At 33.1% G+C, this 72,089-nt stretch overlaps 2 long non-coding RNA genes across 2 annotated transcripts; one reads left to right on the top strand and one right to left on the bottom strand.

The window, feature by feature from the left end:
- Positions 1-14,869: 14,869 nt before the first annotated feature.
- Positions 14,870-33,654, bottom strand: LOC115435107 (uncharacterized). Its single transcript, XR_003937651.1, has 3 exons — positions 33,645-33,654; positions 20,483-20,485; positions 14,870-15,002 (listed from the first exon to the last, which is right to left on the bottom strand). It is a non-coding gene; the product is annotated as an uncharacterized LOC115435107 (long non-coding RNA).
- Positions 33,655-39,625: 5,971 nt separating this feature from the next.
- LOC115435101 (uncharacterized) lies at positions 39,626-57,166 on the top strand. Its single transcript, XR_003937649.1, has 2 exons — positions 39,626-39,784; positions 57,124-57,166. It is a non-coding gene; the product is annotated as an uncharacterized LOC115435101 (long non-coding RNA).
- Positions 57,167-72,089: the final 14,923 nt, after the last annotated feature.

The raw sequence follows: 72,089 nt of genomic DNA, 5'->3' as shown, positions 1-72,089 counted from the left end.
CCCAATTCGATTTCCAGTGGGTCGAACCAGTGAAATAATACCAGTGAAAAAAGTAAAATTCTATTCTGAGCAGGTTTACATCTACAAAGTTTCCTTAAAAATCTGAGAAACATGAACAACTTGAATTGTCTTAAGAAAAACAAGTGCAATTTTAACAATATTCTGCCTCGGTTTATCAGTTTATCATTTGCACATGTGCGTTACAATCGCACAAAACATTTAGTAACAGGCAGAATGTTGGTAAAATTGCATTTACTTTTCTGAAGACGTTTCCGTTTGTTCCTATTTGTTCAGGTTATTCATGTTTTTTGTAAATGTATAGTTTGGTAATGTAAACATTTTCATATAATTTTACTTTTTTTACACCAAAAAACACAAAGAGAGAATTTGGGGTTGTCATTATTTATAGGTTATTATGATAATATTTTACTGGTTCTGACCCACTTGAAATCTAATTGGACTGTATGTGTCTGTACGTGGAACCTGAATTAAAATGATTCTGACACACTTCAGGGTAATTTTTTAGTTTTTTTTTCCCAACTATATTTACTGAACATTTTCAATGAACACAACAGACATTATATCAATTTGTAACATTCAATGCGCAATCAAGAATGACATATCTGACTGTCAACACCCATCCCTTCCCACCTACCCAACCCACAGGCCAAAAAATAAATATATCAGTAAATAAAAAACAAGGAAAAACATAAAAGAAAATCAAAAACAGAAACCATAAACAACAATAAAGGAACTCAAATTGTAAAAGTAAAAAAAAAAAAAAAAAAAAAAAAAAAAAGTAGTATAGTATACAGAAATAAAAAAAGAAAGGTAAAGACAACACATAATTTCTCATTCCCTCCTTTCCCCTCTTTCTCAATGATGTTTAATCATCTATATTGTGAGGAAAATTTAAAGAATCAAAATACCGTAAAAATGGATCCCAAGTGGTATGAAATGATTTAATTGAGCCTCTAAGAGAGAATCCCAACTTTTCACACTTCAGTGTAATTTTTGTATTTTACAAATTCATCCTGTGGGCTGGATTGGAACCTTTGGCGGCCCAGATTTGGCCCCCGGACCGAATGTTTGCCACCTGTGCTGTAATCTGTAATTGTCTGTATTTTCATAAACACTCCCTGTAGAATGCTGGTACAATCAGAGAAACAGAAACATTCCTCAGTTAAGATTAATCCGATCTTGCCAAAGTTGAAGCTGTGCAAAAAGCAATAAAATTGAATCCAATGTTCCAAAGCCATAAACGCGCAGTAACAGTATCTATAATGCAGTCTAGATGAGTGCATCTGCATATTTATCACCTTAAAGCTCATCTGGATTATGACACCTTAAAGGAAGACGCTGTTTAGAGTGATTTCAGCAAACTGCAACTGTCAAACTGTAACATCTGCTGCAAAAGCCAATTAGCGGCAACACGAGGCCATCCACGGAGCTGCGGAGAGGTGAAATGTTCTTACTTTGCTGCAGGTGCTATAGTTAAAAAACTGATCTGATTGTCATTTTTTTCAAGTCTGACAAAGCGAAAACAATCATGCTTTTTACATATTTTCCCAAGTCAAGCAGCGAGCCATTAACTCTTTATAGGGCACGCATAGAAATACTCTGAAATTCAAAAAATAAACAGTATTGTGTTATTGGAGGACATAACACGACTTTATTAGTTTTGTGAAATTTATTTATTTATGTTTATGTTGCCTTTCTTTAACCAAAAAGACCCACTGAAATTAGGAATCTCTTTTTGACGAGGGAGACCTGGCCAAAGTAGCAGCCATACAAAGTCCAAAAAAACATAAAACACATACATGATACACAATGAACAAAACACAATAACAACTATTCAACCATAACGGCATCAAGAAAAACTGTGACGTTCCTCCTTCACTGCATTCCCCATGATACTTTTAAAATCATTAATAACTAGAAGCACTCGGAGAGCGCAGACCTCCGCCAAGGCTGATCAGTGGGCCCCCCCGTGGGCCCCCCCACCCCCGATCACCACCAAAATTTAATCATTTCTTCCTTATCCCATTTCCAACAAACCCTGAAAATTTCATCCAAATCTGTCCATAACTTTTTGAGTTATGTTGCACACTAACGGACAGACAAACAAACAAACAAACAAACCCTGGCAAAAACATAACCTCCTTGGCGGAGGTAACAATGAATGTGTGTGGTTTCACAGTTTGGTTTTGTTTTTTTTTTTTGAAGATTATTCCATTACCATGGTGCAATACCAAAAAAAAAAAAAAAAAAAAATCATGTAGAAAGTCAAGGTCAATGAAGTTACCATATTTGGTTCCTCGGCCATATGTGGCCAAAAACAATCCCAGAGTGTGTATATAAAGAATACAAGAAAAACACATGTAATACAAGGGGGGGAAGCAAAATTTATAATGAACATTTAGTTGTTTTTTCTCAGCAGGCACTACGTCAATTGTTTTGAAACCAAACATATACTGATGTCATAATCATACCTAACACTATTATCCATACCTTTTCAGAAACTTTTGCCCATATGAGTAATCAGGAAAGCAAACGTCAAAGAGTGTGTGATTTGCTGAATGCACTCGTCACACCAAAGGAGATTTCAGAAATAGTTGGAGTGTCCATAAAGACTGTTTAGAATGGAAAGAAGAGAATGACTATGAGCAAAACTATTACGAGAAAGTCTGGAAGATACTATTAAAGAAGAATGGGAGAAGTTGTCACCCCAATATTTGAGGAACACTTGCGCAAGTTTCAGGAAGCGTGTGAAGGCAGTTATTGAGAAAGAAGGAGGACACATAGAATAAAAACATTTTCTATTATGTACATTTTCTTGTGGCAATAAGTTCTCATGACTTTCAATAAACTAATTGGTCATACACTGTCTTTCAATCCCTGCCTCAAAATATTGTAAATTTTGCTTCCCCACCCTGTATGAAAGGAACTTGTATTTCAGAACATTAAAGTATTACATTACATCAGAAGTGCTGATACAGACAGCTGTCAACATCCACATTATCCCTCTGAACATCATTCCTTATAAAGGTAGAACGAAATATAGATTTTTTTCAATATCAGCCATTGGTCTTAATTATTAATTTTTTTATTAAATTGAATTTTATTATTATTATTATTTTTTTTTTTTTTTTTTTTTTTTTTTTTTTTTAAGCTGATCAGTAGTAAAAATATTATACAATACTTGATCAGGCACCTGTGTGGGCAGCACTTAAAGTTCATTAAATGTTAAAAGAGTGTTATATGTACATGTATTCATAATTTCATTTCCATTGCTGCATAAAAATCTTTATTGTCTGAGTGTTTCAATTGTATTTCACAGTCAATGTGCTTTAAAAAAAAAAAAAAAAAGTATCGGCCTCAAAAATCAGCTGTAGACATGGGCCATCAGCTGACCACTTTTTTTTTTTTTTAATCGACATCGGCCTTAGAAAAACCCGTATCAGTCGACCTCTAATTCCTTCCATTAGTACCATTACTTCGTGGTACCTAACAAAGCAGGTCCACTCACTGTTCATGCAGATGTGGACCTGTACATACCCTGGAGACCACGTTGGACCTGGATTTGTTGCCTCACTATAACTGTTGCTGTCATTGTCTTGTAATGTGTGCGTAAATGACCAAAAATAGTCACTTGGCTGATAAAGGGTTGTGGTTTGGGTTACATTTGAGCTATCTGTGAACTGGTGTAGTCTAGTGAAAGTTAAAGGAGTGAGATTTAGCTTTTTTTTTTTTTTTTTCGGAATTCTGCATTTTCAGTCATTTCCCTGAGGTCTACGTAAACTGTAAATGCTCTGCTTGGGTCGGAATTCTTCTTTAATTCAACTCCACAGGTCCATCTTCAACCCTATTTCTGAGTAATGACATGAAAAATGAAAATGTACATGAAAAATATATAATATATTTATAATAATTAGGGATGCTCCGATCTGTTTTTTCAATTTCGATCCAATATATTAATTTGGTTATTTCCCGATACCTAAGTAGACTACATAGCAAAAAATATAAGTATAAAAAAAATGCATTACCTTTCAATTAAAGCCATTGATTAATTGAACTAATAATGAGTGCAGTCAGTACAAAAGGCAACAGTACAAGTGGCAACTTCCTTTTATTTACCTAATATTTTGCAATTACAATATTAATAAGTACAATAACAGTATACCTACATAAATAAAATAATGAGCATAGCTGCTTCTTAAAATTATATTTAACACAAAATAAATAAAATACTGTAGGCCTGTTTTAGTGTCTGTTAGGTATTTTCTACCAGGGATCAAATACCTTGGCTCAAGGTGTTCTATCAGGCAACGAAAGCCAACATTATCAACAACAGAGAGAGGTTCATCATCCAGCGCAATGAAATGTATCACCTTCTGTGTAATCCTTTGACCCTTCGGACTGTCTGTCGGAAGTTTTTCACGCCCCTTGAATGAATGGGTTATCCTCTGCTGCGCTTGTTGTTGTTGCCGTTTAGTTTGCTCCAGCTCCTCGTGTTCTTTCGCATGGCGTCTTCGTAAATGCTCGGCCAAATTGGTGGTATTAAACGTTGAAGGTTTTAGTCCACCCCTCGGAACATCGGCTTCACATATGTTGGACTTTGCCGTGGCACTTTTTTGCGTCTCAAGTGAAAAGTACCTCCAAATTAAGGACATGCTTTCTTCGTTTTTGCGCGCGGCACATTTACGGCAACTAAGCAGATGTGACTTCCGCCTATCTCAAAGAAGAAGAAGTCACTTCCGTCTAGTTGCCGCAAATGTGTGGATGCGGCCTCACTACTACTAAGTTGTTATTTTACTATTCTGATACTATTGTATCGGAAGGTAGATCGGCGACGTCATGTCATATTCAGATACTTTCTGATGCTTAATTAATTTGATATCGAAGGCCTGAGCCTGATACTGAAATGTGATCGGCACATCTCTAATAATATAATAATAAAATAATAATATAATATTCCACCCCCTTTTGGGTTGTTGACTTTTTCCCATTCAACCAACAACTGAACATTTTCGGTAATCAGCTCAAGATTTGGACATAATTTCAGTTTTTACTGCTTTCGCTGCTGCTGACAAAAAATTATGTCGTACTCTGAGAAATGTTCGTCGGAAGTCTTGACCTTATTCATGCAAATGTTGTGACGTAACAAATTAAGAAGGAATTAAAACAGGTTGTAGAAATCCCCTCCATTTTTGCTGGAATCCTACTATATAATGCATGTTGTCTGATCGATGTTGCAGCACGGGAGGGCATTTGGGTACAATGCCGCTGTTGCACCACAGGAGGGCGTTATCGTACAATGGCACCACGGGTACAATGCCGCTAGCGAATATAAAGATAGTTTTGCAGCACCTGGGGGGTTCAAATTCAAACTTTCTGAACTATTAGGGTCCAAATACACAAATAAATGAGGTGGGTTTAGCTAAATATGACCCCTTTAATACAGGTATTTTGACGTTACATTTCTTCCGACCGTAATCCATTGAAAGGTTGGATGTCAAATGTTTAACTCAAAGTTATATCGAGTTTCCTTTGACTCCTGTTAACTACCACTAAGAAGTGATGCAGGAAATATGTCCCTGTCCATAACGAAGATAAGGCGAATGACATGAATTCCACATGAAATAATCTAGATTGTGCATGTTGGATCTCGTCAATTTATTAAAAAAAAAAAAAAAAAAGACTTTCTGCCGGCGCCCAGCGGCCTTTCCTCCACATCCTCATCCAGCGCCCCACACCACAGAGCGTTCAGTAGTAATTAGTGTCTTCAATATGTTTAACCATCCCACATACCTGTTTAATCAAACCATTTTCTGGGCATGTATTCAGCCTTCAAAGACGACGCTTGAAAAGGACGCGGAAAACACAAAAGCGAGTCGTCTCTGAAACTCCTTTTGATCTAGATCATTAACGTTTTGGAATCAGAAGTTGACATAAGGCCCGGTTTTGTTGCCGCACTCCTGGATCCATTTCTGTGCGGTGGAAGTTGAAGATGTTTGGAAAATTGCTCCGATTATAGTGTTCATGTGCCATTTGATACCGGTTCCAAGAACAAGGGGAGCTGCAGCCAAACCAGACTACACCAATAAGAGCTGGCGGAACTGGCCGTCCTTTCATAGACCACATGGTCTCTTTACCGAGTGGACACATTTTATTATCATGGTAATCGACTTTGTAATTTCAGTGTGAACAGCCCCACCCTGCTCAGTTTACAATGGAGAGATCTCAACACCAATTAAAGCAGAGTCTATCAGGGAACAATGGTTTACTAGAAAGAACAAATGACCCGCACTCTGAACGTATAAAAGACTACAACTTCGTCCGGGTCCGTTGAGTCGATCGCTTTGTGTTTGGTTTTTTTTCCACTGATGCTGCCGCTGCTTCTTCTTCTTCTTCTTCTTCTACCTTCCCGGTTTCCAGTAGTGGAGCTCATTACGGCTTGAGTGACTGATGAAATAATGATCTCACAGCACTGATACAGCTTATAAAACCTGATCACCGCCAACATACATTAGCTCAGTGTTTGGCCGGAGGCATCAAAAGATCGGTTCCATCATGGAAAAAGTTGTCGCGTTCGGAGGGGTTGCGTTCAAAGCCGGCGTGATAGAAGTTCTTCATCGCTCTCCAATGGGAACATCAAATGAGAACACAATACATTCTTGGACCTGACCAAGACGGTTCGGGAAAAACAGAAAGGATTGAAAGGCAGGCAGGCAGGGACGGATGGATGAATGGAAGGATGGATGGACGGGCCTCCCACACTGAAGCTCGCTCCATCTCCAAAACCTTTTCAACGTGAGCCTGTGCAGCCTGTCTTTGAGTCCGATCCTCTCGGTGACGGACGCATCCAAAGTGAAAAGCACTCATCATCGCATCATCCACTCCTCGAGCTTCGCCCACGGGCAGCGTTTCTGAAAAATCACAAGAAATTCATTTCCTCCCTGAATGGAAAATAACAAAGGCATTCCTCATGACAGGCCTCTCTTCCTGTCATCTGCAGGCCACAAGTCTACTGATCTATTAATAGAAAACCCCCTCCTTGTTCTTGCTTTATCACATCCAGACCGCTCAACTCTCATCAGGTGATTCGATTAACAAATTACAGATGGCCAGGAAGTCTGTTCGGAGTTTAGGCAAAGGTAAAGACAGATACTGTACAGTGTGTGTGTGTGTTTTGTTTTTTTTTTGGGGAGCAGACGTGGTTTTATACGGCATTAAATATTCAGTTTGATTACTCTTTACTCTCAGTCGCACATTTCTGACCTAGTTCAGAGTAATTGGGTTCACACTGTTCGCCCACTTTAGTAAACAAGGATATTTTCCTGGTGAGATAACTTCGCAGCGGTTCTCGATACGTCGGCGTAGAGTCTCAGAGGGGATTATCTCCGATCTGAAGGAGATAGCGATCGCTTGCGAAGATTTTTCAGCTTTAATAGCGTCTCTTCATTTCACAGGAGAGATGCTGGAAGAGTTTCCTGTCACGTTTTTCTGTTTTTTTTTTTCATTGTCTTTTTATGACATAACTAGAGTTTGGCAGGTAGTTTCATAGCTGTTTTTTATTTACAGTATTTAGAGCACGATCCACATAAAAATACACCTGCTTCATATAAATCCCAGAAGAATGACACCTGTTCTATTCCATTCTGTTTGTTTTCTGGTGTTTCTGACACAAAAGAGATGAATATTGTCACAGCTGGTTTTATAAGGTTTTTACAAATTCCAGACAAGATTTCGATGTCTTCTTGCATTAAATTTGATATATACAGTCACCGAAAAATTATTAGACCACCCTTGTTTTCTTCAATTTCTTGTTCATTTTAATGCCTGGTACAACTAAAGGTACATTTATTTGGATAAATATAATGATAACAACAAAAATAGCTCATAATAGTTTAATTTCAGAGCTGATATCTAGTCATTTTCCATGTTTTTTTGTTTTATTTTTTTGATAATAACCAAAATCACTTCAGTTCTTACATGAATATCTGTGGCATTGTACTGACAAAAACAATGCTTTTAGACATTCCATGTTTTCTTTTCTGTCTATTTTAGTCACATGATACACACAGGAGTTAGCACTTGATTGCGTAACCATTGTTTTTGATGACTTTTGATGGTCTAATAATTTTTTCTGAGACTGTGTGTATTTATTTATTTTGTCTCTTTATTTCTCTTTATTCAGAAGCACAGGTTATCACATCCCCATCAATTACAATCTGACAAAGAAAAATATATGTACAGTAACATAATTGAGTTGTTGTAGTACAAGATTGTATTTTGTTAAGTTTGTTGACAGTTATTTAGGGTGTGTGGAAGCCAATAATGTAATAACAGCCGATAACGTAATAAATTTGTCATTTTTAACCCTTTCATGCATAGTGGTCACTACAGTGGACAGCTATTCTACAGTTGTTCTCTTGTATATTCATGGATTTTGTTGTTCTTTTCTTTTTTTTTGTTTTGTTTTGTTTTTCCACATATCTTTATTAAAGTTTTAAGACACTACATATCTTTTCTGGCATGAATTGGTAACATTATGTAGCATAAACCCCCAGAATCACAAGCCCTCCCCATAGTTTTCACACAATTTATCAGTAAATACATGTTTCTGTGCATCAAAAATTAAACGTGTGGTGTCTAGCTGAGTGGACATTTTTGCAACTTCATGAAAAATACGCTCATAAGAAATTTTTTCATTATTTATTTATTTATTTATTTATTCATTTATTATTTTTTTTATTTATTTTTCAGAAAAAAATGTTCAATCACATTGTTTTTTTCATGCCTAAAGAGGAATAAAAACACTCAGGAAAAAATTTTTATTAAGGTTCTCATAATTCGTGCATGAAAGGGTTAAAATGTAATAAGTCAATAATGTAATATCTGGCCAATAACATAATAAAAGTCCTGAACTGATAATGTAATAACTTTTGGTCAATAACGTTATAACTTATAGGCTGGTTATTACGTTATCGGCCTGGTAAAAAAAAATTCTTTGCAAATGTAATAAGTGAGCCAATAATGTAATAAGTTATAACGTTATCGGCCAAAAGCTGTTGCATTATCAGTTCAGGACTTTTATGTTGTTATTGGCCAGATATTACGTTATTGGCTTATTACATTTTAAAAATAGAAAATTTATTACATTACACTGGGTTACAAAAAAATGTTTTTTGCAAGTTGTCTAGGTTTTTTCAACTGAATTAGGACAATTTTGCACCACAAAATCCAAAAATGACATCTGTTTTTCTCAATCAGGTCAGGTTTTTTTGCTAATTTGATTTTGAAAAATTTGATCTTCTCACAAAATTGATTACATTTTTGTAAACTTTATCTTGGTCACCAAGTTTAATACCAAAATAAGATTGGTAAGCACACTTTATGAAACTTGTGACTTGATTCCTGTTAGGTACAATGGTGTATTCACCACAGATGTAGCAGAATACGTCAGGCTTATTTTTGCAAGATCTTCTAGTCGAAGCCATTTCATTCACCTGTAATATTAAAAAAACCATTAATCATAAATTGGCAAAAGTAAAATTTTCATAACTCGTTTATTGCAAGAAATATGAAAGAGTTTTGTACATGATGTGAAAATGCCCATAAATGTAAGCAAAAATGTTAAAAAGCCAATATGTAGCATAGTTCAGAAAGTTGACCTGATTGAGCAAAATTAATGTGATTTTTAGATTCAGCACACCAAAATTATCCTAAATCAGCTCAAAAAACTTCAACAATAAATTTGTTGTTGACCAGTGTTATCAGCCGTTATTACCTTATCGGTTGTTATTACATTATTGGCTTCGACAGGGTGCACTTAATTTGTTCTAACTTTATTTTAAGCATGATGTCTCCGATCCATTGATCGTGTGTTGGAGGTGATGAGTCCTTCCATTTGAAAAGAAGAGTAAAAGAAGACGAGTTTTAAAAGAAACATGGTGTGGTATGTGTGGACACACCAGGAAACCCAATCATGTTTTTTAAATTTAGTACGGGATAGAGGGGTAATATATAATAATAATGAATATATCTGTAAATTAACACGATATTTACATTGGTCTCCATGTTTGTGGAATGACTTCTCGTGATAATAAATAAACAAATCATCGCATTTGTGATTTAATGGAAAAACCGACATTATGCACTTGTGTTTTTTTGGACTTTTAGTAAATATGGGTAAAGTTTTGCACAGAATTCCAATGGAAAAGCGACTATATTCAAATAAATCTAATACATTGTATCCATTTGGACCCCGTACATGTGCTGTTATTAGCACAACCATAAGCAGTTTCCTTCATTTTTTAAATCTTTGTTTTGCTACTTCCGTTAAAAAGAGGGTAATTATAAAGCTACTGCTAGAGAATCCTGTTGAGTTTTACCCTTTTCCCTCCAAGTCTACTTATAATAATGTAAAAGGTAGAAAATAATGATCAATATGCAGACTTTTGAATTAAAAAAAAAAAAAAAACTATTACAGCACATACAGTAACTGCATGTAATTACAGTATGTCAGCCCTGGGTTTATTATGCAGCAAACATCTGATAGTACCGTTTTAAACAATCGCAATTTCAGATGATTATTTCTGAACGCCTTGTTTTCCCACCTCGTCCCTGCTGACATGGTACACTTTCTCTGAGCTCCAACCAATCGCATCAAAGCAAAACACGCTCCTAATTGGTTGAAGCGAACAATGCACTAGTGTCAAATACTTTCTGTTGATGTTCCATGAAAAACACAGCTGGTCTATCTGGTCGTATTTGAAGGTATTGCGAATTAATGTGCATTTTCTTTTCTGCGTATACTATTATAAGTGAGAATATTAAGATTTGACTGGTCTTATTAGCAGGATCAGGAAGTGTCAAAATCAGCTTTGCATGTTATGAATATGTTTGTTGTTGTTTGGTTAGGAAGTAAAAGAAAAGAGTGAAAATGAGTGACTACTATTGAGGACTATGTGTGCTAAAGGATATTTAGTGGTTCTGGTAATAAACACAGAGTTATAGTTCAGTTTAGGCACAAAAACAGCTTGGTTAGAGTCTGGAAAAGGCCTAAAACTGGAATTCTGAAGCTGAAGTGGCTCATGTGAATGTGAATATTCAACCACTTCCCTCAATAATCCTACAAATGTGAAATTATGTGCATGAAGTCGTGCAGTTATCCTCTGTTCTGCCATGACAATGTGATATTTATTCAATATTTACCAAAATGTAAATACACTATTTTTATATAGACTTGTTTCATAGATATTCATACTGTTTTTATTAAATATACTGTTGATATTTCTAATATCGCTCATAGATATACACACTGTCACATACTGTTAATACAAGAAATTTGCATCTATTTATGTTTTGTCCATTTTTTTAATTCTACTTAGCTCTATTCTTATGTTACTTTGTAAAATGTGTATTCTATTTTCTTACCTTATTGTTAGTTTTTGTAATTTTATTTTCACCCTATTCTTATTTTTGTAGTACTGGTGCCCTGACTGGAGTAGCACAATGACAAAAAACACTATTATATTATATTCTGTTCTATTTTATTCTATTCTGCTGTTCTATCCTGTTCTATTTGATTCTGTTCGATTCGATTCTGTTCTGTTCTATTCTGTTTGTTTTATTCTATTTTATTCTGTTCTTTTCTGTTTGGTTCTATTCTATTCTGTTCTGTTCTATTTTATTTTGCTCTGTTTTATTCTGTTCTATTCTGTTGCATTCTATTCTATTTTGTTCTATTCTGTTCTGTTTTATTCTGTTCTATTCTGTTTGGTTCTTTTCTATTCTATTCTGTTCTGTTCTGTTATATTCCTTTTGGTTCTTTTCTATTCTGTTCTGTTTTATTCTGTTCTATTGTATTCTATTCTGTTTGGTTCATTTCTATTCTATTCTGTTCTACTATATTCTGTTCTATTCTTTTCTATTTTGTTTTGTTCTATTCTATTCTGTTCTGTTCTGTTCTGTACTACTCTACCCTGTTCTATCCATTCTGTTCTATTCTATTCTATTCTATTCTATTGGATTCGATTCTGTTCTGTTCTGTTCTATTCTGTTCTATTCTGTTCTGTTCTTTTCTTTTCTTTTCTATTCTATTCTATTCGATTGGATTCGATTCTGTTCTATTCTATTCTATTCTATTCTATTCTGTTGGATTCGATTCTGTTCTATTCTATTCTATTCGACAGGATTCGATTCTGTTCTGTTCTATTCTGTTCTATTCTATTCTATTCTATTCTATTCTGTTCTGTTCTTTTCTTTTCTTTTCTTTTCTTTTCTATTCTATTCTATTCTATTCGATTGGATTCGATTCTGTTCTATTCTATTCTATTCTATTCTATTCTATTGGATTCGATTCTGTTCTGTTCTATTCTGTTCTATTCTGTTCTATTCTGTTCTGTTCTTTTCTTTTCTTTTCTTTTCTTTTCTATTCTATTCGATTGGATTCGATTCTGTTCTATTCTATTCTATTCTATTCTGTTGGATTCGATTCTGTTCTATTCTATTCTATTCGACAGGATTCGATTCTGTTCTGTTCTATTCTGTTCTATTCTATTCTGTTCTGTTCTTTTCTATTCTATTCTATTCTATTCTATTCGATTGGATTCGATTCTGTTCTGTTCTGTTCTATTCTATTCTATTCTATTCGATTTGATTCGATTCTGTTCTATTCTGTTCTATTTTGTTCTATTCCATTCTGTTCTGTTCTGTTCTATTCTATTCTATTCTATTCCGTTCTATTCTATTCTATTCTATTCTATTCTGTTCTGTTCTGTTCTGTTATATTCTATTCTATTCTGTCAGTTCTGTTCTATTCTATTCTGTTCTATTCTATTCTATTCTGTTCTGTTCTGTTCTTTTCTTTTGTTTTCTGTTCCGTTCCGTTCTTTTCTTTTCTATTCTGTTCTGTTCTGTTCTGTTATATTCTATTCTATTCTATTCTGTCAGTTCTGTTCTATTGTATTCTATTCTATTCTATTCTATTCTATTCTATTCTACGTCTGTCCTTCACATTCACAGTCTTTATGTTGAACCATCAGTCTGGGTTCTAAACAGGTTCTAAACAGGTTCTAAACAGGTTCTAAACAGGTTCTAAACAGACCGCTGTTTTATCGTCTTTTTGTGTTTTTTCTCGGCCTGTATTCCAGGATTCGCATCTCGATACCGAAGGCAGAATGTATAATTTCTGATCATCAATCATCCCGTCGGGGGTAAAAACCCTTGGAAGATGGGGACAGTTCACATCACACCCGCCTCCAGAAATAGCCTCCACCTCCTGCTCTATATTTGAGCGTCAGTCACTCTACTTATTTTGTGGCTGCACCACATGCAGCAGTTGGAGGTGTCTTCTGTCATCTTCCACTGGAGTTCCCTCTAATGTTTCCACCATGGGAGTGGTGCTCAGTCCTCCTGCGACAGATTCTTTTAGCATTTTTGCCAGATTTCACGCCACGTCTCAGCTGTGATTGCTACGTTGAGATGCTTCTCTTGCATCTGTTTACTAGCCTGTGTGCTATCGCAGGTGGCGCCTCTAATATTTTGAAGAGAAATGTCTGTCTGCGCTTTCGGAAAACGGCCAATAAACCTCCGCCGAGCGTCTAAAAATGAAGTGTGAGTAAAAGAATCGTCTGTGTTGGATTTATTTCTGCCGTTTGACGGAAGTGAATAGCGCAAGAAGGTGCGCATGTGGTGAAATTTACACCTAACGAGACGCTTTAAATTCATAAAAGTCCATGAAAGCATCCAGCTGAAGTAAAATCTAATAAAAAAACTGAAAGGTCGGATGCAAAGAAAGGGAAGTGTCATTAACCCTTAAACATCGGAAGAGTCACAGCTGATCAAAACCATCTACTGATCTAAACTGTTTAATAACCTCTAATCCACTAATCTTATCAATATATGTCAATAATTGGTGTAAAATACAGTTGGTTGTTTTTTCACGGTCATCAGATATCATTTGGATGTTCAGAGGCTCCGCAGTTACCATGGCAATATCATCATCTTCTACAACATTGATTCACCGGTAAAACCCATGGAGTTAGATCAGTGACAGTGGATGGACACATTTTTTATATACGTGTATATATATTAAATAATAATTAAAACAAAAACAGTTTAAAAAAATTTACAAAATGTTCAAAAAGAAGCAAACAAATGACGTAAAAACAAATCAAATGAACAAAAGTCAATAATACGTCAACAAAAATAATAAATAAAAGAAAAACAGTACAGAATATTAAAAAATAAGCCAAAAAAATTATTCAAAGGAAGTAAAAAAGGATAAAATGATCAATAAAATGAAAGAAAATCAATAATATATCAACAAAAAAATAAGTAAAATGAACAATATAAGCCAAAAACTGAACAAAGTTGAAGAAAAAAAGTAATGAGAGGCAACAAAATGTAGAAAAATAAACAAAATAACTAACAAAAACAAATAACATCATTAATAAAATGAATGAAAATGAACAAAATGAATTTTAAAAAACAGCAAAATAATTAACCCATTTTGACGTTCAGAGACTCCATAGTTACCATGGAAACACCATTGTCTTCTACAACAATTCACCAGTAAAACCCACTGGATAAAATTAAGAAAAAAATGATAATAATAAAAAAAAAAAAAACAACAATAAAATAATAAATGTAAAAAAAAAATAACTCAGAAAATTACTAAAATAAAGTTAAAAAAAATAATAGTAAAAGAAGCAACAAAATTAACAAGAGACAAAGTAATTAATAAAGTTAACACAAAATTAATAAGAAACCAACAAAATAATGAGTAACATTAAGAAAATAAGCCTCAAACTGAACAAAATTGAAGAAAAAAAGAATAAAATTGGCAACAAAATGTCATCTTCTACAACACTGATTCAGCCAGTAAAACCCATGGAGTTGAATGAATGACAGTGGATAAAGACACTGGGTTCATGTTCAGTCACTGACATGTTTTACTAAAAAAGTGATCTTTTCTCCAGTTTTCTCTGTTTCTGATGAAATAACGTTTAATTTTAATCTGCGTTTTTATGAACGTCTACATTATCAGTGAATTACATATAGAAAAATACCTGAGTTACACTGAAAAAATACAAAATACAGAGGATAATATTAGAATAAATGGTGATAAATCACTCAAGAAAAATTAAATAGACAGAAAAATTGACGTAGGAACTGCAATAAAAGTAGCTCTGGGTCTTTATGGATTAAATTTACTCTGAGCTTTTATGAACATTTACATTATTAGTGAATTAGATATAAGAAAATACCTGATTTACACTGAAATAATACGAAATACAGAGTATAATATTAGAATAAATGGTGATAAATCACTAAAGAAAAGTTAAATATAGAGGAAAAATTCATGTGGGAACTGCAATAAAAGTAGCACTGGGTCTTTATGGGTTAAATTTACTCTGATTTTTACTGAAAAATGAAGAATTCAGATGAAAACATGATAATAAATGGTGATAAATCAGTTAAATATAGAGAAAAAATATATTGTGGAACTACCACAGACGTAGCACTGGGTCTTTATGGGTTAAATTTACCCTGAGCTTTTATGAACATTTACATCATCAGTGAATTAAATATAAGAAAATACCTGATTTAGATTTAGAGGATAATATTAGAATAAATGATGATAAATCACTCAAGAGACGTAAAATAGACAAAAAAATTCATGTGGTAACTGCAATAAAAGTAGCACTGGGTCTTTATGGGTTAAATTTATCCTGTGCTTTTCATGAATGTCTGCATAAAAGTACCTGATTTTTACTGAAAAATGAACGATTCAGATGAAAACATGATAATAAATGGTGATAAATCACTCAAGAAAAATTTAGTAGAGAGAAAAATTCAAGTAGAAACTGCAATAAAAGTAGCGCTGGGTCTTTATGGGTTAAATTTACCCTGAGCTTTTATGAACATTTACATCATCAGTGAATTAAATATAAGAAAATACCTGATTTAGACTGAAAAAATACAAAATACAGAGGATAATATTAGAATAAACGGTGATAAATCACTCAAGAGACGTAAAATAGACAAAAAAATTCATGTGGTAACTGCAATAAAAGTAGCACTGGGTCTTTATGGGTTAAATTTATCCTGTGCTTTTCATGAATGTCTGCATAAAAGTATCTGATTTTTACTGAAAAATGAACAATTCAGATGAAAACATTAATAATTAATGGTGATAAATCAGTTAAATATAGAGAAAAATTATATTGTAGAACTACCACAGATGTAGCGCTGGGTCTTTATGGGTTAAATTTACTCTGAGCTTTTATGAACATCTGCATTATCAGTGAATTAAATATAAGAAAATACCTGATTTACACTGAAATAATACAAAATACAGAGGATAATATTAGAATAAACGGTGATAAATCACTCAAGAGACGTAAAATAGACAAAAAAATTCATGTGGTAACTGCAATAAAAGTAGCACTGGGTCTTTATGGGTTAAATTTATCCTGTGCTTTTCATGAATGTCTGCATAAAAGTATCTGATTTTTACTGAAAAATGAACAATTCAGATGAAAACATTAATAATTAATGGTGATAAATCAGTTAAATATAGAGAAAAATTATATTGTAGAACTACCACAGATGTAGCGCTGGGTCTTTATGGGTTAAATTTACTCTGAGCTTTTATGAACATCTGCATTATCAGTGAATTAAATATAAGAAAATACCTGATTTACACTGAAATAATACAAAATACAGAGGATAATATTTGAATAAACGGTGATAAATCACTCAAGAAAAGTAAAATAGACAAAAAAATTCATGTGGGAACGGCAATAAAAGTAGCACTGGGTCTTTATGGGTTAAATTTACTCTGAGCTTTTATGAACATTTACATTATCAATGAATTAAATATAAGAAAATACCTGATTTAGACTGAAAAAATACAAAATACAGAGGATAATATTTGAATAAATGATGATAAATCACTCAAGAGACGTAAAATAGACAAAAAAATTCATGTGGTAACTGCAATAAAAGTAGCACTGGGTCTTTATGGGTTAAATTTATCCTGTGCTTTTCATGAATGTCTGCATAAAAGTACCTGATTTTTACTGAAAAATGAACGATTCAGATGAAAACATGATAATAAATGGTGATAAATCACTCAAGAAAAATTTAGTAGAGAGAAAAATTCATGTAGAAACTGCAATAAAAGTAGCGCTGGGTCTTTATGGGTTAAATTTACTCTGAGCTTTTATGAACATTTACATCATCAGTGAATTAAATATAAGAAAATACCTGATTTAGACTGAAAAAATACAAAATACAGAGGATAATATTAGAATAAACGGTGATAAATCACTCAAGAGACGTAAAATAGACAAAAAAATTCATGTGGTAACTGCAATAAAAGTAGCACTGGGTCTTTATGGGTTAAATTTATCCTGTGCTTTTCATGAATGTCTGCATAAAAGTATCTGATTTTTAGTGAAAAATGAACAATTCAGTTGAAAACATTAATAATTAATGGTGATAAATCAGTTAAATATAGAGAAAAATTATATTGTAGAACTACCACAGATGTAGCGCTGGGTCTTTATGGGTTAAATTTACTCTGAGCTTTTATGAACATTTACATTATCAATGAATTAAATATAAGAAAATACATGATTTAGACTGAAAAAACACAAAATACAGAGGATAATATTAGAATAAATGGTGATAAATGACTCAAGAAAAAATAGTATAGGGAAAAATTGACGTAGGAACAGCAATAAAAGTAGCACTGGGTCTTTATGGGTTAAATTTACTGTGATTTTTACTGAAAATGAAGAATTCAGATGAAAACATGATAATAAATGGTGATGAATTAGTTAAATATAGAGAAAAAACATACTGTGGGTCTTTATGGGTTAAACTAAATAAGGTGAATCCTGTCGGACTTTTCCCGTCCTGATGTGGAACCGACGCCACACACAGGAAATCAGTGTGTGTGTCCAAACGCGGTCTTTGTAAAATGCTAATTTCCTAAATGTGGTTTTTTTTTTTTTTTTTGCGACTGTGTCCGAAGCGCTGATGAAGGTGCGTATTTCTCCCTCCCTTTCGCGCCGCCTTTCATTTCCCTTCTCGGCCGGTTGGAAATTACACCCGGCCTTGTTTTGTATGCAAAGATACCTCCCTTGCTCAGGGAAATTTTATTTGTACGCCGTCTTTCGTGCTAATGCAACAAATGAGAAATGGCGATCCGGGCCTGGGGAAACGCTGGGGCCCGGCAACTGGCACTGTGATGTTTGAGCATAAGCCTCTCCTTTAAAAAAGCTTGTTGATTCTCCATACCCCAATATTGACCGACCGTCTCTGTTTGATGTATGCGTGCCTCAACCCCCCCACCACCACCACCACCACACACACACACATATATATATACACCACCAACCACCCCTCCTCCTCATCCTCGTCTTTCTCCTCTGCCATGCGAACCCCAATGTTTGGGCTTAACTTGTTAGTTCTGCTTCTGGAATCGCTGCCGATGCCCCGAGATATTAGCGTACGATGGACTGTTGTGATGGAGCGAGCCGGCGTCTGTCGGAGAGTTTGCACACGCTCAGTGATGGGTGACGGATGGACCGAAGCATCGCACGGCGCCCACTTTGTCATGTTTATGTGATGTTTATGTGTGTTTACATTGGAGACGGTGAGGGACAGTTTGTTATCGTGTAACAGGGATTGCGTGTGCACGTTCAGGTGCGCAAAAGCCTTTTACGACTCGAGAAAAGATCAGAAATGAAACATAATAAATAACGCAATGAACCAGTTTTAGTTGGTTTTAGGCGTTTTGTTAATATTGGAAATAATTAGTGTAAAATACAGTTTGTCGTCTTTTCACGGTCATCAGATATGAACCATTCAGACGTTCAGAGGCTCCGTGGTTACCGTGGAAACACCGTCATCTTCTACAACATTGATTCACCAGTAAAACCCATGGAGTTGGATCAATGACAGTGGATGGAGATGCTTGTTTAAAGTCATATTTTCTTCATTTTTCTGTGTTTCTGATATAATAACGCCCCACTTTAATCTGAGCTTTTATGGACATTTACATAATCAATGAATTGAATATGAAAAAATACCTGATTTTCATTGAAAAAGTGCAAAATACAGAGGATGATATTGTAATAAATGGAGATAAATCACTTAAGAAAGGTTAAATAGAGAAAAAAAAAAAGCATTTGCGAACTGCCATAAAAGTAGCACTGGGTCTTTATGGGTTAAATTTACTCTGATTTACACTGAAAATGAACAATTCAGATGAAAACATGATAATAAATGGTGATAAATCAGTTAAATATAGAGAAAAAATATATTGTGGAACTACCACAGACGTAGCGCTGGGTCTTTATGGGTTAAATTTACTCTGAGCTTTTATGAACATCTGCATTATCACTGAATTAAATATAAGAAAATGCATGATTTACACTGAATAAAAACAAAATACAGAGGATAAAATTAGAATAAATGATGATAAATCACTTAAGAAAAGTTAAATATAGAGGAAAGTAGAGAAAAGTAGTATCACCAGATTCTTGTCAATACACATCCCGAATGCGAATGTAGTGTCGTATACTGTACCCACGCTAGGTTTGTTTGTTTTTTTGTTGTTTTTGGTGTATATGTGTTTATAAAATTTCACTAAAAACTTAAGTAAAAAAAAAAAAATTCTGCTGTGTGAACCTAGCTGTAGTTTAAAGTCTGTAATAGGGGTGTAACGATTACCGGTATAGCGATAAACCGCGGTAAAATTTCCGACAGTTAGTATTACCGTTTAAATTCTAATTATCATGATAATAGTGTTCGATTACCACACTTTGAAAGTCACGGTGATACTGCTCATGTCCTGGAGAAGCTGATCAGCCTAACATGTTTTAAAATCCTCATTCTTTTAGAATCTTTCCATTTGTTCATTAAACAGTTCAGGAAAATAGGATTGTGTTTCACTTTCTGTTTGTGTGTGTACAATAGTGTGTATGTGTGACACTGTGAATGGTTTGATACAAAAGTGGTCAAACAAGCTCCACTCTGACCTGTCCAACTACTTTATTTCCCACTCAAAAAACAACTCAGGAATCAACATGATAATTGATGAGGAATTGGATTGGTGACCAGTAGAGCCTGACCGATTAATCGACCAGCCGATTATAGTGTTTCACCAATTAATCAACATCGGCCAATATGCAGTCGATATATTAACTTTTTTTGCCGCGCAGAGATTCTGTCGCTCGCGCGTGTGTGTGTGTGTGCGCGTGCTGCCCGGAGAATAAGAGGAACTTTAAAGCGAGTTAGTTTCACTTTCACTCCTGCTCGGACAATGGCGCTATCACCCCCCCAACACAATCACATAATTATGGAGCTACCCCCCCCCCCCCCGCTCCAAAAATCATGGACCCCCCCCCTCGTCTTATGAAGTATCCACCCCCCACACACGCCCATGTCCGTGCACTTCCTGTCTACCTCACAGTTTCATTCTGCCCCCAGGCCTGGGTGTTAATAGTGTAGGGGAGACCGGGGACAGTTGTACCACAGGTCAGTTGTAACTCTTGCAGTTGCTCCAATCAGGAACCACTTAGGACTGACCTAATTCACTCTGCACGTGCTCAGTTTAGTCCTTAGTCCACATAAGAAGTTGTAGTGCCCTGAGGCGGACACATCCAAATTTGTGAGTGAAAACAGAATTGTGTGCTCAGTCATATTTTTTGCTCTAATTACACTGGTCAACAACAAATTTATTGTTGAAGTTTTTTGAGCTGATTTAGGATAATTTTGGTGTGCTGAATCCAAAAATCACACGAATTTTGCTCAATCAGGTCAACTTTCTGAACTATGCTACATATTGGCTTTTGAACATTTTTGCTTACATTTATGGGCATTTTCACATCATATGATAAGAAATTCTTTCATATTTCTTGCAATAAACGAGTTCTGAAGATTTTACTTTTGCCAATTTATGATTAATGTTTTTTTTTAATATTACAGGTGAATGAAATGGCTTCGACTAGAAGATCTTGCAAAAATAAGCCTGACGTATTCTGCTACATCTGCGGTGAATACACCATTGTACCTAACAGGAATCCTGTTAGAAAAGGATTTTTTTTCTCTTAAAACCTATTTTGGGGGAGAACTATATAAAAAATCAACTGATAAAGTCACAAAAATGTAATCAATTTTGTGAGAAGATCAAATTTTTCAAAATCAAATTAGCAAAAAAAAACCTGACCTGATTGAGAAAAACAGATGTCATTTTTGGATTTAGCGGTGCAAAATGGTCCGAATTCAGTTGAACAACCTAGACAACTTGCAAAAAACATTTTTTGTAACCCAGTGTAATTTTTGTGATCGCATAGTTTGCATTTGAAAGTTATGTAAATTATATTTGTGAGATAAACAAAGATTTATGCAACTGTTTATCCACCTGTCCATAATTATCTAATATAAGATTATTATATCCTGTGTAGATCAGTGTTCTTATTTCATATATAATGGCCAATATATCGGTTATTGGCCAATATATTGGATATCGGCTTTTTTTAGCCCCCATTATCGGTATCGGCCCCAAAAATCCCATATGGGTCGGGCTCTAGTAAGCAGAATAGACAATGGCATTGAAATTGATCAAATCCTATTAATTCCCACCCCTAGTGCAGATGTGTGTTCTGTCCATAAGTGCCATCTTTAATGCTCATTAATACGTTTGATGTTTACATGTTAATATTTCAATGTTTCTACCAACAGAAAGTAGATTGTGCATGTTAGTTCATTTGTTGTTGTTTTTTTCAAAATAGAACTTGGTTAAATTGTTTCAGTGTGTGTATAAGTACTTTTTGAACATTTCGAGTACATTTCAGTAATAGCGCGATAATAGTGATAACCGCGATAATTTCGGTCACAATAACCGTGATATGAAAATTTCCTATCGTTGCATCCCTAGTCTGTCAAATGGAACCCGATGGACCCCACAGGGCCGAAGGTGATGTAACGTCTTCTTTTCTCTCCTCCTACATCAGGTTTCACGCATGCACGACTGTGTTAAAGAAGACAAAAATCCCGTTTCCGTGCAGATCGGAGCCGCTTTTAGGTGGAGCGGCTGAAAGGAAACACACCGTACCGTGGTGAGTGAAACGCTCTCCCTCCACCTCTCCCTCTTGTCATGCCAAATTGTGTTTTACAGCATCTGTTCATTATAGATGGCCGACATGATGGATATGGTCATAATATTAATGTAAGACTGACACAGCAGAGACATGAATCATGGCCGACTTTATTTCAAAGCTGGCGTTTCATTGGCCCGCCACTAAAAAGTGATATATAAATGTCAGTGAATGGCAGCCGTAAAGCATTATGAAGTACATTTGATGATGCATTTTTACCGTTATCAACCCGCTGTTATTTACTAATGTGTCTTCTTCATGTGACAGCTGCTGTGGACGTCCATGTCAGTGTCATTTAGCCACTGTGTACTTTAACACACTCTACCTTTTTTTGTCTTTTTTTTTTTTTTTTCCTTCCCAGCTGCTGCTTCAGCGTAGAGAAGATGAAAAGGTAAGAGCTCACGCAGAAAGGATGTTCTTATTTATAGTGATAGCCTTTGGGGATGGACGTCCAGGAACGCCTTTCAATGAAAAGCATTCAGTCATATTGAAATTTCATTTCCCAGATTTGTGTAGAGTGTGTGACAAGAGGTCGTTCTTCTTGAAAATCTACCACAGCCGTTAAGTCCAGTCCGTGGTGTTTTTAGTAGAAATAGGTGAAAATACACTTTATCCTTAGATTATACAGAATATGGTGCAAAGATAAGCTTTATAAAAACAAAGTCGTATGTTAATTAGATTGGATCAGACGTTATCGATTCAACAACAGGGAAAGTCACCGGTCAAAGCAGCGACAGAAAAAAAATGTACACGCATAAAGAAAAACAAGACAAAGTTATAATAATAACAATAGCAATAAGTAATAAAAACTGTAACGACTGTATACAGGGTGGGGAAGCAAAATGTACAATGAACTAGGGCTGTGCAATTAATCGAAATTCAATTACGATTTCGATTATTACACGCAACGATTACAAAAATGATGTAATCGAGAAAAAACGATTATTAATTTTGAGTCGTTTTAATTCACGCGCACGCAAGCTCCCATGAGCTGCTCAGCCCCGCCCCCCTCTAAGCTACTGCTGCCAGCTAGCCGGCAGGTCCACCCCAAGAGGAAAGTTGGACCCAGCGGTCTGGAAAAATGGCAGGAGAATCCCAGCAGAAGTGCTTGGTAAAAAAAGGCAAGTCAAATTCAACTGTATGGAATCACTTTGGGTTTGATGAAGAAGACGAAGAGCAAAAACACATCACATGCAAAAGTGTTTCGTAGTTGTGTCCGCACCGACCGCTAACACAACAAACCTTTGTAACCATCTAAAGTTTAACCACCGCAACCTTTATCGTAATCTTATGAAAAACTAAAACACATAAAAACAACTCCGTCTACAACTTCGTCCGCAATGCAATCTTCAGTTTCCGAATCTCTTTACGCTGCAACTCCCGTATTAACCTAACCTAACCTGTATAACCCTAATGTACGTATTCTAGATGGCTGATGTAAACAGAAGGCCTGAACTGAAACCTCACGGTACGCCACTGAATTTACTGTTTCATACTACATTAAACATACTTGAATTTATAATTTGCACTTTACATGAGCTTTTTTTTTTTTTTTTTTTTTTTTAATTGCTACAGTTCTATGGCAGGTCTATAGCAGTTTAATTCCAGTGCACTATTTATTTACAAAAGGAAACATACTTGAATTTACAGTAGACTTATTTGCATTCAAAGATTTTTTTGTTTCGTACAAAAGTGAACATACTTTGTTTCAGTGTTTAAAAGCTTTATTTATGTTTAAGGAGTATATTTTACATTGTTTTGCAAGAAAAAAATAAACAACTTTAAGGTTAACAAATAATCGTTTTTAATAATCGTGATCTCAATTATCGCTAAAATAATCGTGATTTTTTTTTTTTTCTATAATCGAGCAGCCCTACAATGAACATTTAGTTGTTTTTTCTCAGCAGGCACTACGTCAATTGTTTTGAAACCAAACATATACTGATGTCCTAATCATACCTAACACTATTATCCATACCTTTTCAGAAACTTTTGCCCATATGAGTAATCAGGAAAGCAAATGTCAAAGAGTGTGTGATTTGCTGAATGCACTCGTCACACCAAAGGAGATTTCAAAAATAGTTGGAGTGTCCATAAAGACTGTTTAGAATGGAAAGAAGAGAATGACTATGAGCAAAACTATTAGGAGAAAGTCTGGAAGTGGAGGAAGCAACAAAAAACGTACCAAAGCTTTTATTAAAGCTCTCAAATCCCAAATCCTAAAGGATCCAACCAAATCCATGAGAAAAATGGCAACTGAACTTGAGGTAGACAACAAGAGCGTTAGAAATGCAGTAAAATATGATTTGAAGTTAAAATCTTACACAACAACACCAAAACACTTGTTGACAACAGCAACAAATCCAACTTTAGCAATTTTTGGGAATCATGTTTATGGCCGCCTTCTAGCCCAGATCTAAACCCTCTGGATTCTGCTGTTTGGGGCGTTTTAGAACATGCTACCAATAGAACATCACACAGCAATGTCCACTTTCTTAAAGATACTATTAAAGAAGAATGGGAGAAGTTGTCACCCGAATATTTGAGGAACACTTGCGCAAGTTTCAGGAAGCGTGTGAAGGCAGTTATTGAGAAAGAAGGAGGACACATAGAATAAAAACATTTTCTATTATGTCAATTTTCTTGTGGCAAATAAATTCTCATGACTTTCAATAAACTAATTGGTCATACACTGTCTTTCAATCCCTGCCTCAAAATATTGTACATTTTGCTTCCCCACCCTGTAATCTGTGGCGACCATGTGACTGCATCAGAGTGAAGCAAAGAGAAGGAGGTGCACTGATCAGGCAAACACTTAGAATCCAAATCGTGAAAAATAATTCGACCTTTTATAACGTGAAGTACGTACCATACTCCTGTGGACACTGGAGGTTCATGCCAGTACATGGGGTGTGTGTTGGTGGTTGTTGGACTGTGTGTGTGCACCTGCTTGCTCATATTTGTTGGTGTGTGTCAGCTGAATGAGTCCAAACACACAGCGGTATGTTAATGCTTCAGACATCTGAGCCTGAGTCTGAAACATCCAGGATCACATCACACTCCTGTTTCTGATCCTCCAGCTTCGCTCCTTCCATCTGATACCAGATCAATACCCAGAAGCCCGCTTGAACTTTGTTTTTTTTTTTTTTTTTTTTGCCAATTCGGGCCAATTCTGGTGCGTTTTCGCAGACGGGGCAGTAAACAGGCTGCACGGCTCCTCCATAGCAAACAGGCCAAAACGCTTTCTGAGCTTTTACCTTTAAAACTGTCATTTTTCTACAATAGTGGAAAAAAATACACATCTCAAGTATTATCATGAAGTATTTCTGAGTTTAGGATGAACTGCACAGATATAGATGGATATTTATTACATTTAACCTTGATTTTTACCTTTAAAACTGTGTTGTTTTTATAAAATAGTGGAAAAAAATTAAAATTCTTACACATTTCAGCTGTTATCATGAAGTTATTCTGAGTTTATGATGAACTATACTGTTATAGATGGATATTTGTTACATTTAGCCTCAATTTTTTACCTTTAAAACTGTGTTGTTTTTCTAAAATAGTGAAAAAAATACACATCTCAACTATTATCATGTAGTATTTCTGAGTTTATAATGAACTGCACAGGTATAGATGGATATTTATTACAATTAACCTCAATTTTTATCTTTAAAACTATTATTTTTCTACAATAGTGGAAAAAAATACTCATCTCAAGTATTATCATGAAGTATTTCTGAGTTTAGGATGAACTGTGCTGATATAGATGGATATTTATTACATTTAACCTCGATTTTTACCTTTAAAACTGTTATTTTTCTACAATAGTGGAAAAAAATACACATCTCAAGTATTATCATGAAGTATTTCTGAGTTTAGGATGAACTGCACAGGTATAGATGGATATTTATTACATTTAACCTCAGTTTATTGTTATATTCTCCATTTTTACCTTTAAAACGTCCTTTTTTTATCAGTTAAAAAAAAAAAAAATACACATCTCAACTATTATCATGAAGTATTTCTGAGTTTATGATGAGAGTTTATGATGAACTACACAGATATAGATGGATATTTATTACATTTAACCTCTATTTTTACCTTTAAAACTGTGTTATTTTTCTAAAATAATGGAGAAAAATACACATCTCAAGTATGTTCATGAAGTATTTCTGAGTTTTGGATGAACTGCACAGGTATAAATGGATATTTATCACATTTAACCTCAGTTTATTGTTATATTCTCCATTTTTACCTTTAAAACGTTGTCCTTTTTTCATCATAGTTTAAAAAAAATACGCATCTCAACTATTATCATGAAGTATTTCTGAGTTTATCATGAGAGTTTAGGATGAACTACACAGATATAGATAGATATTTATTACATTTAACCTTGATTTTTACCTTTAAAACTGTGTCATTTTTCTAAAATAGTGGGAAAAAAAAACAAAAAACTAAAATTCTTACACATCTCAGCTATTATCAGGAAGTATTTCTGAGGTTTTGGTGAGAGTTTATGATAAACTACACTGTTATAGATGGATATTTGTTACATTTAACCTCAGTTTATTATATTCTCCCTTTTTACCTTTAAAATGCTGTCCTGTTTTTTTACAGTAGTGAAAAAAATACACATCTCAAGTATTATCATGAAGTATTTCTGAGTTTGTGATGAACTACACAGATATAGAGGGATATTTATAGCATTTAACTTCAGTTTGCTATATTCTCCATTTTTACCTTTAAAACGTTGTCCTTTTTTTTAATAATAGTTAAAAAAAAAAATACACATCTCAACTCTTATCATGAAGTATTTCTGAGTTTATGATGAAAGTTTAGGATGAACTACCCAGGTATAGATGGATATTTATTACATTTAACCTTGATTTTTACCTTTAAAACTGTGTCCTTTTTCTAAAATAGTGGGAAAAAAAACTAAAATTCTTACACATCTCAGCTATTTTCATGAAGTATTTCTGAGTTTGTGATAAACTACATTGTTATAGATGGATATTTGTTACATTTAGCCTCAATTTTTTACCTTTAAAACTGTGTTGTTTTTCTGAAATAGTGAAAAAAATACTCATCTCAAGTATTATCATGAAGTATTTCTGAGTTTAGGATGAACTGCACTGATATAGATGGATATTTATTACATTTAACCTCGATTTTTACCTTTAAAACTGTTATTTTTCTACAATAGTGGAAAAAAATACACATCTCAAGTATTATCATGAAGTATTTCTGAGTTTAGGATGAACTGCACAGGTATAGATGGATATTTATTACATTTAACCTCAGTTTATTGTTATATTCTCCATTTTTACCTTTAAAACGTCCTTTTTTTATCAGTTAAAAAAAAAAAAAATACACATCTCAACTATTATCATGAAGTATTTCTGAGTTTATGATGAGAGTTTATGATGAACTACACAGATATAGATGGATATTTATTACATTTAACCTCTATTTTTACCTTTAAAACTGTGTTATTTTTCTAAAATAATGGAGAAAAATACACATCTCATGTATGTTCATGAAGTATTTCTGAGTTTTGGATGAACTGCACAGGTATAAATGGATATTTATCACATTTAACCTCAGTTTATTGTTATATTCTCCATTTTTACCTTTAAAACGTCCTTTTTTTTATCATAGTTTAAAAAAAATACGCATCTCAACTATTATCATGAAGTATTTCTGAGTTTATCATGAGAGTTTAGGATGAACTACACAGATATAGATAGATATTTATTACATTTAACCTTGATTTTTACCTTTAAAACTGTGTCATTTTTCTAAAATAGTGGGAAAAAAAACAAAAAACTAAAATTCTTACACATCTCAGCCATTATCAGGAAGTATTTCTGAGGTTTTGGTGAGAGTTTATGATAAACTACACTGTTATAGATGGATATTTGTTTCATTTAACCTCAGTTTATTATATTCTCCCTTTTTACCTTTAAAATGCTGTCCTGTTTTTTTACAGTAGTGAAAAAAATACACATCTCAAGTATTATCATGAAGTATTTCTGAGTTTGTGATGAACTACACAGATATAGAGGGATATTTATAGCATTTAACTTCAGTTTGCTATATTCTCCATTTTTACCTTTAAAACGTTGTCCTTTTTTTTAATAATAGTTAAAAAAAAAATACACATCTCAACTCTTATCATGAAGTATTTCTGAGTTTATGATGAAAGTTTAGGATGAACTACCCAGGTATAGATGGATATTTATTACATTTAACCTTGATTTTTACCTTTAAAACTGTGTCCTTTTTCTAAAATAGTGGGAAAAAAAACTAAAATTCTTACACATCTCAGCTATTTTCATGAAGTATTTCTGAGTTTGTGATAAACTACATTGTTATAGATGGATATTTGTTACATTTAGCCTCAATTTTTTACCTTTAAAACTGTGTTGTTTTTCTAAAATAGTGAAAAAAATACACATCTCAACTATTATCATGTAGTATTTCTGAGTTTATAATGAACTGCACAGGTATAGATGGATATTTATTACATTTAACCTCAATTTTTATCTTTAAAACTATTATTTTTCTACAATAGTGGAAAAAAAATACTCATCTCAAGTATTATCATGAAGTATTTCTGAGTTTAGGATGAACTGTGCTGATATAGATGGATATTTATTACATTTAACCTCGATTTTTACCTTTAAAACTGTTATTTTTCTACAATAGTGGAAAAAAATACACATCTCAAGTATTATCATGAAGTATTTCTGAGTTTAGGATGAACTGCACAGATATAGATGGATATTTATTACATTTAACCTCAGTTTATTGTTATATTCTCCATTTTTACCTTTAAAACGTCCTTTTTTTATCAGTTAAAAAAAAAAAAAATACACATCTCAACTATTATCATGAAGTATTTCTGAGTTTGTGATAAACTACATTGTTATAGATGGATATTTATTACATTTAACCTCAGTTTATTATATTCTCCATTTTTACCTTTAAATGCTGTCCTGTTTTTTACAGTAGTGAAAAAAATACACATCTCAAGTATTATCATGAAGTATTTCTGAGTTTGCTAATTCGGGCCGATTCTGGTGCGTTTTCGCAGACGGGGCAGTAAACAGGCTGCACGGCTCCTCCATAGCAAACAGGCCAAAACGCTTTCTGAGCTCGACGACGGCGCCGCTTTGTGAATGAATGAGCCCAGATTAAGCCAGTACCTGCCTGTAATTGTAAGCAGCCATGAAATCCTCCTGAAATACTCAAACAGCCGTGGAATACGATTAGGAAAACAAAGCAACAGTTAAAGCGCCAACTTATTTCAATTTACTCTCACCTGGTTCCAGAGAAACACACCATAAACTGACTGTAATTTGCATATTTTCTCCATAATTATCTTAATGTGTTGTGACATTTTGACTGGTTTTAACTATCACGTGTTCTTAATTTACATGTTACGTGTTATTAAGAACATTTCTTACACTTTACTCCTCTATTACATTTGTAATAGAGTACATTTTATGTGTCTTCTGGCAGGTTTTCGACTCACTTTTGTGCATAAGATGGAAAAAAAGATCAAAAATGTGTCACTTTTCATATAAATACGATGAAGAAGCAGTTGAAGCGCCAATTTATTTCAATTTACTCTCACCTGGTTCCAGAAAAAAACACCGTAAACTGACTATAATTTGCATATTTTCTTCATAATTATCTTAATATGTTGTGTCGTCTCTAATTCTGCATATAGTATCAGTAGAACCTGAAGGAACTTGGACTAGAATTCAAGTCAGTTCCAGTAAATCCAGTACTTTTACCTGACATTTTGACTGGTTTTCACGATCACATGTTCTTAATTTACATGTTACATGTTATTAAGAACATTTCTTAGGCTTTATTCCTCTATTACATTTATAATAAAGTACATTTTATGTGTCTTTTGGCAGTATTTTCACTCACTTTTGGGCATAAGATGGAAAAAAGGGTCAAAAATGTGTCACTTTTCATATTAATACGATTAAGACACAGTTAGAGCAACAACTTATTTCAGTATAGTCTCACCTGTTTCCAGAAAAAAAAGACCATAAAGTGACTAAAATGAACATAAAATGACTGTAATTTGCATATTTTCATCATAGTTATCTTAATATATTGTGTTGTATTAGTAGAGCCTATAGGACCTTTGACTATAATTCAAGTCAATTCACTTTTTTTTGTCTAGAACTGAAACAATTCTTAAAGAATTTACTACGACTTTATTAATTCATTTATTTATAAAGCTGAATATATGAATGAAAATACCAACCAACCTGACATTTTGATTGTTTTTATAAGCAAATGTCCTTAATTTACATGTTAGTAAGAGCATTTTTCTCCCTGTCATTGGTTTAAATGCAGTTTAATTCTTTATTACATTTGAGAAACAAACATTTTATTTGTGTTTTGGCAGGTTTTCGATTCACTTTTGTGCATAAGATGGAAAAAAAAGATCAAAAATGTGTCACTTTTCATAGAAATACGATGAAGAAACAGTTAAAGCGCCAATTTATTTCAATTTACTCTCACCTGTTTCCAGAAAAAAACACCATGAACTGACTGTAATTTGCATATATTCTCCGAAATTATCTTAATACGTTGTGTCGTCTCTAATTCTGCATATAGTATCAGTAGAACCTGAAGGAACTTGGACTAGAATTCAAGTCAGTTCCAGTAAATCCAGTACTTTTATTTGACATTTTGACTGGTTTTCATGATCAAATGTTCTTAATTTACACGTTACGTGTTATTAAGAACATTTCTTACACTTTATTCCTCTATTATATTTGTAATGAAGTACATTTTGTGTGTCTTCTGGCAGGTTTTTTACTCACTTTTGGGTTAGGATGGAAAAAATGGTCAAAATCTGTCACTTTTCATAGAAATACGATTAAGACACAGTTAGAGCAACAACTTATTTCAATTTACTCTCACCTGGTTCCAGAAAAAAAGACCATAAACTGACTGTAATTTGCATATTTTCTTCATAATTATCTTAATACGTTGTGTCGTCTCTAATTCTGCATATAGTATCAGTAGAACCTGAAGGAACTTGGACTAGAATTCAAGTCAGTTCCAGTAAATCCAGTACTTTTACCTGACATTTTGACTGGTTTTCACTATCAAATGTTCTTAATTTACGTGTTACGTGTTATTAAGAACATTTCTTAGGCTTTATTCCTCTATTACATTTATAATAAAGGACATTTTATGTGTCTTCTGGCAGGATTTTCACTCACTTTTGGGCATAAGATGGAAAAAAAAATGGTCAAAATCTGTCACTTTTCATACAAATACGATTAAGACACAGTTAAAGCACCAACTTATTTCAGTATAGTCTCACCTGTTTCCAGAAAAAAAAGACCATAAAGTGACTAAAATGAACATAAAATGACTGTAATTTGCATATTTTCATCATAATTATCTTAATATGTTGTGTTGTATTAGTAGAGCCTGATTAGTTTTCACCATCAAATGTTCTTCATTTACATGTTACGTGTCATTAAGAACATTTCTTACGCTTTATTCATGTATTATATTTGTAATAAAAGACATTTTATGTGTCTTTTGTCAGGTTTTTGACTCATTTATGCGTAAGATGGAAAAAAACGGTCAAAACTGTTTCACATTAACGATAAATGTTGGACTTTTCACTAGAACTGACCAGACTTTGTCCATCATCAGTTGATAATTTCAGTGTTTTATTCACAATATGCAGCTTAGATGTCGTCTCTGTTTTGAGTTAAAAAAAAAAAGGGAAAAAGTTGAAGAATTTACAGCTGAATCGATGCGAACGTCTGAGGCGAAACCATACAGATTAAAAAAAAACAAAAAATGCAATTGAAGACATGACAGTAAATTAAAACAGCCGTTAATTCAAGTCAATTCACTGTTTTTAACTGATACAATTGTAAATGAATTCACTTCAGTTTTTATAAATCCATTTAAGTTCATTTAATTCATATATTTAGCTTCATAAATAAGTGATTTTCTATATAAATCCAGTACTTTAACCTGACATTTGGATTAGTTTTCACCATCAGATGTTCTTCATTTACATGTTACGTGTCATTAAGAACATTTCTTACGCTTTATTCATGTATTACATTTATAATAAAAGACATTTTATGTGTCTTTTTTCAGGTTTTTGACTCATATTTATGCGTAAGATGGAAAAAAACAGTCAAAACTGTGTCACATTAATGATAAATGTTGGACTTTTCACTAGAACTGACCAGACTTTGTCCATCATCAGTTGATAATTTCAGTGTTTTATTCACAATATGCAGCTTAGATGTCGTCTCTGTTTTGAGTTTAAAAAAAAAAGGGAAAAAGTTGAAGAATTTACAGCTGAATCGATGCGAACGTCTGAGGCGAAACCATACAGATTTAAAAAAAAAAAAAAAAAAAAAAAGCAGAGGAAAATATGCCGAGATGACGCAGACAGACAAAACAGGATGCAAAAAAAAAAAAGAAAAAATGCAATTGAAGACATGACAGTAAATTAAAACAGCCGTTAATTCAAGTCAATTCACTGTTTTTAACTGATACAATTGTAAATGAATTCACTTCAGTTTTTATAAATCCATTTAAGTTCATTTAATTCATATATTTAGCTTCATAAATAAGTGATTTTCTATATAAATCCAGTACTTTAACCTGACATTTGGATTAGTTTTCACCATCAGATGTTCTTAATTTACATGTTGCGTGTTATTAAGAGCATTTCATACATTTTATTCATGTATTACATTTATAATAAAAGACATTTTATGTGTCTTTTGGCAGGATTTTGACTCATATTTATGCGTAAGATGGAAAAAAACGGTCAAAACTGTGTCACATTAATGATAAATGTTGGACTTTTCACTAGAACTGACCAGACTTTCTCCACCATCAGTTGATAATTTCAGTGTTTTATTCACAATATGCAGCTTAGATGTCATCTCTGTGTTTTGAGTTTAAAAAAAAAGGAAAAAAGTTGAAGAATTTACAGCTGAATCGATGCGAACGTCTGAGGCGAAACCATACAGATTAAAAAAAAAAAAAAAAAAAAAGCAGAGGAAAATATGCCGAGATGACACAGACAGACAAAACAGGACGCAAAAAAAAAAAAAAAATGCAATTGAAGACATGACAGTAAATTAAAACAGCCGTTCATGCGTCGGCTGCGGAGCGTCGACGCCGGCCTCTGATTGGCTGATACGGACTGTGACGCGGCGAATTGGCTGAAGGTTGGTGTCAGTTAATGACATAATCACTGCAACTTAAGTGGTCAAGTGGCCTGTCATATATATGTGTGTGTAAAGTCCCATCATGCTTCACTCCACATCGCGTTCCAGATAAAAAAAAAAACAATCTTCATCTAATATTTTTCCATGACATCAAGTAATGTAAATGACACCGGGGTGTTGGTATGTAGTCTGTAATTACACATCCTCCTCCTCCTCCTCTTCGTTAAGGCTCTGTACTGATTGTTGTGCGGAGGCCTGGCTCTGCTCCTCCTCCTCTTCCTCCTCCTCTTCCTCCTCCTCGCTCTGCTTCCAGCCCGTGGTGTGGTGTCGTTTCAAAGACGACTGCTGCACCCTACAGTTTAAAAGCCGACGCTCACACTCGCCTCTTTAAGCCCAAAACCCACGCTCATCCGGGACGTTTTACTCATTCAATTACAGGCTCCTCCGCTGGCGTGGAACCAGGAAAAAAAAAACACCACCACGTTTACTTCGACCTGGTGGGGTTTGGGGGGTTTAAGGCGGCACCTGAACCCACACATGTCATTTGAATGGAGAGTTTAAGATGGACTGCACTGATAGAGATGGATATTTATTACATTTAACCTCGAGTTTTACCTTTAAAACTGTGTTGTTTTTCTAAAATAGTGAAAAATAATACACATCTCAAGTATTATCATGAAGTATTTCTGAGTTTAGGATGAACTGCACAGATATAGACAGATATTTATTACATTTAACCTCTATTTTTATCTTTAAAACTCTTATTTTTCTACAATAGTAATTCTACAGTAATTTCTACAATAGTAATAGTACAATAGTTTAAAACTCTTATTTTTCTACAATAGTGGAAAAAAATACATATCTCAAATATTTTCATGAAGTATTTCTGAGTTTATGATGAACTGCACTCATATAGATGGATATTTATTAGATTTAAGCTCGATTTTTACCTTTAAAACTGTGTTGTTTTTCTAAAATAGTTTTTAAAAAATGCAATTCTTAAACATCTCAGCTGTTATCATGAAGTATTTCTGAGTTTATGATGAACTACACTGTTACAGATGAATGTTTGTTACATTTAGCCTCAATTTTTTACTTTTAAAACTGTGTTTTTCTACAATAGTGGAAAAAAATACTCATCTCAAGTATTATCATGAAGTATTTCTGAGTTTAGGGTGAACTGCACAGGTATAGATGGATATTTATTACATTTAACCTTGATTTTTACCTTTAAAACTGTTATTTTTCTAAAATAGTGAAAAAAAAATTCAATTCTTACATATCTCAGCTGTTATCATGAAGTATTTCTGAGTTTATGATGAACTGCACAGATATAGATGGATATTTATTACATTTAACCTTGATTTTTACCTTTAAAACTGTGTTGTTTTTCTAAAATAGTGGAAAAAAATTAAAATTCTTACACATCTCAGCTGTTATCATGAAGTTATTCTGAGTTTATGATGAACTACACTGTTACAGATGAATGTTTGTTACATTTAGCCTCAATTTTTTACCTTTAAAACTGTGTTGTTTTTCTAAAATAGTGAAAAAAATACACATCTCAAGTATTATCATGAAGTATTTCTGAGTTTATAATGAACTGCACAGATATAGATGGATATTTATTACATTTAACCTTGATTTTTATCTTTAAAACTATTATTTTTCTACAATAGTGGAAAAAAAAATACACATCTCAACTATTATCATGAAGTATTTGAGTTTGTTATGAACTACACTTTTATAGATGTATATTTATTACGTTTAACCTCGATTTTTACCTTTAAAACTGTGTTGTTTTTCTAAAATAGTGGAAAAAAATACACATCTCAGGTATTTTCATGAAGTATTTCTGAATTTAGGATGAACTGCACAGATATGGATGGATATTTATTACATTTAACCTCGGTTTATTGTTATATTCTCCATTTTTACCTTTAAAACGTTGTCCTTTTTTTTTTTATCATAGTTAAGAAAAAATACACATCTCAGCTATTATCATGAAGTATGTCTGAGTTTGTGATGAGAGTTTATGATGAACTGCACAGATATAGATGGATATTTATTACATTTAACCTCTATTTTCACCTTTAAAACTGTTATTTTTCTACAATAGTGGAAAAAAATACACATCTCAAGTATTATCATGAAGTATTTCTGAGTTTATGATGAACTGCACAGATATAGATGGATATTTATTACATTTAACCTCAATTTTTACCTTTAAAACTGTCCTTTTTCTAAAATAGTGGAAAAAAAACTAAAATTCTTACGTCTCAGCTATTATCATGAAGTATTTCTGAGTTTATAATGAAAGTTTGTGATGAACTGCACTGATATAGATGTATATTTATATTATTATATTTATATTTATATATTTATATTAACTCATAAGAACAGTAATGAATGGAATGTAGTGGGAAAAAAAGTTTAGACATGCTGAAATTTAACACAATCTGAAACATTATCATGAAATATTTGCAGAAAAAAGTTTCCAAAGGTGTGGCATTTATTTTATTTTATTTATTTTATTTTATTTTATTTTATTTTATTTTATTTTATTTTATTTTATTTTATTTTATTTATCTATTTTAAATAACCAATCTAAATCGTCACTTTCATCATGTCCTGGATATGTTTAATATTTTGCTGAAACACCCCTTTTTTGACCTCGACAGAACTGAGCATGTGCAGAAGGAGCATGTGGGTTCGAATGGAATAACACTTAACGACTTCATAGTGATTCTTCATGTAATATTTCACATATACATGGAACGAACATTAATTACGCCTAAAGTTGAGCTTTGATACTTGTATGACAATGAGGAAACTACTTAAAAAAGATCAATAATCCCCCAAAAATTACCTGTCATTTAACACCGAAACACCAATACTGTCAATATATGCAGCAAATATTATATCATGATATTATTTTACAAGAAAACTTTAAGCTGTGGTTGAAATATTTCTGTGGTATTTTCTGCTGTGAAACTGATTTGAGTCTAAAACGTTGCAAATAAGCTGCAAAAATAGGATTAAACTATAATGTGTGTTGTAATTTCATTAAATAAAAATGAGAAATTTCAGTAACACATGCTAATTATGACACAAATCATCTACAAAAGTGTATATTCATATTTTTTATTGAAGTTATTATGACCATGTTTATTAAAGAGCATATTTGTGTGAATGTACCACTTTAGTCAGTTAGTGCAAAAGACACATAAAGTACATGAAAACACAAGTCAGAGTAATGTATATTTGCCAGAGTTGAATTAATATGAACACCACAAAGCAGGAAAACATAAAACACATAATGTTCATAAAAGTTCATAAATAAAATTCCCAGAATAATACAGAAATGTTTGACATCCATGACATCACAGCGTCACTTATATCATCTGTTATGTATTTTTTTCAGCCTTAAATACTGTAACTTAAACAGAACAAAAAAAAGAAAAGCATTAAAAAATGTCACATCACATCATAAAATGTTATTTTTATGATGAAAAACACAAAGATGCTCAGCGAAGCGTCTCAAAAGCTGCAAAAAGTAAGTTAAAAAATGTGATCAAATCAACTGTATCTTGTGCAACTTTTTACTATTTCATTTATTTTCTTATTTTCAACTTTGCTACTCCTGAAAATATACTGAAATAAAATAAAACAGACATATTTTTGTAGTGTAATACATGCTAACTAACTAATGCAATATATAATTCACACTTAAGTTCCTTCAACATACAAATCTATACTTTTTATGATTGGAAAAGAGCAGTCAGAGGAGTAGAATTCCTATTTTGAGTCTTTTTAAAATTTATTTACGATAAAAATTACACATTTACATTCCATTTACGTGCATAAGGCCGTGTTTTTCCTTTTGTTTCATCCTCTTTTTTAATGCTATCATCTTAAAATGTGTGTTTAAGAGTCGATTTGTCTGAGTTATTGATTCCAGAATTGAATGTTGTCTGGTGATATGGGACTCCATGTCCCATGAGGCTTTGGGGCATCATATTATCAATAGTGCATTTAAGTGGAAATGCGTCAAATGGACATAAACACCATCTTATCAGCGTGCGTTCATTACACTAACAGTGTTTTAATGTTGTTTTCTTCACATACGTTCAGTTTATCAGTGGATTTCAGCTGTTTGTAGGGTCATCGGGTCACGACCAAATTCTGCAGAAAATGTTTTTTAATCGAAAATAGGCTTGATTTTTTTCTTTTTTTTTTTTTTTCCCATCACACATTTCTGTATAATAAACACATCTTTTTCCACATCTTTTTTTCAGTCGGGGTGCTGTTGATGTGAACGCTTTGCATATTTCTACACACGAACACACACTGCCAAGTCTGGTATTACATCAAAAAAAAAAAAAAAACATGACAGTGTGTGTGTGAATGAGTGTGTTCTCTCGTAATAAACCGTGAATGTTACAACTGGCTGTTTGGATCCTGACGGACGTTTCTGATTGATGGTTTCATATGGTTTCTTATGCCAAATGTTGGTTTTTCAGTCCTTTTTATTGATATTAGAAGTAAATCCATATCCTCAATTTGCCGTTTTGCTTCTAAATAACTACACAAAAGTTGATAAATTACACGTTTTCGCCATACATGTTCATTCATCTGTTTATTTTAATGGAGATTATAATTGTTTGCCAACACTTGCGACCTTCTACGCTCAAAAAAACTGAAATTATTGATCAGTTTTTACCCAATCTATACCACAATTTATTTATTTTTTATTTTTTTACGAATCTGCACCAGAATTAGGAAATAAAATGTAATTTAAGTTGCATATTTTCCCTAAATCTTCTCTTAAAACATATTTCTTCTTTGAATTTCATTGTTTTTTACTATTTTGCTTTGATTTTATGTGTTTTATTTGCGTACAGTCTGTGTTGTTCATAAATTGCTTAATAAATAAATTTGCATTGAACTGGATTTTACCAGTAATAAAATGTGATTTATTATCAAATGAAAGCACTTTTTTTTCCAGCCATATTTGCTAACATTATGTAGTACAATAAATGTTGCTAACATGGTCGTCGCTAGCTTAATTATGCCTCATATTTGTTTAACGTTTACTTACACTATTGCCCATAGAGTCGGAACAATATATTTTTGCCTCTTTTCATGAAATAACCATAACAGTGTGATTTATTTTTGATACAGCAGACAAACTTTCCTGGTCTTTCATGGTTTTTTATGTCTAAATAATCGCATATCGCATTTTTCTGAGATTCATTTCTATTTTTAATACTGTTTGCATATTTGTCGCATATTCCACCAGTGCATTTAACCCCGTACTGCTTAAATTTATTTACAATTATATATATATATATATATATATATATATATATATATATATATATATATATATATATATATATATATATATATATATATATATATATATACATAAATATTTGTGTTGTTGCTGTGACGCAGATGCTAAATTAAGTGTAGATTGTTAATTTGAATTTAACACTGACAATAGCTATGGTGCAAATTAGTGACATTAGGCAGAATTGGAATGATATAATTGTAATTAGCAAATTTTCCAATCTCAGGTATGTAGGTTATTTTATTGATGCCATTATTGATCGGTTATTCCAGTCAACAATCCAAACAAAACAAAAATGATCCAAAAATCAGTAGAATGTCATGAAATTCATAACAAATTGATCCATGAACTTTATCTCAAATCATCATGAACAGGACATCTGACACCTGTAGCCATGATGTGTCCCAATATTTATGTCCACATAGTTTATAAACATCAATATTTCCTTAAAGTTTAATGGAAGATGTGAAGACAGTAGATGGTTCGTTTTGGTAGAAAATTATTATTTACAGTCAGAGCAGGAAAAATATTTTAGAAGTGTAGAGAAAGAACATTTAAAATCAGTCATGGATTTAAAAAAAAAAAAAAAAATCGATGTTGAGAGAAATGAAGTCAAAACCATCTGTGATTCATTTTAGAATCAAATATAATTGAAACCAAACTAACCAATGTAATGATAAAGAAACATCTGAATTAAACCTGTCCACATACTTTTGTCCATATAGTGTATATTACATTAACAATCAGTCTTAAATCTGTGAACTGTACTGTAATATTGATGTTTTTTTTTTTTTTTTATTTCAAATCATCATGAACACGACATCTGACACCTGTAGCCATGATGTGTCCCAATATTTATGTCCACATAGTTTATAAACATCAATATTTTATTAAAGTTTAATGGGAGATGTGAAGACAGTAGATGGTTCGTTGTGGTACAAAATAATTATTTACAGTCAGAGCAGGAAAAATATTTTAGAAATGTAGAGATAGAACGTTTAAAATCAGTCACAGATAAAAATAAATAAATAAATAAATCAATGTTGAGAGAAATGAAGTCAAAACCATCTGAGGCATTTTGGAAGCAAATGTAACAATTTAAAGCAAACTAACCAATGTAAGGATATTTATCCCAATATGAAACTATATTATTGCTATATTTATCATTATTGTTTTGTTAGAAAAAAAAACAAAAAAAAAAAAACACCCGAATTCAAGGTGTCCACATACTTTTGTCCATATGGAGTGAATCATAAAGACAGTGGAAAATTAAGGTGAATTTGCAACAATAATGACAAAAATTAAAACGTATGTCAAAAACACACACACATATATACTATGCATCCATACTGTGTGTGTGTGTGTGTGTGTGTGTGTGTGTCCTCCCCACAGTGGTATCATCACTGACTGGCTTTGGCTCGTACGACCCACTTGACGAATCAGAACACACACACACACACACGTACACACACACTCGCGCGCACACACACACACACACACATCCACAGTGTGTTTTCTGACAGCCAAGTAGTCCAAGCTCCGGACAGTATTTCCAAAGCCCTAATTGTACGACTACACCATCAAAATGTAAACACTGGAGGAGAGGAAAAGGCGTTAATTATCACAAAACCCAACACTAGTGGAATGTCTGTGGGCCTGTTTTTTTTTTTTTTTTCTCCTGTAACTGAACTCACATGTTGTATCTAATGAATCACCTGTTAAATATGTCTGTAGCCATTTTACGATGAAATAACGTCAATATTAAACTGTGACACTTCCACACGGTGGGATAAATAAAATCTTATCTTATCTTATCTTATCTTAAAGCTGACAATAGTTAAAATATCCAAACATTTCAAATGCAGATGATTCACACCCAGACAGACTCAACTTCATTATAGGATTAAAATAATAAATAAAATAAACTGAATATATACAAAAGAGCTAAAATAGAAGTATAAATGTCAATAAATCATTATTATTTTTATGTGTGGAGTCACTATTTACAGTGAAAAATTGCGAAAACATGCAATGATTAACTTAGCCATGGATATAAATAAATAAATAAATAAATAAATAAATAAATAAATAAATAAATGAATAAATGTTGAGAGAAATTACGTCAAAACCATCTCTGATGCATTTTGGAAGCAAAGATCATTTAAACCAAAACTAACTAATCCAATGATATTTATTCCAATATAAAACTATATTATGACATTAGTCATTATTGTCCACATACTTTTGTCCATATAGTGTATATATTACGTTAACAATCAGCCTTAAGTCATTGAACTGTACTGTAATATTGATGTTTTTTATTTCTCAAATCATCATGAACAGGACATCTTACAGCTGTAGACGTGATGTGTCCCAGTATTTATGTCCATATAGTTTATAAACAATATTTCCTTAAAGTTTAATGGGAGATTTTTCTTCTTAAGGTGAGATGTGAAGAAAGCAGGTGGTTCGTTGTGGTAGAAAATTATTATTTACAATCAAAGCATGGAAAACATTTTAGAAATTTAGAGAAAGCACATTTAAAATCAGTCATGGATGAAAGTAAATAAATAAATAAATAAACAAATAAATGTTGAGAGAAATGAAGTCAAAACCATCTCTGATGCATTTTGGAAGCAAAGATAATTTAAACCAAACTAACCAATGGAATGATATTTATTCCAATATAAAACTATATTCTGACATTAGTCATTATTGTCCACATACTTTTGTCCATATAGTGTATATTACATTAACAGTTAACATGCAGTGATTAACTTAACCCTTTCATGCATGAATTATGAGAACCTTTGTCAATATTTTTTTCTTTTGTGTTTTTATTCTTCTTTAGGCATGAAAAAAACAATGTGATTTAATTTTTTTTTCATGAATCTATTTTTCGTAGGATTACAAAACTGTCCACTCAGCTGGACACCATGTGTTTAACCCTTTCATGCACAGTGGTCACTCCAGTGGACAGTTGTTCTCCAGCTGTTCTCATGTATATTCATAGGTTTGGTTGTTTTAGTTCCATGTCAGCCCACACAGTGGACACTTATGCACCATCCCAAACACCCCATACATACATGTTGTTCTAGATAAACCTGATCTAACATGTGTGAGTGTAAATCAATTGCTTGTTATTGTTATTAGACTGTAAATAACAACAGAAAGTTTTTTTTTTTTTTTTTTTTTTTGCATATTATCTCCGTGTAGTGAGTAATGACTAGTATTAGAGTGTTAAAATGTTTTTCACACATATCTTTATTAAAGTTTTAAGACACTACATATCTTTTCTGACATGAATTGGTAACATTATGTAGATCTCTCCTGAGCATAATCCCCCAGAATCACAAGCCCTCCACATAGTTTTTACACAATTTATCAGTAAATACATGTTTCTGTGCGTCAAAATTTAAACGTGCAGTGTCCAGCTGAGTGGACATTTTTGCAACTTCATGAAAAATAGGTTCATAAGAATTTTTTTTTTTTTTTTTCATTATTATTTTTTGTATGTATTTTTTGTTTTGGTTTTTTTTTTCAATTTTTAAAATAATTTTTATTGATTTATTTATTTATTTTTAAATTTATTTTTCAGAAGAAAATTTTCAATCGCATTGTTTTTTTCATGCCTGAAGAGGAAGAAAAACACTCAGGAAAAAAATTTGATTAAGGTTCTCATAATTTGTGCATGAAAGGGTTAAAAAAAATCAATAAATAAATAAAAATGATTTTTAAAATGTATCTGAAAAAACTTGCATTATGCTGTTTCCAATCATGACAATTTTTAGTGTAAAAAAGCTAAATTTGTCAATTTCCTGGGTCTCAGGAGGATATTATCTTTATGAACTGAGTAATAACTAGTATTTGAGTAGGATAACATGTGAGAAAACATCAGATTAGCTGCATTAGAATGTTTTTATTTCATAGTTTTCACACTGTATATCTGTAAATACATGTTTCTTTGCTTCAAAAGTTAAACACATGGTGTCCAGCTGAGTGGACATTTTTGGAACTCCATAAAAAAATTCAACTGCATTGTTTTTTTCATGCCTAAAGAGGAAAAAAAACAATCAGGAAAAAAAATCTTGACTAAGGTTCTCATAATTCATGCATGAAAGGGTTAATATTGGAAGCAAAGAAACATGTATTTAAAACTCATCATCAGAAAGTGATGAACTGTGTGAAAACTATGAAATAAAAACATTCTAATGCAGCTAATCTGATGTTTTCTCACATGTTATCCTACTCAAATACTAGTTATTACTCAGTTCATAAAGATAATATCCTCCTGAGACCCAGGAAATTGACAAATTTATCTTTTTTACACTAAAAATTGTCATGATTGGAAACAGCATAATGCAAGTTTTTTCAGATACATTTAAAAAAAATCATTTTTATTTATTTATTGATTTTTTTTAACCCTTTCATGCACAAATTATGAGAACCTTAATCAAATTTTTTTCCTGAGTGTTTTTCTTCCTCTTTAGGCATGAAAAAAAACAATGCGATTGAAAATTTTCTTCTGAAAAATAAATTTAAAAATAAATAAATAAATAAATAAATAAAAATTATTTTAAAAATTGAAAAAAAAAACCAAAACAAAAAATACATACAAAAACTAATAATGAAAAAAAAAAAAAAATTCTTATGAACCTATTTTTCATGAAGTTGCAAAAATGTCCACTCAGCTGGACACTGCACGTTTAATTTTTGACGCACAGAAACATGTATTTACTGATAAATTGTGTAAAAACTATGGGGAGGGCTTGTGATTCTGGGGGTTTATGCTCAGGAGAGATCTACATAATGTTACCAATTCATGTCAGAAAAGATATGTAGTGTCTTAAAACTTTAATAAAGATATGTGTAAAAAACATTTTAACACTCTAATACTAGTCATTACTCACTACACGGAGATAATATGCAAAAAAAAAAAAAAAAAACTTTCTGTTGTTATTTACAGTCTAATAACACTGAGAACAGCTGGAGAAGAGCTGTCCACTGGAGTGACCACTGTGCATGAAAGGGTTAACCCTTTCATGCACAAATTATGACAACCTTAATCAAATTTTTTTTCCTGAGTGTTTTTATTCCTCTTTAGGCATGAAAAAAACAATGTGATCAAAAATGTTCTTCTGAAAAATAGATAAAAAATAAATAAATGTATAAAAATTATTTTAAAAATTAAAAAAAAAAAAAAAACATACAAAAGATAATAATGAAAAAAAAAAAAAAAAATTCTTATGAACCTATTTTTCATGAAGTTGCAAAAATGTCCACTCAGCTGGACAACACACGTTTAATTTTTGATGCACAGACACATGTATTTACTGATACACTGTGTGAAAACTATGTGGAGGGCTTGTGATTCTGGGGGTTTATGCTCAGGAGAGATCTACATAATGTTACCAATTCATGTCAGAAAAGATATGTAGTGTCTTAAAACTTTAATAAAGATATGTGTGAAAAAAAAAACAATGAAAAGAACAACAAAACCCATGAATATACAAGAGAACAGCTGGAGAAGAGCTGTCCACTGGAGTGACCCGTGTGCATGAAAGGGTTAATGGAATGTCCTTTGCAGTGGAAAGCTTTGAAGTAAAACTGTCCAACTTTTGTCCCCTACAGAGGACAAAATGCACTACTGGGTCTCAGGAGGATATGCAAAAAAAAAAAAAAAAGTTTCAGAAAACTGTTAATTACAGTCTAATAACAATTAACAATTGCTTTACACTCAGACATGTTCGTGCAGATCAGGTTTATCAACACAACAGCAAAGTTCCAGTAACAGTATTTATGTCAGTGTATGTCAGGGATGATGCATAAGTGTCCACTGTGTCGGCTGATATGGAACTAAAATAAGAAAATCCTTGAATATACAATAGAACAGCTGGAAAAGAAGTGTCCACTGGAGTGACCACTGTGCATGAAAGGGTTAATATGTAACATTGAAGTTACAAAAAGATGAAATTTTAGGACAAAACCAGGAAAATAAATGATATAATACATAAAAAATCAGGTCTGAATGTGTATATTTTGGATATTATGGTAAATCTACTAGTGAATAATGATAATGAACTTTATTTTGAACAGAAGTAGAAATAAAATACAAAAGGCAAAGAGAAATGACTAATTCAAACTGAATATTGATTGAAGGCAAAAAATAAATGAATTAAAAATATCATTTAATGTATATATTAAAAAAAAAAGCAGTTGACGTTGTATGCATGTTTGATGTTATAACTGCCACCCGTAGACCTCACTTTCATATTTTTGTGTTGTAAAATTAAAATATTTATAATAAAAAATGTAAAAAAACAAAATTACAAATATCACACAAGGTACAACCGTTTCATTTCAAACTGTCACAATTAAAACACACACTCATATTATGTGACACATGAACACATGAGTGTGTGCAGAATATTACACTAAAAGTTTTTTTTTTTTTTTTTTTTTTTTAATTAACAGTGAAATAATTTACTTAATTACTATAGTGCCATCCATTTCTTTATCTTTTTAATAAGGTGTCACACATGGAATGTACACGCAACACATGTGCACTGACTCATCGTGTAAACACCGTCATTAGATTACAATTAACGTTATTAAAAGCCTGTACAAATATAGACGATTACAACATATTACATCTGCTTAATTCAGCACATGCGCTGGATAATGAGGCTCCTTACAGCATATATCAACACTATAATGACCAGATCATATTCCAACCAATGACAGTCTATTAGGGAACTGGAATGGGATCCGTCAATATGGAACCATCAGCGTCATCGTAGAAGTGTGGCTGATAGTACGCAGAACCGAGCGGATACTGACGCCGGTAGAAGTAGTTAAACCATGACTTACCTGACATCCGCTTCGCACCACAGCTGAAAGTGAAAAAGAGCAAAAGAGGCGACGAACGGCGAGACGACGGACCAAGTAGATGGAAACGTGCCACAACTACTGCTGACACACAAAGCACACAATGCACCGTCACAGTTTGGGATTGAGCGCCGCGTCCAGAAGGGCCGATAAGAAAGGAAAAAAAAAGACAAAAACTGGAATCGGAGATGGATTTGACTTCATTTCTCTCAACATTGATTTTTTTTTTTTTTTTTTTTTTTAATCCATGACTATGATTTTAAATGTTCTACCTCTGAATTTCTCAAATATTTTTCAAGTTATGACAGTAAATAATAATTTTCTACCACATCTAACCATCTACTTTCTTCACATCTCACTTAGGAAGTAAAATCTCCCATTAAACTTGAAGGAAATATTGATGTTTTTTTTTCTCAAATCATCATGAACAGGACATCTTATAGCTGTAGACGTGATGTGTCCCAATACTTTTGTCCATATAGTTTATAAACATCAATATTAGAACATTTAAAAATCATAGTTATGGAAAAAAAAATCTGTAAAATTGGAAGCAAAGATGATCATTTAAACCAAACTAACCAATACAGTGGTATTTGTCCCAAAATAAAACTCTATTATGACATTTGTTGTTGTTTTGTAGAAAAGAGACACCTGAATTCAACGTGTCCACATACTTTTGTCCACATACTGTACACACACATATATATATCGATTCTCTTTGTTTATCCAGGTCCAGGTTATAAGTTGGCTTTTTCTTTATCTTTCTAACTTCACCAAGTTTTGTTTTTGTTTAACCCTTTCATGCACTAATCATGAGAACCTTAGTTAAGATTTGTCTCTTGAGTGTTTTTATTCCTCATTAGGCATGAAAAAAACAGTGTGATCAAGTTTTTGTTTTTTTTCTCATGGAGTTACAAAAATGTCCATGCATTTAATTTTTGAAGTAAAGAAACTTGTTTAAAACCCAATATCAGAAATTGATATGAAAACAATGAAATAAAATCTGACATCTCACATTTTAATCTCACATTTTAACATATTCTAAAGCTAATTATTACTCTTTTCATGGAGATAATATGCAAAAAAAAAAAAACAAAAACAAAAAAAAAACTTTTTTCCCTAACAAATAACAGTTGATTTACACTTAAACATGGTACTGCAGATCAGGTTTATCAAGAACAGCAAAGTTACAGTAATGGTATGAATTACAGTGTATGGGATGATGCAGAAGTGTCCGCTGTGTCGGCTGATATGAAAGTAAAACAACAAAACCCATGAATATACAAGAGAACAGCTGGAGAATAGCTGTCCACTGTAGTGACCACTATGCATGAAAGGGTTAAATCCAACCTTAACCCTCTGGTATCCCGTCCACCAAAGCCCTTACTAAGCACCAAGTGTGCATTTTTGGCACACTTGTGGAATAATGTCCAAAAAAATTTTCATACAGTTTGTTTTTAATTCTTTTACACTTTTTTCTATTTCATCAACTTGAGCCGTAAATAAAAAATACCAAATACTCAATAATTGTCACATTTTTTAACCCTTTAAATGTTGTGTTTGTAACGTAAACAAACCATTTTTTTGGATGCAAGAAACGCAAAAAAAAAATTTTTTTCAATATACTACATAAAAAGTGGATCACATATTATTAGATTTTTTCATCCTGGCATATGTCAGTGATTAACTCCAACATTGGTTAATTTGCATTATTATTTTTGGCGCTAGGTCAAATGTTCAAAAATACTAGCATCTGTCACCAAGTGTGCGTAAAATGCACACCTATAAATCAAACTATTAAATATTATATATTGATTTATTTTTCTGCTCTAATTTGATTTTATTTTTGTAAATCCAGGTCAGCCCTAATCCTACAGATCAAATGTTAGAAATAGTGCGTTTTAGGCACACTTGGCACACAGATGCTAGTCTGGTAATTTTCTTTTGTTTAGAATGTGCACATTTTAGTTGGTGGTCAGAGTTTTAAAGATCATGCAAAAATGAACAACTTTTGAATTGTAACCTTATTTAAATTGTGAAAAATAATATGAAGTTTTTTAAAACGAAGTGCTAAGTGTGTCTAAAAGGCACACCCGGATACCAGAGGGTTAATAATGACTAAATGTGACGGTTATTTTTGACTTATATCTCTATCAGCTGTATTTTGTCTGTAAACTTTGTTAATCAACAGTTAATGAGACAGAAAAATGAAAAAATGCACCACGTTTATCATCACTGATTCACATTTTAGACTCAGTTTGTCTAAATATTATGTGTATAATGTGTGACAACAATATGTACATGGGTCATTGCATTTTATCCAATTATAACTGCATTTTTTAGACTTATTTGCAGAGAATTAAGCCTTAAATCTGTTCCAAAGAATGTGTTAAAGTTGTGGTGATAGATTTGTGTCATTTAGAAACAGGTGCAAACATCAGAATAATCCTATGAAGGAAAAAAAATAACCACTTCAGTTCCATTTTAGTCCCATACTAAAACCCCCTGGCCTTGACCTTTAACCCTGACCCCAGACTCCTCCCCCTACTTAAGGGTTAGGGTTCCATGAAAAGAACAGATGGAACGATGATTATTTCAGACTTTAACTCAGAATCAGTCACTGAAAAGGGAAGAAACTCAATCCAAAGACTTATTGAATGTTTTTTCTGATCCGTCCGTTGAATTACCCAGAAAACTAACATCACCAAGCAAAAAAAAGTACATACAATAAATCAGAATTATAATCCTGAATGTTCCATTTAAATCACTCTGTTATGATCCTTAAATTTGCCATTTGTTATTTTACATTTGAAGAATTTTTGCATCGTTAATTCCACAGAAATAACAGAAGCACATCTGTATTTTACATTTATTCTCATTTTAACATCTTGAATTATAGTTTCCTTCTCTTAATTTACTGCAGAGTTTTATTCTTACTTCCAATAAATGTTCTTAAATATCCAACATGTAGACATTTTAGGGTGTAATTTCATAGAAAAACTCCAAATATTAGTGAACTCATCATAAATGGCTTTATTTATTATAGTAATGACGCTTTTTTTCCCCCAGTTTAATCATAGACTCATTGTTTGTTTCATTCATTTCCTCAAACGTCAACAAAAAGTGACTTATATATGTATTTATTACTTAATAAAGGCCTTGTTTGGTGAAGAATAACATTTAGACATAATATTGGATGTTTTAAGGCTAAATTGTGAGTTTATGTCTGACATTAACCAAATAAATCAACATTTGAGTTTCACTTTTTTGGCCAAATGAGGTTCCGTAGAATCAGAAATTAAACAAACCTGAAAATACAAGTGTCTATAATTGGTAATTGTAACTGACGGCATCAAAAAACAACTGAATTGCAGCATCGTAGACACAACAAAACAAATTGTAGAGCAGGGGTGTCAAACATGAGGTTCATGGGCCAAAACTGGCCCTCCAAAAAGTCCAATCCAGTTCATGGGTTGAATTTGCAAAATTAGCAAAAATTACACTGAAGAAATTAACAATCATAGTTCTTTTTTATGCGCCACATAAATCTCAAATGGATGTCAGATCAAATAATATCATTAAAACACATAAATGATAGCAACTCAATTTTTATTTTAGTGCAAAAAAGTGAAATTGTATGAAAATGTTTACATGTTTACATACATACATTAAGACAAATAAGTTTGATTTTACCAATATTCTGCCTGTTAGTAAGTTTTTTGTGTATTTGTAGATCCACTATGATCTGTAAGTTGTAATTGAGCTAAACTGAGGCATAATATTGTTCAAATTGCACTAACTTTTCTTAATAAATTTCAGGTTGTTCTGGTTACTCACATTTTTTAAAGCATAGTTTGTAGGTATTTTCATTTTCATAATGAAGTTTTACTTTTTTCACTCTAAAACATAGAGAAAAGTTTAGAGGTGACATTGTTTATAGGCATAGCATTGTTAAAATAAAGTAATAAAATAAGTTTTGTTATGAAATGTCAGGTTGTTCCAGTTACTCGTACTTTTTTAATGAAAGGATAGTTTGTAAATATAAACATTTTCTTAATGTAATTTTACTTTATTGTATTAAAAAAGTAAAAGAAGAACAATGACCTTTGACCCTTTGAAACTTAAGATACATGTGAATTAGGGCTGCACGATTCTGGCAAAAATGTGAATCATGATTCTTTTGCTTCGAATTGAGATCACAATTTTTTTCACAAAATGTTTGTTGCAACGCTGCCAAGGAAAATGTTCTTTTACCTCTGACTCCTGTCTTTCATATCACTCTGCGAGTAGTCCGCGCATGTGTTGGTTTCCGTCCTTCTTGTCCAACGGGGGTACGGGCGGTGCGGTCCATTCCCCCGCAGAAATGAAAGTGAAACTTTATGTTCATTTACTTTTCCCTGCACTTATGGTCCCGGTTGCTAAGCGACGTTAGCTGATCTGTGAAAGTTTGCAGCGCAAAAAAACGTCCCAGCCCGCACAATGGAATATTTTGAATATAAAATTTTTGTAAAGGGCGAGACTTTTGATTCTTGGTTAAAGGCTGAGTTATCCTCACCTGCAAAGAAAAGAAAAGGAGAAGAAGAACAGCGCAGAAGTCAGAGAAGTGAAAATGAAAACACACTTGGATCTGGACGACAGAAAACAAGACCGACATGTAGGGATGGGAAACGAGAACCGGTTCTTTTTGAGAACCGGTTCCCAGTAGCTCGATTCTTTGGAATTGTTTGCCTTCCTGCTTAGCGATTCTGCTTATCGATTCTGCCTTCGTTGTGCATGCACGATGACGTCACACATACGCTGCATTGTTTTGGTCAGAACGTAGCCAACATGGCGTTGAGGCAGAAACTGACGACACCAGGTCCACTGGAACACTGTCAAAGCTTCCATGTCTTCAAAAGGGAGGAATCCCTCCAGTATCCTCAAACATTTGTCCACAGCATGTGATTCATTTACAGGAAAGTCACGTATTTGATACTCTACTTAGGGGCACTTGTGAATGTAGCGGCAGAGTTAACGTCATAACTCCTCAAATACAAGTTTCCGAAGGGAAGAAGGCAAAGGAAATGAGGTGCACAACAACGGGAAACAAGCCGAGCGGAGTCAAACCGGTTCCACGTAGGAGAAATGCGGCAATAGAGGAATTAGTAAAGAGTCTTTAGTTTCACTTTCATTGTACCTAACAGGAATCAAGTCACAAGTTTCATAAAGTGTGCTTACCAATCTTATTTTGGTATTAATTATTACATTTTGTGAGAAGATCCAATTTTTGAAAATCAAATTAGCAAAAAAACCGGACCTGATTGAGAAAAACAGATGTCATTTTTGGATTTAGTGGTGCAAAATGGTCCTAATTCAGTTGAAAAAACCTAGACAACTTGCAAAAAACATTTTTTTGTAACCCAGTGTAATCACAGGATAAAAGTTCTAAATAACAGTAATAGTAGTCATGGCAACGGTATACACATAGCATAAGTATGAGTATGATGCTGGAACGGCCTCCAGCTGTGATCTACTGTAAGGAAGGAAAATAAAAACCTAAAAACCAGAGGGAAGGTAAGTAAAAGTTGGAAATTTTCGACGGGGATGCTTGGACTTATCTGCGTCCGCCTTAAGCGAATCCGTTTGAAGATAGACGGAGTAAATAGAAATCAGCAATTGTCGTCTCGCTCTGCCTCCCTCGCCGTAATCTGATTGGGCACGTTCCCCCAAAATCGAGGGCAACGCCAAAACAAAAGATCACCAATCAGATAGAAGGGGCTCCCACTGAAGTTCTTGGCATGCTATGAATGCTTTGCCCTCTCATGTGCGCTAGTATCTAGCAGCGAGATTCCCCGTGTCGCTTTTATGTGTTAATCGTCACCGCTCAGTGAGACTATTGTGCTGTCTCCATCGCCGGGGGAGGAAACCGCAAAAAAGAAAAAAAAAGAGAGAAAACAGAGGAGTTTATATGTGAAATGAAAGCGAGTGGCGGCGACTGCCAGCACCATTTCACACGAGCGCAGAATCGCCTCATCCCCCCGTTGACGAAGGTCCAAGAGTGCAATGTGCTGATCTGCCACCAGCACACACATCTAATTGGACCAAAAGAAAACGGAGAGTTCATGTAGAAACTCAGCTCTGGAGAAACAATTATCACCTGAAGCTGCTCCGAGGTACCGTCGGTCGGAGGGTTTGAACAGATGAACAGAACAGGCCCAACATGCATGAGCAGGAGCAGAAGAAGAGTCTGTTCACCACATGTATGTGAGATGGATTACATGAAGAGCAGCTGTTAACCCTTTAGTCCACTCATAGAAACACTCTGAAACTCAACACTTCAGTCTTAGGGTGTTACTGGAGGACAGAACAAGACTGGATTAAAAAATCTAAATTTGTTATTGTCATGTAGAAAATCAAGGTCATTGACGTTACCATATTTGATCCTTACTTATAAGTGGCTAAAAAAAAAAAAAAAAAAAAAAAAAAGTAAATATACAATATATAAGCCCATATGTGGTAAATAAACACAAGAAAAACACATGTAAGGTGAAAGGAGAACGTCTTTTAGAACATTAGAACAACGTAAGTGCTGATCCAGACACGTGTCACAAGACTTTCCTAAAAAAAAAATCTAAATTTGTTATTGTCATGTAGAAAATCAAGGTTAATGAAGTTACTATTTTTGGTTCCTTACTCATAAGTAGTAAAAAAATAAAAAATCTGAGATTTTTTTTTTTTTTTAAAGTACAAGAAAAACACATTTAAGGTCATAGGAACCTGTATTTTAGAACATTAGACCAACATAAGTGCTGATCCAGACACCTGCCACAAGAATTTACCAAAAAAATCTAAATTTGTTATTGTCAAGTAGAAAATCAAGGTCAGTGAAGTTACCACATTTGGTTCTTTACCCGTCAGTGGCAAAAAATGAAAAAATCTGAGAAGCATTTTTTTTTTTAAAGTACAAGAAAAACACATTTAAGGTGGTAGGAACATGTATTTTAGAACATTAGACCAACATAAGTGCTGATCCAGACACCTGTCACAAGAATTTACTAAAAAAAATCTAAATTTGTTATTGTCATGTAGAAAATCAAGGTCAATGAAGTTACTATTTTTGGTTCCTTACTCATAAGTGGCAAAAAAACAAACAAAAAAAAAAACAACAAGTAAATATACAATATAGAAGCCCCTTATGTGGCAAATAAATACAAGAAAAACACATGTAAGGTGGTAGGAACATGTATTTTAGAGCACTAGACCATCACTTTTAGAACATTAGACCAACATTAGTGCTGATCCAGACACTTGTCAATATCAAAAGTCAAAAATTGTTATTGTCATATAGAAAATCAAGGTGAGTGAAGTTACCATATTTGGTTCTTTACCCGTAAGTGGCAAAAAAATGAAAAATTCTAGAAGTATTTTTTAAAAAGTACAAGAAAAACACATTTAAGGTGGTAGGAACCTGTATTTTAGAATATTAGACCAACATGAGTGCTGATCCAGACACCTGTCACAAGAATTTACTAAAAAAAATTTAAATTTGTTATTGTCATGTAGAAAATCAAGGTCAATGAATTTACTATTTTTGGTTCCTTACTCATATATGGCAAAAAAAAAAATAAAATACAAGTAAATATAAAATATACAAGCCCATATGTGGCAAATAAATACAAGAAAAACACATTTAAGGTGGTAGGAACCTGTATTTTAGAACATTAGAACATCACTTTTAGAACATTAGACCAACATTAGTGCTGATCCAGACACTTGTCAATATCAAAAGTCAAAAATTATTGTCATGTAGAAAATCAAGGTCAGTGAAGTTACCATATTTGTTTCTTTACCCGTAAGTGGCAAAAAAATGAAAAATTCTGAGAGGTTTTTTTTTTTTTTTTTTTAAAGTACAAGAAAAACACATTTAAGGTGGTAGGAACCTGTATTTTAGAACATTAGACCAACATTAGTGCTGATCCAGACACCTGTCAATATCAAAAGTCAAAAATTGTTATTGTCATGTAGAAAATCAAGGTCAGTGAAGTTACTATTTTTGGTTCCTTACTCATAAGTAACAAAAAAATAAAAAATCTGAGAAATGTTTTTTTTTAAAAAGTACAAGAAAAACACATTTAAGGTGGTAGGAACATGTATTTTAGAGCACTAGACCATCACTTTTAGAACATTAAACCAACATTAGTGCTGATCCAGACACTTGTCAATATCAAAAGTCAAAAATTGTTATTGTCATGTAGAAAATCAAGGTGAGTGAAGTTACCATATTTGGTTCTTTACCCGTAAGTGGCAAAAAAATGAAAAATTCTAGAAGTATTTTTTAAAAAGTACAAGAAAAACACATTTAAGGTGGTAGGAACCTGTATTTTAGAACATTAGACCAACATAAGTGCTGATCCAGACACCTGTCACAAGAATTTACCAAAAAAATCTAAATTTGTTATTGTCATGTAGAAAATCAAGGTCAATGAACTTACTATTTTTGGTTCCTTACTCATATGTGGCAAAAAAAATAAAAAATACAAGTAAATATAAAATATACAAGCCCATATGTGGCAAATAAATACAAGAAAAACACATTTAAGGTGGTAGGAACATGTATTTTAGAACATTAGAACATCACTTTTAGAACATTAGACCAACATTAGTGCTGATCCAGACACTTGTCAATATCAAAAGTCAAAAATTATTGTCATGTAGAAAATCAAGGTCAGTGAAGTTACTATTTTTGGTTCCTTACTCATAAGTAGCAAAAAAATAAAAAAATCTGAGAAATGTTTTTTTTTTTGAAGTACAAGAAAAACACATTTAAGGTGGTAGGAACCTGTATTTTAGAACATTAAACCAACATAAGTGCTGATCCAGACACCTGTCACAAGAATTTACTAAAAAAAAAATCTAAATTTGTTATTGTCATGTTGAAAATCAAGGTCAGTGAAGTTACCATATTTGGTTCTTTACCCGTAAGTGGCAAAAAAATGAAAAATTCTAGAAGTATTTTTTAAAAAGTACAAGAAAAACACATTTAAGGTGGTAGGAACCTGTATTTTAGAATATTAGACCAACATAAGTGCTGATCCAGACACCTGTCACAAGAATTTACTAAAAAAAATCTAAATTTGTTATTGTCATGTAGAAAATCAAGGTCAATGAACTTACTATTTTTGGTTCCTTACTCATATGTGCCAAAAAAAAAAATAAAATACAAGTAAATATAAAATATACAAGCCCATATGTGGCAAATAAATACAAGAAAAACACATTTAAGGTGGTAGGAACATGTATTTTAGAACATTAGAACATCACTTTTAGAACATTAGACCAACATTAGTGCTGATCCAGACACTTGTCAATATCAAAAGTCAAAAATTATTGTCATGTAGAAAATCAAGGTCAGTGAAGTTACTATTTTTGGTTCCTTACTCATAAGTAGCAAAAAAATAAAAAAAATCCGAGAAATGTTTTTTTTTTTTAAAGTACAAGAAAAACACATTTAAGGTGGTAGGAACCTGTATTTTAGAACATTAGACCAACATAAGTGCTGATCCAGACACCTGTCACAAGAATTTACTAAAAAAAAAATCTAAATTTGTTATTGTCATGTTGAAAATCAAGGTCAGTGAAGTTACCATATTTGGTTCTTTACCCGTAAGTGGCAAAAAAATGAAAAATTCTAGAAGTATTTTTTAAAAAGTACAAGAAAAACACATTTAAGGTGGTAGGAACCTGTATTTTAGAATATTAGACCAACATAAGTGCTGATCCAGACACCTGTCACAAGAATTTACTAAAAAAAATTTAAATTTGTTATTGTCATGTAGAAAATCAAGGTCAATGAACTTACTATTTTTGGTTCCTTACTCATATGTGGCAAAAAAAATAAAAAATACAAGTAAATATAAAATATACAAGCCCATATGTGGCAAATAAATACAAGAAAAACACATTTAAGGTGGTAGGAACATGTATTTTAGAACATTAGAACATCACTTTTAGAACATTAGACCAACATTAGTGCTGATCCAGACACTTGTCAATATCAAAAGTCAAAAATTATTGTCATGTAGAAAATCAAGGTCAGTGAAGTTACTATTTTTGGTTCCTTACTCATAAGTAGCAAAAAAATAAAAAAAATCCGAGAATTTTTTTTTTTTTAAGTACAAGAAAAACACATTTAAGGTGGTAGGAACCTGTATTTTAGAACATTAGACCAACATAAGTGCTGATCCAGACACCTGTCACAAGAATTTACTAAAAAAAAAATCTAAATTTGTTATTGTCATGTTGAAAATCAAGGTCAGTGAAGTTACCATATTTGGTTCTTTACCCGTAAGTGGCAAAAAAATGAAAAATTCTAGAAGTATTTTTTTAAAAGTACAAGAAAAACACATTTAAGGTGGTAGGAACCTGTATTTTAGAACATTAGACCAACATAAGTGCTGATCCAGACACCTGTCACAAGAATTTACTAAAAAAATCTAAATTTGTTATTGTCATGTAGAAAATCAAGGTCAGTGAAGTTACTATTTTTGGTTCCTTACTCATAAGTAGCAAAAAAATAAAAAATCTGAGATTTTTTTTTTTTTTTAAAGTACAAGAAAAACACATTTAAGGTGGTAGGAACCTGTATTTTAGAACATTAGACCAACATAAGTGCTGATCCAGACACCTGTCACAAGAATTTACTAAAAAAAATCTAAATTTGTTATTGTCATGTAGAAAATCAAGGTCAGTGAAGTTACTATTTTTGGTTCCTTACTCATAAGTGGCAAAAAAAGAGGTAAATATAACATATACAAGCCTGTATGTAGCAAATAAATACAAGAAAAACACATTTAAGGTGGTAGGAACATGTATTTTAGAACATTAGACCAACATAAGTGCTGATCCAGACACCTGTCACAAGAATTTACTAAAAAAATCTAAATTTGTTAGTGTCATGTAGAAAATCAAGGTCAATGAAGTTACTATTTTTGGTTCCTTACTCATAAGTAGCAAAAAAATAAAAAATCTGAGATTTTTTTTTTTTTAAAGTACAAGAAAAACACATTTAAGGTGGTAGGAACCTGTATTTTAGAACATTAGACCAACATGAGTGCTGATCCAGACCCTGTCCACATCCACATTCTCCCTTTGAACATCATTCCTTCCATTAGTACCAGTACTTCATGGTACCTAACAAAGCAGGTCCACTCACTGTTCATGCACAGGTGGTCCTTACAGACCATAATATCGACTGAAACAATATTAACGTTTATAAACTATACTGGGACACATCATGTCTACAGCTGTCACATGTCCTGTCGGTGCTGATTTGAGGTCAAAACATCAATATTTCCTTAAAATTTAATGGGAAATTTTTCTTCGTCAGTAGATGTGAAGAAAGTAGATGGTTTGTTGTGGTAGAAAATTATTATTTACAGTCAGCGCAGGAAAAAAGTTAGAGGTAGAACATTTAAAATTATAGTCATGGATAAAAAAAACAAATGAATGTTGAGAGAAATGAGGACTTTTACTAATATCATAAGCGATAATGCAAAAAAAAGGTTGTATTTGCTGCATATGTTGAAGTATTAGTATTTAGCTGTTAAATGACAAGGCTTTTTACATTTTTTTATTTTTGATATTTTAATATTTTAAGCAGTTCCTCATTGCAGTGTTCAGCAGAAACTCATTTTAAAGTAATATTTAGGGTTTTGTTTTTAGTTAAGGAAATATTTCACAAAGTTGAAGATATCCCTATTCCTTTTCTTATGCTTCTTCTATTATAACCAAACTCTAAAACCACATAATAGTTGGCTTTAGGGTTGAATAAGTGAGTGTTATGATGATGAAAACAGTAGGTTTATAGTTAAAATATCACATTTATCTGTCGTTTCTTTGTTTCATACCAGCAAACTCTGACATATAAGCGTCTGTTGTGTGTGTTGTTCATATTTCTACACAAACGCCTTTGATTTTGACATGATATGAATATTTTAATTACATTTACTCAACTTTCACTTGACTCGTGCATAAAAAAAAGGAGTCTGAATGTCTGTGACTTCCTTCTGTCTGGATGTTTTTCATTGTTTTCGAAAACTATTAATTGATGGCGCCAGAAATGACTTGAGAAAAGTTGAAAAATGCAAGATAAAACATGTGAATTGAGCTCATAAACCAAGTCCAGACACATGGACGGAGCCCAGCAAACATTCCTCAGATGTTAAATACACATTTCTACAGAATCCAGTGAAAAATAAGTAACTGACAAAGCTTAAAATAGACTCACTGACTCAACTACAGAACTTAATAGATTTTAACATGAATTTATTGCAATGAAATGACTCGGGTTGGTTTTACTACATAAATATACCACAAATATTCACGTGGAATTACTTGTACATCACAGTGGATCTACAAATACACAAAATATACAGTAACAGGCAGAATATTGAAGTAAAATTCTATCTAATCTAACCGAATATTGTCAAAATTAAACTTATTTTTCTCAAAATATCTCAGATTGTTCATATTTGTTCGGGTTATTCACATTTTTTGTTTCAGGGTAGTTTGTAAATATAGTATTTTCATCATATAACTTCACTTTTTTCACACAAACAAAGAGAAAAGTTTGGAGTTGTTATTATTTATAGGTTATTATGATATTTTACTGGTCTGACCCACATGAGATTAAAAGGATTTTAACGTCCTTGATTTTTAATATGTTTAGTGTCATTTTTACACAGGCCACGTGTTTAACACCCCTACTTTAACCCTTTTATGCACGAATTATGAGAACCTTAGTTGAGTTTTTTTCCTGAGTGTTTCTGTTCCTCTTTAGGCATGAAAAAAACAATGCGATTGAAATTTTTTTATGAACCTATTTTTCATGGAGTTACAAAAATGTCCACTCAGCTGGACACCAGTTTTTGAAGCAAAAAAACATGTATTTAAAACCCATCATCAGAAAGTGATAAACTGTGTGAAAACTACGAAATAAAAACATTTTTCATGCAGCTAATCTGATGTTTTCTCACATTTTAACATACTCTAATACTAGTTATTACTAACTTCATGCAGACAATATGCAATTTTTTTTTTTTTTTTTTTTTTTTATTAAGAAAACTTTTGATTATAGTCAAATAACAATTACCAATTGATTTAATACATGTTACTGCAGATCAGGTTAATCAACCTGATCTGCAAAGTTACAGTAATGGTATGAATTGCAATGTATTATGGGATGATGCATCAGGCGTCCACTGTGTCGGCTGATATGGAACTAAAACAACAAAACCCATGAATGTATAAGAGAAAAGCTGGAGAATAACTGTCCACTGTAGTGACCAGTATGCATGAAAGGGTTAAGTACTAATGTGTACTTTTGTATTAATGAAAGGAGCTCCTTTAACCCTTTCATGCACAGTGGCCACTCCAGTGGACAGTTCTTCTGCAGCTGTTCTCTTGTACAAGGTGACACAAAAAAAACGGGAACTTTTTAACAATCCAATAAAACCAAGAGTGATGGAAGAAAAATATTTTATTCATAGTCATTGAAACCTGAAAACATGCTATTTAAGAAACAATGATGGAATTTTCATCTTTTAAAAATTCCTTCCTGTAGATGGCGTCCTCCTGTACGAATACATTCTTGAAATCTGCTGTTGAGATTCCTCATTGACCGCTGCAACATCTCAGCTGGGATACTGTGAATTTCATCCTGAATTCTCTGTTTGAACTCATCCACAGTTCTTGGTCGAGTCGTGTACACTTTACTCTTGAGATAGCCCCACAAGAAAAAATCACAAACGGACAAATCTGGCGATCTAGGGGGCCAGGGAACGTTACCGAATCTTGAGATCACACGGTTACCGAACAATTCTCGCACAGCCGCCAATGGTTACTAAAATGGGGGTGTGTTTACTTGCTGAAGGTCACTGTCTCACAGTGCTGCCACTTGCTCATGTCTGCCAATACGCACTTCAAAAATTCCCATTTTTTTTGGGTCACCCTGTATATTCATGAGTTTTGTTGTTTTAGTTCCATATCAGCCAACACAGTGGACGCTTATGCACCATCCCATAATACACTGCAATTCATACCATTACTGTAATGTTGCTGCTCTTGATAAACCTGATCTGCAGGAACATGTTTTTGTGTAAATTAATTGCTACTTGTTATTAGACTGTCATTAACAGTTTTCTGAAACAAAAAGTTGTTTGGTTTGGTTTTTTTGCATATCCTCCTGAGACCCAGCAATGCATTTTGTCCTCTGTAGGGGACAAAAGTTTGACAGTTTTACTTTAAAAATGCTGTCCATTACAAAGGACATTCCATTAAAAAATCAAATAAATAAATAAAATACTTTTTAAAATGTATCTGAAAAAAACTGTTGCATTATGCAGTTTCCAATCATGACAATTTTTTAATGTAAAAAAGCTAAAACTGTCCATTTCCTGGGTCTCAGGAGGATGTTATCTCCATGAAATGAGTAATAACTAATATTAGAGTATGATAAAATGTGAGAAAACTGTAGCAATTTAGCAATTAGCCGCATAAAAAATGGTTTTATTTCATAGTTTTCACACAGTATATCCCTTTCTGATGATGATTTTTAAATAAATGTTTCTTTGCTTCAAAACTTAAATGCATGGTGTCCAGCTGAGTGGACGTTTTTGTAACTCCATGAAAAATAGGTTCATTAAAAAAAAAAAAAAAAAATCAACTGCATTGTTTTTTTCATGCCTAAAGAGGAAAAAAACACTCCATAAAAAATATTCACTAAGGTTGTCATAATTCATGCATGAAAGGGTTAAACAGTACGGTACAACATTTTCTTAGGAATGTGCTGCAGTTTCTTTTCTCTATTTGAACAGAATTGGACATAAATCCAACCTTTAACATTAAATCATCCTGATTTTCACACGTGATTAGAAACCAGTGATGCACCTTTTTCAGCTGTTTCATTGATTTAATCAGCTAAAGGATGATTTTATTTTTTATTGATGCTACATCTTTTTTCTCAGTATATGTGGTGTTTACATGCTTTTATTTATTTATTTATTTATTTAAGGACAATGCACATTAATGAAGATCTGTACTGAACAAAAGTCGATGTAAATATGACAGATTATAGCAAAAATGCTAATTAGCATCCATGGTGTGTAGGCAGGTAACAGAAATAATAAAATTATATTAAATAACATATTAATAAATTAATAAGTAAGTCATAAATGAGCCTTTCCTATGATTTTACTTCAACTACTGCATATATTTGTGATATAAGAATAATTTTGTTTTGTTTTTTCGCCATGACCAAAGTACTGCCCAGAATCACACAGTCTTTACATAAGTTAGCATTAGCCCCTGTTAGCTTGTAACTAAGAGACTGAAGGGAAGCTTAACCCCCAATGCCTGAACTTATATAAAAGTATATTTTAAAAAAATAATAATTATTTGAGTTTTGCTTTCAAGCAGATGCTAATTTAAGTGGAGATTGAGCATGTAAAATACATAGAAATTTGTGTTTGATGCTAATTTGCAACAACAGACAATAATAAAGTTTTTCTTCTTCCCACTCCTTTTCGAGTATAAATGATTTTTTTTTTTTTTTTTTTTTTTTCAATTTTGAATTTGCATATATTCTGTGAATGCTCGAAATAAACAAACGAATGAATGAATGAATGAATGAATGAATGAATAATCAATCAATCATAATCAGAATACTTAATTAATCCCAGGAGGGAAATAATTGTGTTACAGTCACTTCATTCAAGTATAATAAAAAAAAATAACAGGAAAGAACTTATCAATGCAACAAAAAAGAAAAAATGTATATAAAGCTCTTAATATACACACATATCATTAGCCTCGTAGCATAATTGCTTAAGCCATGTTTTTGGCCAAATTGTAATATGTCATGGGTGGGGGGTGAGGATTGTTCATGTTTGTATTGACTCATTTATGTCTGTAACATATTTAGCTTGTACATTTTCTGCATATATACCAAGAAAAAGACTTTGAGCAAAAAAAAAAAAAAAAAAGTAATATCTGCGTAACTTTACTCTATTTACACTGCTGCTTCATTTTATGCAGACATCACAGTTTCACTAAAAATATGACTTATGCTCTTATGCTTTAAGGCTAACGATATATTTGTATATTTAGAGATTTATATACTTTTTTTTTTTTTTTTAGCTTTTTTGTTGCATTGATAACACTGGTCAACAACAAATTTATTGTTTAAGTTTTTTGAGCTGATTTAGGATAATTTTGGTGTGCTGAATCCAAAAATCACATTCATTTTGCTCAATCAGGTCAACTTTCTGAACTATGCTACATATTGGCTTTTTAACATTTTTGCTTACATTTATGGGCATTTTCACATCATATGATACAAAATTCTTTCATATTTCTTGCAATAAACGAGTTCTGAAGATTTTACTTTTGCCAATTTATGATTAATGTTTTTTTTAATATAACAGGTGAATGAAATGGCTTCGACTAGAAGATGTTGCAAAAATAAGCCTGACGTATTCTGCTACATCTGCGCTGAATACACCATTGTACCTAACAGGAATCAAGTCACAAGTTTCATAAAGTGTGCTTACCAATCTTAATTTGGTATTAATTATTATATTTTGTGAGAAGATCCAATTTTTCAAAATGAAATGAGCAAAAAAACCTGACCTGATTGAGAAAAACAGATGTCATTTTTGGATTTAGCGGTGCAAAATGGTCCGAATTCAGTTGAAAAAACCTAGACAACTTGCAACAAACGTTTTTTTTTGTAACCCAGTGTAACTATTTACTAATGATTCAGATTCAGATTATGAGTCATTTAAACATTTCTATCATAGATGCAATGTAAAAACAAAATGACAACAAGATAAGGTAAGATAAACCATGCAATAAACCTGTGACATGATCAGCAAGTGCTTCGTTATAGTGTGACTGATTTGTGTTTATCTTGATCTTGAACTTGTTTTGCTTCTTGTGTGCTTTTGTACTTTGCTGCTGTAAACCTGGAATTTCCCCTTGAAGGCTTTTTTTGTTTTGTTTTGGGTTTTTTTTGTGTTTTTTTACCTGCCTTTTATTTTTTTACTCTGCTTTATTGCTTGTTTTATACTCTCCTGTTTTACTGCACGGTGTCCTTGAGTGCCAAGAAAGGCGCCTATAAATAAAATGTATTATTATTATTATTATTATTATTATTATTATTATAGGATAAGGGGAGGAAATTCAAATATATAGTAGCACAAGACAACAAGCATCAAATACAATAAGAAATAAAAAAGATACAAAAAATATTTTTTAAAAAATGTGTTGAAGTGACAAAAATAGTAGTGTAAAACTGAAATGCATTGGTCTGTAAAAAAAAAAAAAAAAAAAAACAGATAAAACACTTATAAACACAACAAAATAGTCGGTATAAAACTATATAAAAACCCATAAATAAATAATGCACATAATAAAAAGTAAACAGACACACATACGTACAGAAACGGTCGATAGGAATAAAAAACAGACTTTGACGATTCAGGAGATGGAGGTGGTTTTATTGACGGCCCAAACTTGTGTTGCGTGTCCTCGGTAGGTATCGAATCTGTCCAAACGGGCGCTGGGGGGGGGATACACACACTAATGGAAATGAATGGGAATGTGTTGATGTGAAGGGGTTAAAAGGTTAAAAGTTGAAACCTGACGAAGCTGCAGTTGAATGTGTTGAAGCGAGGAGGTCCGCAGGAATGTCAAGTATGAGTCTGAGCCGTGTTTTACGGGAGTGGAGCTGCATAAAGCACGACGTCTTCGCAGAATGTGCTGGGATCTGAATGCTAATGTGTGTGTGTGTGTGTGTGTGTTTGTGTGTGTGTGTGTGTGTGTGTGTGTGTGTGTAAAGCAGATGCCATTCTGCTGATCTCAGTCCACATCCATCCGTCTACAATCCAAATCTGGGCCGAGGGGACGCCGGGACGCGCTGCCCTCCTCCTCGTAGGGCCCTTCATTACCCCACCACCACCACTATCCCGAACCCCCCCACCCCCCCGCAGGTCAGCCGCCGTTCACCAACCGTCTGATGTCGTCTCGCAGGTCGACTGACGCCTGACGAAGAACATCTGCCCGCCAAAAACTCGCAAGCTGGCCGAGGCGCGCCGGCAGACAGTCGGCTTCCTGCTGCCACACAGCGAGCGGCGCCGTGTCACCGACATTGTTGAATGTTGATGCATCTGTCGCGTTGCCGAGTTCGCCGCGTTTCAACAAGTTTACACGCGATCGATGGGGATTCAGACAATGACGGGATTCACACGGACCCAGGTGTGGGTAGAGATGGATTTACAGGCAGAAAAAGCAGCAGCCAGGAGGCCAAACAGGAGAGAAAAAACAAAAAAAAACAAACACTGAAATTCATATAAGGATAGAAAAGAAAATAAAATAGTCTGATTCTGTCCAACAGCAGGCAACAACAACCGGAGTTTGGACTTTTTACACATGACCCTCTGTTGACTTATTTATCTGTAAGATTTAAACTTATGTGTATTGTCAGGTTTTTTTGTGTGTATTTTCAGTATTTTTTTGTGTTTTTAGTATTTTTTTGTAAATATTTTCAGTATAACACACACACACACAGTCTTTCTTTTTTGCATTTTAGAAATCTGCTGCTAAACTGATTTTCATTCTTCCTGTAACAGTGACAGTATTCTATTCTGTTCTATTCTGTTTTATTATGTCCTTTTCTATTCCAATCTAGTATATTCTCTTCTATCCTATTCTGTTCTGTTCTATTTTAGTTTACTATATTCTATTTTATTCTGTGCTGTTCTGTTCTATTCTAGAGTTGTCTATTCTATTTAATTATATTCTATTCTATCCTATTCTCTTCTATTCTGTTCTATTCTATTCTATTCTCTTCTATTTTAGTCTAGTATATTCTATTTTATTCTATTCTATTCTGTTCTATTCTAGAGTTGTCTATTCTATTTAATTATATTCTATCCTGTTCTCTTCTATTCTCTATTCTATTGTGTTCTATTCTATTCTGCTGTATTCTATTCTATTCTGTTCTGTTCTATTTTATTTTATACTATTCTATTCTGCTCTATTCTGTTCTGTTCTATTTTATTTTATTCTATTCTATTCTTTTCTATTCTAGAGTTGTCTATTCTATTTAATTATATTCTATCCTATTCTCTTGTATTCTCCTATTCTGTTCTATTCTATTTTAGTCTAGTATATTCTATTTTATTCTGTCCTATTCTATTCTTTTCTATTCTATTCTGCTCTATTCTATTCTGTTCTATTTTTTTCTATTCTGTTCTGTTCTATTCTATTCTGTTCTATTCTATTTTATTTTATTCTATTCTATTCTGCTCTATTCTATTCTGTTCTATTTTATTTTATTCTATTCTATTCTGCTCTATTTTATTTTATTCTATTCTGTTCTATTCTGCTCTATTCTATTCTAGTCTAGTCTGTTCTATTTTACTTTATCCTCTTCTGATCTATTGTAGTGTTGTCTATTCTATTCTATTCTATTCTAGTCTAGTCTAGTATATTCTATTTTATTCTATTGTCTCCTATTCTGTTCTATTCTAGTGTTGTGTATTCTGTTCTATTCTGTTCTATTGTATTCTGTTGTATTCAAAATTAATTTTCATATGAAAGAAAATTGACACAAAATTGTCTTTATTTATTGTTTCTACTTTAACCAAAAGTGCAATGATCTATTCAACAGGTTCCAAAAATAATAAATTATGAAATATAAATATTGAAAATTTCCCCAAATTATCGGAAAAATCTCCCACATTTGCTGAGATGATAATCAGTGGTTTGGGAGAGGAGAGTGAGGAGTGTTCAGAGTAAAATGGAAAATATGGAAGAAAAGACAGTACTATAAAAAAAACCAAACATATATTAAAAAAAATTTAAAAATAAAACAAAATGGCGTGATGACCAGACTTTTAAATCCATGTCAAATACAACATAAATGCAACTTCTTTTGCTTTTTTTTCCCATTTCAATTACGAAAACATAATATTGTTTAACATTTTACAATAAGGAGACATTAATTAACCAAATTCCTATCCTTGTACTTAATGACAAACATATTAATTAACATGTGGTTAACATCATAACCAACCATTAACTCATATTAGTTAACAGCTTAATTAATATAGACATTTAACAGTTACATAAAACTAATTAGTGTTTATGTTACTGAGATCTTTGTAAATGATAAGAACACCATTAGTTCATCATAATTAGTTGTTAATTAATGCTAAAGTCCATTAAATGAATGAATTAATATTTGAGTTGACATGAACACTATTATAAATGACGAGCGACACTTAAATGTTATTTCACTGTTAATTAATGCTTATTACAGCATTAACTTATGTTAATTAAGGGAAATGTTGCATTTATGGAACAACAGGAGAAAACTGTACGTGACAGTTCAATGAAATACAACAGAAATACAAGTATTTATTTCTTTTAAGTACTGTTTGAACTGTGTATGTGCCTTTTATTTAATGTAAACATGTATGTATTGTTTTTACCTATATAATATTAACAGTAGGAAAAAAAATCTAAATAAATGGTAAAAAAAAACAAAACAAACAAGATTATTAGTGAAATGTGTGATCCAGATGGATGTAATAAATGTAATGAAGGAAATCACAGTTTAGCTTTAAAAAAAAAAGTTATATTTTGTTTATTTTTACTTCAAACTATTTAACTTCAACCCTGATGGAGTGTTTGTGAACAGAATCATATCGAATGGAGCATGAACTGTTTACAAGGAAATAATAGAACAGAAGTGAATAGAACAGATTTGAATAGAACAGAACGAAACAGAACAGAATAGAGCAGAATAGAACAAGAGAATAGAACAGAATACAATAGAACAGATTTGAATAGAATCGAACAGAACAGAACTGATAGAATAGAACGAAATAGAATAGAATAGAATAGAACAGAACAGAATAGAATAGAATAGAATAGAATAGAATAGAATAGAATAGAATAGAATAGAATAGAATAGAATAGGACAGAAAAGATACAACAGAGTAGCATAGAACAGAATAGAATAGAATAGAATAGACTGACTAGAATAGAACAGAACAGAATAGAACATAATAGAATAGAATAAAACAGTAGAATTGCATAGAACAGAACAGAATAGCATAGAACAGACTAGAATAGAACAGAATAGAACAGAACAGAATAGAATAGAACTGAACAGAATAGAAGAGAATAGAACAGAATAGAACTGAACAGAATAGCATAGAATTGAACAGAATAGAAGAGAATAGAATAGACTGAATAGAATAGAACAGAGTAGAATAGAATAGAATGAATAGAATAAAACAGTAGAATTGCATAGAATAGAATAGAACAGAATAGAACAGAACAGAATAGCATAGAACAGACTAGAACAGAATAGAATAGAACAGAACAGAATAGAACTGAACAGAATAGCATAGAACAGAATAGAATAGACAAAACAGAATAGAATAGAACCGAATAGAATAGAGCAAAATAGAACAGAGCAGAATAGAATAAAACAGAATAGAACAGAGCAGAATAGCATAGAACAGAATAGAATAGAACAGAACAGAACAGAATAGAAGAGTTAACTGATAAGTCAACTTTGCACCACTTACACTTATTTAATTTTCTTTTTTTAAAACATTTCAAATAAATAAAAAACAAACGAAGGTTGCAGAAAAAAAGTGAAAGCTGCGTATAAATTAAAAATAAACCGACACGCTGTGGTGGAGTGAACTATCCCTTTAATAAACATGAGAAATCCCTTAACTTTGAAAGGAATCTGGTGCCGTTTCATTGTGAACTAAAGAGTGTTTCAGCCGCCGTTTCTGTTTGTGAACTATATAAGACGCTGTGATGTTTGGGAAATGAGCTATTCAGTGTGCAGAAACAGACGAGTTTGGAAAGGTTCGAAAGGTGGCGAGAAAAGTGCGGCTTGTTACGACTGGAGCGGTCGATCTGGGAGGAATGTGCGGGAGGTTTGAGAGGTCGCAGACGCTGAGCGGCGGAAACGTAGTAACGGAGAGGCCGGGGCGGTAATGTGCACGGCGTTAATGGTCAAGCATATGCATGTTTGGTACTGAAGTCACTGGGCTTCACATGCATCCATCTATCAAACACAGTGGGAGGGGGGAGGAAGGGGGAGGGGGAGGGGGGGGTGCAGGCGGCGCTGGAGAACAGAAGTTAGGTTTCGCCACGCTACCGAGCAGTTATTTTATTGACGTGGGAAGACACAGGAAACGAGCTGCTTTCACTCTTGCATGTCGAGTCCTTCTGTTGGCGCGCGAATCCAAAACAATTTCAGATTTTGAGAAATACGGGGGCAGCTGGCGTTCCCACAGCCGAGCCGGAATTAGCCGTTTACGTCCTGCAACCCTATCTGCTCTGCACCTGGGAGGGCGGCCGGCCGAGCAGCGCCGGCACCTTGGACTCAGGAAAACAGGCCCAAACACACAGAGTAGGAATGAACGGCAACAGGGGAAAGGCACCGACTGCACCCACCTGTGGGGATTAGTACAGTATGTGGACAAAAGTATGTGGACACACTGAATTCAGGTGTTTGTGTTCGAACAAAACGATCATGAGAAATGTCATAATATAGTTTTATATTTGGATAAATATCATTACATTGGTTAGTTTGGTTTAAATCAGGGGTGTCAAACATGCGGCTCGGGGGCCAAATCCGGCCCGCCAAAGGGTTCAGTCTGGCCCCTGGGATGAATTTATGAAATACAAAAATTACACTGAAAATATTAACGATCAAGAATGTTAAAATAACTTTAGGTCAGTTAATTCTAAAGTGGATCAGAACAGTGAAATGCTATCATAATAAACGATAAATAATGAAAACTGCAAATGTGTGTCTTTGTTTTAGTGTAAAAAATGTGAAATTACACAAAAATGTTCATATTTACAGACTAGTCTTTTACCAAAAAAATCTGAATATCTGAAATGTCTTAAGAGAAGTATGTGGAATTTAATAATATTCTGCCTGTTAATTAATGTTTTGTATATTTGTAGATCCTCTGTGATCTCTAAATTGTGATTCACATGTATAAATGATAAACTAAGGCCTAATATTGTTAGCATTGCACTTGTGGAATTAGCCGTTTACGTCCTGCAACCCTATCTGCTCTGCACCTGGGAGGGCGTCCGGCCGAGCAGCGCCGGCACCTTGGACTCAGGAAAACAGGCCCAAACACACAGAGTAGGAATGAACGGCAACAGGGGAAAGGCACCGACTGCACCCACCTGTGGGGATTAGTACAGTATGTGGACAAAAGTATGTGGACACGCTGAATTCAGGTGTTTGTGTTCGAACAAAACGATCATGAGAAATGTCATAATATAGTTTTATATTTGGATAAATATCATTACATTGGTTAGTTTGGATGTCAAACATGCGGCCCGGGGGCCAAATCCGGCCCGCCAAAGGGTTCAATCTGGCCCCTGGGATGAATTTATGATATACAAAAATTACACTGAAAATATTAACGATCAAGGATGTTAAAATAATTTTAGGTCAGTTAACCCTTTCATGCATGAATTATGAGAACTTTAGTCAAGATTTTTTTCTTGAGTGTTTTTATTCCTCCTTAGGCAACAAAAAAACAAAACCCAATGTGATCAAGTTTTTTTTTTTCTATAGAGTTCCAAAAATATCCATGCATTTAATTTTTGAAGTAAAGAAACGTGTTTAAAGCCCAATATGAGAAAGTGATATGAAAACAATAAAATAAAAACATTTTTAATGCTGCTAATCTGATGTCTTCTCACATTTTAACATATTCTAATGCTAGTAATTACTCACTTCATGAAGATAATATGCAAAAAAAAAAAAAAAAAAAAAACTTTTTGTCTAACAAATAATAATTTATTTACACTAAAACATGTCACTGCAGATCAGGTTTATCAAGAACATCAAAGTTACAGTAATGGTATGAATGTCAGCGTATGAGATGGTGCATAAGCGTCCACTGTGTTGGCTGATATGGAACTAAAACAACAAAACCCATGAATATACAAGAGAACAGCTGGAGAAGAACTGTCCACTGGAGTGACTTATGCATGATAGGGTTAATTCTAAAGTGGATCAGAACAGTGAAATACTATCATAATAAACGATAAATAATGAAAACTGCAAATTTGTCTCTTTGTTTTAGTCTAAAAAAATGTAAAATTACACAAAAATGTTCACATTTACAGACTCGTCTTTTACAAAAAACGTGAATATCTGAAATGTCTTAAGAGAAGTATGTGGAATTTAATAATATTCTGCCTGTTAATTAATGGTTTGTATATTTGTAGATCCTCTGTGATCTGTAAATTGTGATTCACATGTATAAATGATAAACTAAGGCCTAATATTGTTAGCATTGCACTTGTGGAATTAGCCGTTTACGTCCTGCAACCCTATCTGCTCTGCACCTGGGAGGGCGACTGGCCGAGCAGAATTTGTGAAATACAAAAATTCCACTGTCATTGATCCAACTCCATGGGTTTTACTGGTGAATCAATGCTGTAGAAGATGACAGGGTTTCCATGGTAACTACGGAGCCTCCGAACATCCAGATAGGTCATATGTGATGACCACGAAAAGATGACAACCTGTATTTTACACCAATTTTTCACATGTATTAATAGGATTAGTAGATCAACAGGTATTAAACAGTTCAGATCAGTAGATGGTGTTGGTTGTTTGTTTCTCATTGGCTGAATTTTGACTCAATTGAGAAAAGTTTTAGGACAAGGATGTCATTGTCATTTAAGTTCAGGGTCCACGATCAGCCCAAGTTTGATCTAAAGTGGGTCAGACCAGTAAAATAATAGAATAATAACCTATAAATAATGACGACTACAAGTTTTTATCTGTATATTAGTGGAAAAAGTAAGATTTCACTAGTCGCTTTTCCATTGACCCTCAAATTGTGTGAATAGAACTTGCGCATAAAAATTTACCCAGTGGAAAAGCGATTATTTCGCCAAAACTCTTATTTTATTACAAGATGACGTGACATTCTTATTACATTTTGAACTTTTATTACATAATGGGAATTTATTACATAATACAGCTCAACAAGGCTATCATTAGCGCTACTACAACTCCTAATCTGCAGGGCTACTTCAATTAAAGAGGGGGAAAAAATCTGCTTGAGTGTCGTTATGACGTAATGAACCATGTTATTACATTTTCCTGAAAATAAAAATGTATCAAGTGCATTTTGTAATAAATTTCTCAAATTGTAACAACTTACTACATAATGCGAAAAAAATTTACTACATAATGCACTGAGGTATGTTGAGCTGCATTATGTAATAAATTCCCATTATGTAATAAAAGTTCAAAATGTAATAAGAATGTCACATCATCTTGTAATAAAGCCGCATTATGTAATAAACTGACGCATTTTGTAATAAACTACCTCAACGCATTATGTAGTAAATTTTTTCGCATTATGTAGTAAGTTATTACAATTTGAGAAATTTATTACAAAATGCACTTGACACATTTTTATTCAAAAGCTGTAATAACATGGTTCATTATGTAATAACAATCCAAATTAATATAATTTCAGAGGAATTTAGAAGTAATTAGTCACAGGAGCTACAGGTAATGGAATCAGAACTTTAACCACACAGTTTAAAGATGAATTTAGCACATTACATTTTCCTGAAAATAAAAAAGTGCATTTTGTAATAAGCTTCTCAAATTGTAATAACTTACTACAAAAATTGACTACATAATGCACTGAGGTAGTTTATTACAAAATGCGTCAGTTTATTACATAATGCAGCTTTATTACAAGATGACGTGACATTCTTATTACATTTTGAACTTTTACTACATACTGGGAATTTGTTACCTAATGCGGCTCAACAGTCCATCTTTGGTCCACGTGCCTTATGTTGGACCCCCCCCCCCCCGTTTCAGTGTCCTCTCCGCCTTCATCTTCACCCAAACTCTATAAAAACCTCAGGGTTTAATTAGCGCGACGTCATTATTTGGTTGGTTTTGTGTCGTAAAAGCTGGTTCCAACCTGACAAAAAGGCCAACCTGAGCGCCGGCGTCACTACGGCGACGGGCCGGACGTGTGGGCGGGGCCGGCCCTGGTGTGGTAAACAGCGGTGAGGAGCGAACATGTTGTCGCTCGTGTTGAACATCTGACCTGGCTGGAACCTGCGGCGAGCGGCACAGCTGAACAGGAGGCCGTCTGGATGGGAGAGGAAAAGGGGGAGGGAGGGAGGGGGGCGGTGAGGGGGCTTGGCTCTGCATGCTTGGCTACTTGCCCCGGTCCCATTGACCAGACAGCTGAACTAGCGAGGGAGGAAAGAGGGAGGAGGGAGAGGAGGAAAGCAGGAAATGGATTGGACTTGTGT

Source organism: Sphaeramia orbicularis, chromosome 2, assembly GCF_902148855.1.
Source record: "Sphaeramia orbicularis chromosome 2, fSphaOr1.1, whole genome shotgun sequence".
Classification (NCBI taxonomy): Eukaryota; Metazoa; Chordata; class Actinopteri; order Kurtiformes; family Apogonidae; genus Sphaeramia; species Sphaeramia orbicularis.
The sequence above is the reverse complement of the archived record's forward strand: the minus strand, read 5'-3'. Positions and strand labels throughout refer to the sequence as shown.